Raw genomic sequence first — 66,258 nt, forward strand, 5'->3', positions numbered from 1 at the left:
CCATATACATACTTTCCTGTACTGGCGGCAGCCTCTATAAAGATCAGCGGCCCTTTTTTTCTTTCGTCATCATTGTTGTTATGATTTTTTTCTTCCTTCGTTTCTTCAAGTGGTATGTTTGTGGTTTTCGATAATTGCCCACAGATTATTGTGAGTTATGTTTTTCTTTCTTTTTCTTTTCCATTGTTGATAAATGTTTTATTTTCCGCCTATTTGTTCTTCCTCACACTGGAGCAAAAATTTCAGCTTCTTTCACTGACCAAGTCGTGCTCGGGAAATTACACGAGTTGTAACGTGAAGGGTAGTTTTCTTGTCAATACGTTCTGTGTATTTATTCCACTTAACATATCTAATAAACGTACCATTTCAGGCTTTTTCAAAACCCCTTAGAAAGAGGCCCAATATTCACGAAGAAATTTTACAGTTCTTTGTTGGGGATAGCGCGGCAGAAGGGATTGTAACGAAGATTAAGTTGCTGTGCACTTCGCGTTTTGTCCTGAAATGGCAGACGGAATGTACTATGTATTTGGTACCTTCATTGGTTACATTGAAAAGGTTCAAAAATTGTGTTTTTAAAGACAAGGATAATTTAATTTTTTATTTCACTACATAGTTCAAAAATACTGCAATGTGTATCTGAATGTTTACACTGTACGACCACTTTCTTGGAGTATAATACTTAATACATATCATCATGGACGTTCAGAGGGAGAGCAAGGAAAATGAATGTCACTCTAAAGTTATTACATTTCATACATACAATTTCCTTTCAGTCAGTAATTTTTCTTAATCAGTGGCGGCGATTAGGGTGCAGTTACCCCCGCTTTTTGCTATTTTAGCCCCCGCACTATGCTAAACTGTCCTTGCCCCCCCTTTGTTTTGGTACCTTGCTCCCCAGTTTTGAAAGGTTGCATGCGTGTTTCATGGTTTTCCTAATTTTCAGCATCTCACCCCCTAAATTTCTTTCTGCATCCCCTCAGCACCCCCTTGATGATTAATCGTCGCGCGCCGCTGCTCATAACTACCACACTTTTTGTTATTTTTACAGGTGTGACTGCTTAAAATAATGGCTGAAGTCAGACTAAACTTTGAGGAAAGGATATTTGTTCTATAGTGTTACTGGAAGAATGGGAACATAAGTGAAGTGCAAAGACAGTTTAGAAGGGAGTTTCAACGAGATGCACTAACACGACTATCAATAGCTTGTTTGCGAGATAAGCTTGAGGTGGAAGGAACTCTTCACAATGTCCATAAGAAGCATTTGGTAAGACCACGCACATCCACCAGCTCCACAAGAGAAAGAGAAGTCATCGAAAGGTTTGTGCAATCTCCTAGAAATCTGATCGGCAAGCGGCTTGTGCGACAGGACTTCCAAAATCGAGCGTCCATCGCATTTGCATTTGCAGCGTTCCCAATGGAAATATTTTAATCCTATATTAATCCACGCTATCAACGAAGATAGCGAAGATCATGACCGGAGAATTGAATTTTGTGAATGGTACAGAGTAAAATGTGCAGAGGACAATCAATTCCAATACAAGATTGTTTGGAGTTGAGAGGCCAAATTTAAATTAAATGGCCCAATTGATCATCACAATTGCAGCTACTGGGCAACTGACAATCCTCATGTGACAATAGAACGCCATGTGAACTTACCAGGAGTTACAGAGTGGTGTAGTTTGCCAGCATTTGGTTTAATTGGACCTTTCTTTTTTGACCATACCGTGACTGATGTAAATTACCTCAACTTGCTACAGGAATCCATCATGCCACGCATTCAAGCACGAAGAATGGTACTTCCAGCATGATGGAGCACCTCCCCACTACCATCGTGACGTGAGGGCTTATCTTGACGAAAATCTGGTGAACAGATGGATAGGACGAAGAGGTACCACGAGTACCACGCACGCTCACCGTGCTCACGCAATTGAAAGAGAATGTGCCCAAATCCCAGTTGAAATGATTAGGAACGTTCTTGATTCCATTAATGAGCGTTATCAGCTGTGCCTGGACCATAACGCCGAACAATTTAAACACTTCCGATAAATGGCTGACTTATACATTTGTCTACTTTATTTTGAATTATCAAACTTTTCTGTATCATAATAATTGTTAGTGTTATAATCATTCAAGAAGAGAGTGGAAAGGACAAGAGAGAAAGAGGAGAGAAGAAGGAAGAAGAATGAAGGAGAAAGAGGGTGAGATAAAGTGTCCAACCACATTCTAGATGGAAGAAAATATGTTTAGCCTTTTAGGTGAAAGTACAGTTGACAAGGGAAAGCCACCTGCTAGAATGTTCCAGAACAGCTTTCTAATAATCTGGAGGGGAGTAATGTTTGTTTATATAAAGGGCAGTCCCTGACATTCGCTACGAGACTCGGCGGCAAGCGGCCCGGCATCAGCGCTTGTCTTTCCCGGTGAACGGGGTCCGGGACAGTCATTAGAGTCGGCTATTAAAATTAGTTTTCATATTGTGTACTAACCTTGACTACAGAAGGTGTTGAAAATGATGTCCCTCTGCTGCAACACATTCCTGGCATCTCTAAAGGAAATTGGCATTTACACGTACAAGTTCGTCTACTGTAATTCTTCCGATTTCTCGTACAATACTCTCTCTTAACTCACGGATGGTGTGCGGATTGTCTTTGTATACTTTATATTTTTAGATTTCCCCATTTTCTTTCCACTTTTATTTATAACTGACCCTGTTACTCTAAACCTTTTTACGGGGGTTAATATAGTTGTCCTATGTGGAACGGGAACACCAGTAAATTTCGTTGCAAAACGTCGTCGCACTTCTCCACAATTCCTCTTTCAGATATAACACTCGACAACATACATCCTTTGTTGTAATGTAAAGTTTTGTGGTGCCATATTAAGCCACAATCTTCAACACACGGACACGACACAACATAATTTCCGAGGGAGGATTATACTGGCGTCTGACTTTTATAATTTGTCAAAAAAACATTCTGATCAATTTAGTGAAACATCTTTTTCTTAGTATTAGATAGTCCTACAAATAATATATTGGCCAATTTTTTAAGCTCTTTGCATCTGTTTCTAAAATCCATTATCATTGTCAATTCGCATTGAGAAAATTAATTTACACAGATTACTATTCAGCGTAGTAAAGCCTGTGGTAAAGCTGTACGCGGAACTTCACAACACAGCACACAGCGGTGTCCGTTGAACCGTCGAAATTGCGGGCTATGTGGCACTGCGAGTCCATGCGTAAGGTGTTGCTACTCACTTAGATGAAGAGACTGGGTTCGGATTCTGTGAGGATACCGGAGGGGAGATGGAGTTTTTCCAGTATTGCCAATGTCTCCAGAATTAACACAAATTGGAGACGTGAGGGACAAGAAGAGACCTCAGTGTCCACAGCGGAATCCAAATGCAAGACTTGCTCATCAGTAACCTTGATGGCCTCCGGACAAAAACCAAGTATTCCGTGCAAGACACTATCAGACCATTGGCTATTAGAATGGTTATTGAAAGATAAAGAGGAGGGATAGAAGGAGGAGAAGAGCCTAGACAAATTGAAGAGGAAAAAAGACAAAATGAAAGAGTAGAGGAAGAGAAACAGAGAAAGATAGATATGGCTCAATTAGAGAGAGCTAGAAAGATAGAGATAATGGAGCTAAGACAAGCAGTAGAGTTCGTGGAGGATAGAAGGTTCCTGGAAGAGGAAGAAGTAGCAGCACGTATTAAACAAGAGAAAGCTCACATAGAGAAAGAAAAAGCATAGGAAGAAGAGAAAAAGACACTTGAAATGGCAGAAGAAGAAAGATAAGGGGGACAGGGAACATCCAATTTATTCCTCGCGGTGAGGTGCCAGGGAGAGTATGGGGATCTAAATTTATTTAGGGCTTTGGTCACTCATGACGTCACGGGTTCCCCTGTCAAAGAAAGTAGGAAGCACGCGGTACCTCCAAGCCTTAGCAAATAAGTAGCAGTAGCCAATCGGCACCCCCGACGAGCAGGACCTAGGAGAAGCGGCACCCCCGGTTACTAACTGGTTTGATGCTCCCGACAAGCGGGCTATAAACTCATAATCAGATAGATCATATTCTCATTGATAAAAGAAAGCATACTAGTATAATTGACGTTCGTACACATACAGGTGCTGACTGTGCCAGTGGCTATTATTTAATAATTGCTAAATTAAGAGAAAAACTATCACTGATAAATTATAAACAACAATGTCTAAAAGTTCTAAAATGTATTACAGGGAAATTTTCTGATCAAAGAATTAAGAAATATTACCAAATTAAACTGTTAAATAGATTCGATGTATTGCAGGATTTAAATGATTATGAAAATATAAATGAAGCAGACGTAAATCAGAATTGGGAGCAATTCGTAATGCAATAGATTCAGCAGCTAAAGAAAGTATAGGATATCATAAACCAAGAAAAAGTAAGCCATGGTTTGATAATGGATGTCATAATCTAATAGAAATAAGAAATCAAGCTAGACTTAGGTCGTTAAATGACTCTGATGATACAAAATTAAGCAATTATAATAGTATAAAGTGAGAGGTTAACCGCACGTTTAGAAGTAAAAAAAAGAGAAGACTTCGCAAAATTAACGAAATTGAAACGTACAGCAAAAATAAAAATATCAGAGATTCATATAAAGGAGTAAATGAATTTAGAAAGGGATGGCAAAATAAAGTAAACTTGATAAAAGATTAAAACAGTTGCCTTTTAAATGTTCATGTAGGAGATAAATGAAATACACACAACAGCACCTGTAGTTCCAGAATCTAACTTGGCTGAAATTAAAGATGTTATTAAAGGGCTAAAGAATAACAAAGCACCTGGCGTTGATTTAATACCAGATGAGTTAATTAAATATGGTGGGAATATCAATATCGATTGATTACGATGTCAAATTCATAAATTAGGTTGTTTAATATGAAATAAAGAAGAAATCCCTCAACAGTGGAAAGAATCAATCAATGTTCCGGTGTTTAAAAAATGTCATCACAATGTCATCAAAATGTCCATCAGCTATTCATTGATTTCAAAAAAGCATATGATTCAGTCAAAATAAATAAATTATATAATATATTAGTCGAGTATGGAATACCTAAGGGGCTTGTTAATATAATAAAAGGATGCACCAATGAAACAGAAAGTAAGATATGTGTGGATATTAAATAAGTATCTGACAAATTTACAATTCATGATGGGTTAAAACAAGGAGATGCATTATCTCCATTGCTCTTTAATTTTGCTTTAGAATATACTGTTAGGAAGGTAAAAGAAACTAACGAAGGACTAAAATTAAACGGTGTAACTCAGTTGTTAGCATATGCAGATGATGTAGACTTATTAGGGGATGATATAAATACAATTAAGACTAATGTTAAAGCATTTTTAAAAGCAGCTAAAGAGATAGGGTTGGAAGTTAGTAAGGAGAAAACTAAATATATGCTTACAGGCCGAAACCAAGTGTTAGGTAACAATCAAAATCTAATTATTGATAACAACTCGCTTGAATCAGTTTTCAAATAACTTAGGAGTAATACTAACAAATGCAAATTATATTAAAAAATGAAATAAAAAGCAGGCTTAATTCAGGAAATGCGTGTTACTTTTCTCTTCATAAACTTTTATCTTCTCGTATAATATCTAAGAAACTAGAAGTTATATTATGCAAGACAGTAATTTTGCCAGTAGTATTATATGGATGCGAAACGTGGTCCCTTACATTGAAAGAGGAACATAAATGAAGAGTGTTTGAAAATAATATCCTTAGAAAAATATTTGGACCTGAAAGGGATGAGGAGACAGGTAAGTGGAGAAGGTTACATAATTTTTAATAATGTCCAGATATTATTGGAATGATTAAATCAAGAAGACTTAGGCGGGCAGGCCATGTGGCACGAATGGGAGAGGAAAGAAGAGTTTACAGGATTCTTGTTGGGAAGCCTAATGATAAGAGATCAGTAGGAAGGCCAAGACAAAGACGGAGAGATAACGTTCAGATGGACCTAAAGGAAATCGGTAGGGATGGAAAAGAGTATATAGATCTTGCTCACAATAGGGACAGATGGAAGACCTGTGTTGGTGCAGCCAATAAACCTTCGGGTTTAAGAAGGCTAGAGAGTTAAATAGTTAGTTATATATTTTATGAAATGGTCAGGAATGGTCGTGGAGCTTGCAATGTAATTTTGTATAGTACATTGAGACCGCACATGATTTCTAAGTACTACTGTAAATCTTCGTAGCATTTAGACACTTTTTAGCACTCAGAAAACATCTGTCGGCATTGGTTGACGCTCATTTAAACGGGAACGCATACCCACACCATCCTGGGTTAGCGGAGTTGGGAATAAACGTGTGTTTTATCGTTTTCTTCAAGTTGTAATTTCCAGCAGTCATGAAGGATGTGAATCACTTACCTAACCTCAAGGCATGCACTACCAGAAATGAGACCATTCAGTTGAATGCAAGTGTCGAAACCGTTTATGGAAAGGCGAATAACTTCTTACATTTCTTCCAGAAAACTCACTACTCATTCGCATGTTTGAAGAATCACTTGAACAAAATTGTAGAAAGAGTAGAAATTGAATTTCTGAAAATTGATTTTCCACATTGAGATATGTTTGATTTGTTAGAACCAGGGTGGATAAAAAAATCATGATTTTAATTCCCAAAAATTATTTTGTTGATTTTTTAAATTTAAATCATTTTTTTTTATTTAAATCGATTTTTTAGATTTTTTTTAAACAAGATGCTTAAAATTGCTTGTGTGCTTTTTGGTTCCATAGAAAGGCTTTCTCTAGTAAACAGCTTTGTAAAATATTTGAACAGTTTGAATAAAGCAAATAAAACATTATATGTAAATATACATTTTTTTGATTCTGATACTGTACCTACTATGGAAATGTTAGTTGAGTGTGTTAATGAAACTATAACAATTTCAGTAAGTTTTCTTGTAGTGAAACATTGTGGATGGACTCTAAAATTGTAACTTAACATATTAACTTAAATATTTGTATAGTTTTTGAAGCTAAATGTTGGAGATTTTTTAATGGTAGTTTGAAAAATATCAACTGCTATCTTTTTTTACAATTTAATGATAATGACACTATTCACGGTTAAACATGATTAGTATTTTGTATATTTTTCTACACAAAATGTTTGCTATTTATACCTACAAAAATTATTGAATTATAAAACAAGAAAAATGTGTGTTTACATTTTCTTTCGTATAAGCTTCACACCATCAGTACATGTATATTATTTCCTTTCTTTTCCTTTCTTAGAGCCTAATAAACACCATTAACTGATTAAGAGTTGATTGTATTTTCACACAAAGTGATTCTGATATAAAAAAATCAATATGTGCATTATTCTAGAAATTAGGGATTTAAATATAATGCAAATTTGTATTATTTACATTTACAATATTTAGATTTCTACAAGAATTAGCATCTTTGAGGAGTACAATTATAACTTTACCATCTTAACAATGAACATTTTTTCATAATAAATTGTAATAACTACGTTAATACATATTTTTCCAGATACGGTTCAGAAATGATTTGGAAATGTTTTACACATGAGAAAGAAAATGAAAAGAGTGAATAATTTCCTATTTCCTCACCTCAATTCGAGCACTGGTCTTGGAGTGTCTCTCTTGCAACATGTATTTCTATCGCTGATCCACATTCACTGCAGAACATGTCTTTTTCGACCCAAGTTTTGCAGTAAACTATGAATTATAACCGAAACTAAGTGACATTCTTATAATTTTTGAAAATTGTATATGATGAATGCCAGATTTCATATATATATTACATACCCCACCCACCTACACATAGTAAAATCCTTTTTGCTGACACCAGTAAAAAAACAAAACGTCTCGAAATGAATAATACGTTACACAAAATAATATCACATGAAGAACACGTAAGTAATGATTGAATGTATTTTTAGAGCTGCCCAATTCACATCACGGACTTACATTTGACGGCTCTCCATACGCAAGTGAATGGGTCCGTATCTAACGAGAATTCCTCCTCCGGTTTCATACTTGATTTTGGTTTCGGGTGCGATGCTGAACTGGAAGGTCGAAAGTAGATGACACATGGCAACCTTCATCTGTAACCAAGCATACCTCATTCCTATGCAGTTCCTCGGTCCAGCCCCGAAAGGAATTAATGCGTACTGATGGATCCTTCCTTTGTTCTCTGCAAGATGGCGATCAGGGTCGAATACCTCTGGATCCGGGAAGTACTCGGGATTCCTGTGAAGGGCCCAGAGGGGGATCATCACCAGAGTCCCTTTCTTCACCTTCATCCCTTTGTAGACGAAATCCTTGTGGCACAGTCGTTCCAGTCTGACGATGGTCGAGTGCATCCTCATGGCTTCCGTGAGGCAGGCGGTTACGTAAGGGAGGCCCTGAAGCATTTCGTAAGTGATTTTTCCTCCAGCCTCTTCCAGCGCCTGTGACACTTCCTCGAACGCTTTTTGCTGGAGCTCCTGGTTCTGAGCCAAATGGTAGAGCGTGAAGGATAAGGAAGTGGAGGTTGTGTCGAAGCCTGCCAGGAGGAAATTGATTGCCTGGGCGATCAGGGTGTACTCGGTGATGTTCAGTTTATTGTCGGTGCCTTTCACCTGAAAGAGAAGAAAACTAATTCAGTTTGGATGTATAGGAATCCACGGATTGTAATTGCCATTATTTTGAAATTCGAATAAAAAAAGTGATATTTGGATAGTTGTATTTTTTGATCACAGTGATTTTTTTTAATATCTAGTTCTGTCAGACGGGAGAACTGATCACTTTTTGAAGGCTTGTCCGCAGCACAATTCAAAGAAAACCAAGCATATCTCGAGTACCCTATTATGCTTGCAAGGTGAAGCACCCGAGAATATAAATTTGTGTCTGATGTTTTAAAATTTATTTAAAACAATTGCCATGATGATAACAAAAGCACGTTGGTTATTTGCAGTAGCAATATTAAAGATGATAGAAATATCTTAAACCTGCTCTTCCTAGGCCTATTTGAGATTGATTTCTAGATATTAGCACAGATAAGGGTATTAGGTTATTTTATGTTGCTTTTCTGCCACTTTTGGCTAATCGCGACAATGAGGATGAGTGATGATATGAAATTGATGAAGTGACACTCACAAAGAACAATCTTCCCCAGACCGGATTTCGAACCTGGGACCTCTGCGTCGTGGCAAGCTGTGCTAACCACTCCACCGCGAAGTTCAGAGTCTGAAGAAGATGTTGTTGCTATACGGTTGAAACACTACGTTTATGGTGTGTTTATTTGGCAATAAATTCTATCTTGGTCAGCATTTTGAGTGTTTTATTAAGCATGGAAACAAGGCTCAATAGTGTTAACATGTCTTTTTGTTCTAATTTCAAAGTAAATACATAACACTGCAACTTCTATCCAAAGTAATGCATTATCATGTAGCACACAAATGTTTACAGGTATACGATAAAAAATTACCAATCCTGATTAAATAAAACAGTGGCCAATTTCAAAACAGAATATTTTGAACTTGTTCTCGATTTTTTCGAAGGTGGTTCTTCTAGCAACGTTCAATGAAATCTTTCATGATCTCTTTAGAGTCAATACTATCCTAGAGTTAAAATATAAGATTTAGATGAGTTCAACTTGAGTGGATTACATTTAGACCATTTACGTGGGTGAATCAAATATAAACGGGAATTTATTTCTTACCTGCAGGGAAAGTTTGGTGGAGTCCTGTGGCCTTGAGGTGATGATAGTGGGTGTATCTGGAGTCTGTTCCTTTCCTGGAGTCCTTGTCAACCTTTAACATCAGTCAGTAGGACGATGAGTGAGCAGGAGGTACACCCGTCCATTGCACAATGCATTATTATAAAATTTCTTACAAACGAAGGGGTAAAACAAAGTGAAATTTTGACCAGACTTCGAGCACAGTTTGGTGAGTCCACCCTTTCAAAGACCCGTGTGTATGAATGGCACAACATGTTTTTGGGAGGACGGGAAACTGTGGAAAATGAAAGACATCAACGGCGGCCAAGGACTTGATTGAAGGTGACCTTCGCTTGGCAGTCAGTGAAATTTCATCTGCAGCGGGCATAAGTTATGGTAGTGCTCACACGATCATTCACGAGAACTTGGGCTACAGAAAAATCTCTTCGAGGTGGGTCCCACGTCTCCGCACTGAGGAGCAGAAAAAGGTTCGACTGGAAATCTCTCAAAGGCACCTGGTTCGTTAAGAGAGAGAAGGGGATGAATTTTTGCACCGTCTTGTCACCTGTGATGAAACTTGGGTCCACCACTACACACCAGAGTCAAAACTGGCCAGCAAGGAGTGGCGGAAAAAAGAAGAGGCTGGGCCAGTCAAGGCCAAAAGCCACGCATCAGCTGGGAAGATTCTTGCCACAGTTTTTTTGGGATTTCAGAGGTGTCATTTTTATTGATTATCTTCATGAAGGAAGAACAGTAAATGCTGCTTACTATTGTCAACTCCTGGAAAGTGTTAAGGCTGCTTATCGGACCAAACGACGTGGTACACCCATCAGAAGTGTTCTGCTGTTTCATGACAACACCAGACCTCACACAGCTGGTGCAACACGTGACAAACTGGACGAAATTTTTTGGACACCACTTGACCATCCTCCATACAGTCCAGACTTATCCCCTTGTGATTATCACTTGTTTGGACCTTTGAAAGAAGCACTCGGAGGTAAGCGTTTTCAGGATGACGGAGAAGTGGAAGAGTTCGTGTGCAACTGGCTGCACACACTACCGAGAACTTTTTGGGACAAAGGGATTGCCAAACTCGCTATCCGCTGGCAAAAGTGCATTTCAGTTCAAGGGAGTTATGTAGAAAAGTAATTACTTTGTTTTGTATTTGTATTTTGTTTCAATAAATTATGAAAAATAAATTGATTCACCCTAGTAGATATTGCTTTGAGGTCCTGTTGCAGTGTTTCTACAGCCATTGCACTATTTCCTAATGGTGTTTGTATATACTGTATATTTGAGTGTCATCCGCATACTGATGCTATTTGCAGTATTTCAGTGCTTCATTAAAATCGTTGATGCATAGGGAAAAAGAGGATAGGACCTAGAATACTTCCTTGTGGTACTCCTTGTTTGAAACCAAGCCATTAGATATGCACGACTTATTCTCATGTACTAATTTTACACGTTAAATAAGACTGAAACTATAACAATTCTTTATCTTTTATACTGATTCATGAATCCTGAACGTTGAAGACCAAAAATGATGGAGGATCCTGCCCAGTACACAACACGTAATTACACTTTCCTGCACTCCTGCTAGGGAAACTGTTTACATGAGGTTGCAGCTGTTGTTACAATAACACGCCACTAGTTCTTGAATGAATGATATCGAGCACTGTAATGTTCTTGTGATAATCAATTACTTATCATTGCACTTCACAGAATTGCCACGAATGAAACGTAGCCATGTTAGGCCTACGTTATCCATAATTGTCCGCGACACGACGGCTTTTGGCTGTTGCCCGAGTGGCTTCTACACGAACACTGAAAACTGCAGAGTGTAAAAGATATGGCGGTAACAAGACACCGCGCTCAGAATGAATTAACCAATGGGAGTGCAGATTTCTTAAAGCATTATAACTGGGTAATATACCTGTTGCATTCAATTTCTGAAATAAATAAAGATTAAAAGGAATGGACAACAAAATTATTGAAGTTATAGGTGAATTCGTTCCCACAATGTCGGATATTAATAGGAATCTGATTCATAAATGGCAGGAAGAATGGAATCAAGCTACAGTAGGGAGAAGACTTTACAACTTCTTCCCAAACATAGAAGAAAGATTAGCGATGACACACGTACAACCATCTAGCGGCCTTCTTCACTTTCTAACTGGCCACGGGCCTTACGGCCAACATCTGGCTAGATTTAACCAAAGGCAAGGAGAATACTGTCCTACATGTCGCGAAGTGGTGGACTCAGCGGAACATACGCTCTACCACTGTCCCACACCTGACACGAAGAAAACGCGCCTATGGCATGAGCTCCCAAACTATGAGACATACCACTACAACACCTTAAACTACCTGGCAGACGCTGTAATAGCAGCTGAGTTGCGAAAATACCAATCATCACGAAACCAACTCCCAATACCTCAACTCCTTACTCCACAGAAACTTGTAATTGAGCAAAGAAGATCACCAAGGCTGCAGAACCAGAGACTTCTCCGATCACCAGAGCAACCGGCACCGGAGCTTAACGAAATGCCTAACGGAACTGACACAAACCCTTCGCTACACAATCTAAATCCCCTTTCCTCACAAGCCATCCTGATGCATCCCAGGCACCCCCCCCCCTGTTCCCTGAAGTTTCCAGGATTACTGTACTTAAGCTATACCAGTACTACCTATTCCATCTCCACTGAAACTTTACTCTCTACCTTTACTAAATCGAGGATCTGTCTCGTAATCCCATTCCGGAACAATCGCCTACAAAAAAAAAAAGTAATCTCACATTACTTGATTTACACAAATAATTTTCACGTCTCATGTAAACCAAGCCTGCACTGGTTACCACAACAGACTAGGTAATTAAACAAAAAATGAGTATTGTATCAAACATAATATTGTAACCATATTAATAGTTAATAAATAAACAGTTCATAAAAAATATACGGGGGAACCGTACAACTTTCGCGGAAAGACGTCCTGGTCTAAACGTAAAACACCAGGACAATAAGTGCACACCCCCGAATGTGTGGACTATGGGTACAACTAGGTGTTTCTCCCATTTATTTCATTTCGTTTCTCTACTATTCTAATCATAGTTGGCTTACCTAAGGACAATAAGAATGCAAACACTGTAAAACACGCTAGGAAACTGGGAATAAGCTAAAAATAGTTTGACTATGGATAAAGATAGAGAAAGTTATACCCTTCCTTTGATAATGGAATTTTATTGGAGCTCCAGTAATAATAAGCTAAATTGTATGTGGAGTGAGACATTCAAACCAATATGAACGAAAATTTTAAATATTACACATACAGAAGGATTATTCTGACTTCGGGTAAAAAATGGCTTATGCTATTTGCTAATATTTCATTCGTTAGACTTTGCATGTGAAATAGTGGACAAATTTCTTAATCTTACTACTTCTCATCCAGAAGCATCAATTTTCTTTCAAGGGGTAGTGAAATATTAAATCTTGAGTATAAAGATTAATAATTTCAGAGGAGTGTCACGGTCGTCCCGTCGATATTATTTAAAAATTATTTGTCCCGTTATATAAAATCTAGGAGTTAACTTAAAAATCAAGTCTAAATTTGAGAGACATTTCATGCTGAAAACTGTTGATGGAATTTGGACTGCGTTTCAAGCATTTCATAAAAATCAAAATGTTCCATTGTCGTCGAACGTTCGAGCAGACACCAGTTTACTTTTTACGTTAGCTCGCATTGCATTGTTGTATTGTTTCATGTGTATACGGTTATTTGTAGAGCAGTGAATACACATGGTCAAGAAGAGTACCGTACATGTTATTTCAATACGGAACTGCAACAAGAATTAAAATTCCTGCGTCTTGGCACAAACTCAAAAGTCAAATCTCGTGTTGTGTCAGATATGTGGCGTGAGTTTCTCGAGTATCAAGGTGAAAAATAACGCTGTTCTGATAAATAATTTTGGCATTCCTCAACTTCAGCATACGTAGGACTAACATCAAAGGTTGATCAGAAGGGACCAAAAACACTACGTAATAAGCAGGGTCCGGATTTTGATGACGTAAAAATATCTGAAAAATGATCTATAAAATGACCTAAAAATATAAATAAAACGACCTAAAAATCACATAAATTATGTCTTTATTTCAGGGTATGACAGTACGGCACAATTCTTACTTCTGTAACCTTCGAATTGAAATTACAAAGTGTATGTGAATTTTAGGTATAAAAATCTTACCTTACTCAGAATTATTGCGGTAAGTAATGCCGAGCGGCATGTAGCTTTATCCCTTCAATCATGTGGCGATAAAATTCTAGTTTTCATTGTTACCAACATCAAGGTGATAAATGTCAGTTCTAGGCTAAAAATGACTGAGTGAAAGGTAATACAATTACATTACGCCTTTTTGAACTTACGCAGAAAACAAAAACAACCAGAAAAAGACGTGAAACGCGAAAAAAGGATCAAAAAATGACGTTAAACTTAAAAAGATTACCTGTAACTTAAAAAATAGAAAATATGATGAAAAAAATGCACAATAAAATTCACATTTTTAAAACCAGAGGTTCGTATTCAGGATTTGACATCTTATCAAAATCCGGACCCTGGAACTCATATCGAGATTATAAGAATTACGAAATACAATTTGAAAACGGGGAGATCATATTTAATATACTGCTTATGATATATAATTTATGGGATCCACACTTTAATAAGTAATAATACGTTAATAATAACAATTATTTATAATTAAGCCTAACCGAGTTTTTAGAACAAGGTTCGGGGGGGGGGGGGTGTAAACTGACCTCCTTGGGAATCCATTTTTGGGTCAAAATATTATGTTCACTGTAATGACTGGGGACCCAGCAGAAGCGAACTTCAGCACTGGCAGATAACGACACAAGCCTGCAAAGGATGCGCTGTACTACAGGATGCCTGGAAGTCAGCAATTCCAGACTCTGGAGTACACTGGTGGAATCTGTGCATGGAAGCACTGGTTGATAAGCGTGAACCTCAGCAAAGTCCAGGGCTTTTAGAACTGCGTAAGTTCAATCGTGTTGTTCGGACACGCAGGATGTAAAATATTGCTGCAACTTTCAGAATCCACAAGAAAGACACATCCGACCGATTCGAGAGATTTGGACCCATCCGCATGATACATGTTAAAAGTGGACTACCGTGATCAAAGTTCTAAAAACCGCTGCTGGTATACGACCATTGACCATTGACCATTGGTGTCTCTACCTTTGGGAGGGCAGTGAGAGACATGTCATTGACAGGGGCAGGAAATTTCCAAGTTGGGAATGGCGAAATGAGTGGAGAAACGCCAGGCAGATCACTGTCAAAGCCTAGTGCTGACAGGATCTCGTCTGCACGGACACCGAATGGTCTAGTGGCGCGAGGATGTAGTCGGTACAGAGCCAGCCTTTTTCGTCTGAGACGGTATGATATGAAGGATGCGAAGGCACAATCTGGCGACGGGACTTGTACGGAAAGCACCGGAACACACACATGATGCACTGTGTCTAGGATGCGAAGCCGAGAAGGCAGGGCGGACGAATACACAATACATCCATAATCGAGCTTCGACCTGATAAGTGAACGGTGCAAGGAATGGAACAAAATGCATACACTATTGCTTCACATACTTTGACCACAAATTTTAAGAAGTTGTTGCTAGCCCAACAAATGTAATTATTAATCATCACTGTTATTTAACCATTATTTATACATTTAACTGTGTTCTAATTCCATTATAAGTTTCACTAAGCGTGCCATATTTCATTTTTATAATTATATTATTTGTCTTTTTAATGTTATAATTCCGACAAGAGTTTGTTCTCCCCCTCCGTGTGGGACTGCCTTGACGAGGCAAGGGGCTTAGTAGGGAGGCCATTTTCATCTCATCATTTCATTCATTCTTCATATCCGTATCTCACGTTTTCACCATTCCATCACGTCATTCGTCTCCATCCCGTTGACCTCCCTATAACTAAGGGTCCTACTAGAGGAGACAAGCTCGATAGAAAAAAACCCTATCCCAAGGTGTTTGTTTCACGTGCCGATGGGACAGTGTTGGCTGCAGGGGTAGTTGCAGTCGCGAACGTGGCCGCAGGGATTTAGGCTTCGTCCTTGCGTAACCTTCATTTTGGGGGGTAGGCCTTCTTCGGCATAGAGGGCGTGTCGAGGTGACCTTTTATGAACCCTTCTTAGAAAATCTTACTGTTTAAGGGAAAAAGATCAGCTTCAAACAGAGGGAAACCTCCAAAACGTGCGAGGCACCAGAACCCGCCTAGTATGTTGGAACAGACAAGTGACGTCACGTCAGTGCCACGACACCTTGTAGTTAGCATTGTCGAAAAGACAGATAGTAACGATGAATCTGCCAACAACAAGAAAAATGGAGCGGCAACATTAAAGGACCTGTCACCGTTCCTTATCAAATAGTAAGTGGACTATGCCGCTGGAAGTGATGTACCTGACATCAAAAAAATGCGCAACGGAAGCCTCCTCATCCAGACAAGTAGACATCGCCAGACTAACAACCTCCTTAAGCTTAGAACATTGGGTGACTTTCCTGTTCAGGTCGAACCTCGCCGTCAACTGAACGGTTGTAAAGGTGTAATTCTCCACTGGGATCTGTTGAACGCCACTGAGAAGGAAATCCTTCAAGAGCTATCAAATCAACATATCACAGCAGTGCAGCGAATAAAGACGCGAAAGTCTGGAGAACTTGTACCAACTGCTTCACTTATACCCACTTTTCAAACGACCACTCTCCAGGGTAAGGTACGGGCTGGATATTACACCCTGAATGTCCGGCCGTACATCAACAACCCGATGCGGTGCTTCAAATGTCAGCATTTTGGGCACACTCAGCCTTCCTGCAAGGCCACGACTGCCTTATGTGGCAAATGCAGTGAGCCCGATCAAGGGGCAGAGCCATCAGGTATATTTTAATGTATTTATCATGTATACTTTATGTATGTATCATGTATATTCTAATATACTTTTTAATGTATTTAGTATTTCTCTTTTACATTTATATTTGTATCATCAAATCTTGTATCATAAATTTGTAACTTACATATCTTTACATTTATACGTACTGCTGTACTAAGGGTCGTCAGCTGCTTTTTCAGCAGAATAATATCAACATGAATATATACATAAGTCAATATATATATACACATTGAAGAACTTCAACTTTTAATCCCTGAATTTGACCCTGACCTCATTTGTCTCCAAGAGACACATTTTCGCCCCAACGAGTCAGTGATTCTAAATGGTTACACGCTTTACCGCATCGACAAGCTTCCTGAGAGTCGTCGTGCACACGGTGGTGTAGCAATTGGTGTTCGAGACTCCATCCACTCAACACCACTCCCCTTCAAGCTGTCGCCGTGCGAGTATATTTATCGGAACCGATTACCATCTGCTGCGTGTACATAACAAGGAAGGAGCGTTTCTCTCTTGAGGATCTTCGGTATTTGTAGGATCAACTACCTACACCTCTGATTCTTTTGGGCGATTTTAATTCGTACCACGTCTATGGGGATCAGTTCGTACAGAGCCCCGGGGTCAGATTCTAGCAGAATTCCGTGAGAATTCCGTGAAGTGTCCGAGTTAGCACTCCTGAACGATGGTACTCCCACATACTTCAGCCCATCTTGTGGGAGGCATTCCGCACAGGATCTGTCGTTTTGCAGTCCCAGTCTGGCTCCAACTCTTTCTTGGAGCGTCCATAGCGATCTCTCTGGGCGTGATAATTTTCCTTTACATCTCGTTTTTAACCATCTTGAGGGATCAACGGGACACCTTCCTCACTGGCATCTCAGTCGAGCTGACTGGGGTGTTTACGAACGAACACTGCAAGTTGATATCGATCTTGCGCCGACTTTGCCTCCTATCGACGCCTTTGAACACTTCAATTTCCGTGTCCTTGATACCGCACATGCTTCGATTCCACATCCCAGTGGACCTGCGAAGCATTACCCAGTCCGCTGGTGGTCTGCGGATTTCAGTGCAGCCATCAAGCACCGGAATCGGGCTCTCGATCGTTTCAACAGAAGCCACACTGCCGCGAACCTTCAGCAGCTCCGCATTAAGCGTGCCCGTGTTCATCAGCTCATTCGCGCAAGTAAGAAGGCGTGCTGGATTCAATATGTGTCTTTTCCGACGAAGCAGGCTTCGTTGAAAGCCGTTTCGAACAAAGTACGTCGCATCGAGAGAGATACATCGACTCTTCCACTGAGTGCACTACAACATGACGGCACGTTAGTTACCAACGCTGGAGACATTGCAAATATCTTGGCCACGGACTTGTGGAATGCATCCAGCTCGGAGAATTACCAGCCACGTTCTCGCCGTGAAAAGGACAAGAACGATCTAAACTTGTTTTCCGAAGCAATAACACCGAGCGCTACAACTCTCCATTCAAGGAGTGGGAGTTCGATAATGCTTTTCGGGATTCGAAAAACACAGCTCCTGGAGTGGACAGGATCCACTACAAGAAGCTTCGTCATCTACCTCCAGCTGTTAGACATTTCCTTCTCACAGTATTCAACAGGCTTCGGTTGGAGGATTATTTTCGCTCGTCCTGGAAAGAGGCTATTATTGTTCCCATCCTGAAGCCAGGTAAAGATCGCACCGCAGCCTTGAGTTACAGGCACATTGCCTTAACTAGCTGTGTTAGTCAACAAATGGCTCACCTGGTTCTTGGAGGGGAACTCTTTGATAAGTAACTATCAATGTGGATCTCCCTCCAATCGTTCCACACTGGATCATCTGGTTCAGCTGGAAACGCACATTCAGGATGCTTTCCTCAACAAGGAACATTTAGTTGCCACTTTCTTGGAAATCCAAAAGGATTATGACACGACGTGGCGATTTGATATCCTCAAGCAGCTTCACTCTTGTGGTGTCCGTGGCCATATGGCGCACTTTGTTCAAAACTTCCTGTCAGGTCGAGATTTCCACGAACATGGTGGGAACTCCTTTGCGGACATTGATCTACAGGAGAATGGTGTTCCGCAGAGCAGCGTACTTAGTGTGACTCTGTTTACCATACCAGTGAATTGTGTTATGGCAAACATTCTTGCCTCTGTACATGGTCCCCTCTACTTGGAAGACCTGACAATCTTTTGTCGCTCACGGAATCTCACGTCAGCTTCTCGTCAACTCCAACTGACTATAATCCATTTGGTTGAGTGGTCCTCCCAAACTGGTTTCACCGTCTCATCCGAGAAATCCGTGTGCGTCCATTTTTGTCGTCAACGTACCTATCATCTTAAACCTGACCTATACATGGAAGATCGCCCCTGCGTTTCGTGAATGAGATCCGAATTTTCTCCGCCTCATCTTCGATACGAAATTTACTTGGCTACCTCACCTCCGCCAGCTAAAATTCTCCTGTCTAACATTCTATGCGTTTTAAGTCATACATCTTGGGGGTACTGGCCGAACGGTACTACTCCGCCTGTACCGTTCACTTATCAGGGCGAAGCTCGATTACGGTTGTGTTGTCTATTCGTCAGCCCGACCATATCGGCTTCGAATTATGGAAACTGTTCATCACGCTAGTATTCGTACGTGTTCCGGTGCATTTCGTACGAGTCCAGTCGCAAGTCTGTATGTTGAGTCATCTGAGCCGTCGCTGTCTCTTCGTAGACAGCGACTTACTTTGAACTACTACTTCCATCTTCGTTCAATGTCCTCTCATCCTTTGTATCATACCATCTCCGACGAGAGAAAGCTGACCATGTACCGACTACATCCTCGTGCCACAAGATCATTCGGTGTTCTTGCAGACGAGATCCTATCAGCACTTGATGTTAATTGTGATCTGCCTGGCGTCTCTCCACTCTTTCCGCCTCTCCCAACTTGGGAGTTTCCTGCTCCAGCGTTTAACTTGTCGCTTACTGCTCTTCAAAATGCAGAAACACTAATGGTCGAGTACCAGCAGCGGTTTTTAGAGCTTCGCTCTCAGTACCCGAATTTTAATGTGTTTTACACGGATGGGTCCAAATCTGCGGAATCGGTAGGATGCGCCTTTGTTGTGGACTCTGAAAGTCACAGTTTCGTCCTACACCCTGCCCGTTCCATCTACACAGCAGAGCTGTATGCTGTCCTAAAGGCATTGGATTTCGCAGATATTCACCTTATGAAGAAAGTTCTTGTATGCACAGATTCCACCAGTATGCTCCAGAGTCTGGAATTATCGAATTCCAGACATCCTGTGGTGCAGCGTATCTTTCGATGGCTAGTGTCCTTGTGTGCCAATGCCGATGTCCGCTTCTGTTGGGTCCCTAGCCACGTGTGCATATACCGGACCTGCTGCCAGCTAGCAACCTGCAGAATGTGTTCCGTTCTTGCCTTTTTTGACACTTGGCAGGCCGAGTGGGATGCGCAAACGGGGAACAAGCTTCACGCTATTAAGCCCACCACACGTGCAGGGCGTTCCTCGTCCCCTCCCTCTCGTCAAGATGAAGTTATTCTTACCAGACTACGTATTGGACACAGCGGTCTAACCCATGGTCACTTGCTGCAAGGGCTGGACACTCCTGTGTGTCATGTTTGTAACGTTGTTTTAAGTGCTCGGCATATTCTTATTGAATGTGCCGACTTCGTTATCCTCAGACAGACTTTTAATCTACCCAGCTAGTTGTCATCCCTGTTGGGTGATGACAACAGTATTTTATCCAAAGTTTTTAGATTTTGCGAAGAGCTGGTTTCTTCCCCGTCTGTGAGGAAGCTTTTAATACATTCTGATTTTTTAATGTGTTGTGCTTATTTTGTGCCGATCCTTTTACAGCCTTGCACTTTTAATTTTTTTCAAGGGGCTCTTCTTTTTTTTTTTTTAACTTTCAGTCAGAATTTTATGTATGGGGATATTTCTTCGTATACATAGAAGGGTGCAAAATGGCCTTAAGTGCCGATGCACCTAAAACTTTTTCAATCAATCAATCAAGAGCGGAACACTTGTATTCAATAAAGATCTTTCTAATGTAATCTAATTTGTAAATGAAACAAATAAAAAATAAAAATGTAAGCCTAAATTGTAACATATAGAATAAACATTGTGGGATACAAGCATTGCTAAGCACATGGTTTTAGCAATTATAAATTCCTCACGCAGTTGAACGCATGTTTTCTTGGGGATGTAAAGGTAAATATGCAAGCATTTCACAGAGAGACTTCTCCCGCATATGTTCCCTATTACGTTGATTAACTTATGTGTGTTTAAAGTACAATGGTACTAATATTGACAAATCTTACCTGTTGTTCCATTTCCAACATAGAATCAATGAAATCTCCGAATTTCTGGTTCGATTTACGTCTCTGATTGATAAGGTCTCTTGTCATTGCAGTAAAGTAATCCAGTGCCTTGCCATCAAATACATCGAAGAAGCGCTGGAGAAAAGGCAGATGAGCTGGAAAATAGAAATATTTCAAAACAGTTTTCTACGAAATCAGAATTCAATTACAACATATTTATCCTCAGCAATAAGCATTAGTTTTAAGGATTTTCAAAATCTGCAAAAGGATAACTTATATTTTACCTTTTATTATTATTATTATTATTATTATTATTATTATTATTATTGTTGTTGTTTGGGTGTACTGCGTGGACAGGGTGGTTACTCGCCGGGAATTCCTTGAATTCCGGGATTTATGCATGAATTTTTGGCGCTGGGAATTATGCGTGAATTCTGGTTGAATTTTTCTCCGTAGACGTGAAAAATTGGAATTCTTATTAATATAAATCCCATTGAATGAATACATATTTATTAATGTCCTGAGGCAAGTTTTTCACACTTTAGCCTTTATTTTTATCGAGGAAGGAAAATAAAAGAGAAAGCTGCGTGGAAAATAAACCAGAATTCTCTCGTTCCTTTTTGTTTTTTTAGTGTCCTTTGCAGAACAATCTAATCTGACACACAGGAAGATTATTGCAAAATATATTGAATTTGATTAGGTAAATTGGAAATTCTTATGAAATTAACAATTTCTCGTATATTACTATATCCCGTAACATTTGTGATTTGTATTTATAGATGTATTCCTAGTCTGAGTGTGCGAATTTGCAAATGTACATTGGGTTTTGATTGATTGAGTTAGAGTTTTAAGTCCACTTTATGCACAGTAAGGCTAATAGGGACTGGACCTACAGTTTAAAGTTCGATCCGAACCACTATGTGCCTCCACTTGGTGGATACATTGGGGTAGCACAGACCCATTATATTGTTAATATATTTGTGTGTGTATGTGTGTGTGGGTGGTGACAGGCGGTAATACGTAAGGTTGAAATGAAGAAAACATCTGCTTGTACACCCTTGAATTTTTTTAAAGTTCGCGGGAGTTATGCTTGAATTTTATCATGGTGCTAGTGTGGTCCTGGTGGAATTGAGGTTGACATTTCAGTGGGATTCATGAATATTAGCGTGCAAATTGTGCATGATTATTGTCATTAATTTTTCTCTTACATTCTATGTGTTTTTAAGCGATGTATTTTTATATATGCTGGTGCAGAAGTTGTCAGCATCTTGCTTTGAATTTTCTTTTAATTCTTGAAGCTCTTATTGGGTCAAATAAAGTGCACGAACATGGTAATACTCATGGATCCCACTGTACTACCCCTTACGTCCCTATAACAGCGCATTGATTTATTATCAAGTTTAATAATTGGTTTATTAAATGTACATTCAAGAGCTTGGAATGTTTCCCCTAAGTTAAAAGTATAATGAACAAGTGCCCTTACTGCTTATGTAGACAGGTATCAAACTGTCGACGGGGCCGAGCAGAGCTATTCTTTCAAGCATCTCCCTGAATTCACTGTTTGGTTCTCGCAGGGATTGGATCTTAGTTCCAAACACCGTAAGTCCAATGACGTCAGTTCCCAAGGCAGAGAGGATCCTAAAAAAAATACAATAATATCTTTACGTACAATTCATACACACACGCACACACACACGCACGCACACACACACACACACACACACACACACACACACACACACACACACACAAAACCCAGGCCGTAACAAGGGGGCATGCACCCATCGAGCTATGAAATATTTTAAAATCCTACAAAAATAACGTTGATGATTTCAAATTTTGCAAGAATTTCGATTTTGTCCGTGCATAGATGAAAGGATTCCTGGGCTGGGTTACCTTCCCAGATTCAGAGCTGCATTCCACCAGGCGCAACCCCAGATTGCGGATAGTGGATCGGCCAGCAGATATGTTGGTTAGCTGGAAACAGTCGCGGACAAGCAGCAGCAGGATTGGACGAGGCAGTGAGATGCGGTGTCTGCATCTCAGTAAATATTGCAAGGCTCCGAAGAAAATCTTGCGATGTGGCGAGGAGAGCCACCACTAAATAAGCTCAGCTACTGCAGCCTTGCAGTAAGGCTAAGGGAAGGAAACTCCTAAAATAAAACCAAAGGGTAGGAGGAGCTCAGTAGGCGTAGGGAAGCCAATCTTCCTAAGGGAAATAACCCTAAAAATAAATTCCTGTTCCTCCAAGATATGCGTGTTGAGCGCGAGGCCAGCACCCTAGCACCATAAAAATACCATCCGCTAAAAATTCTCAACAAGAAAAAGCCGGACAGATTCATGGATGTCGAAAAAAGCATATGAAAAGGACTCAGAATATGTTACACATAGGAACTTGGAATGTAATGACACTCCTGAAGCCAGAAAAGATGCAAGAATTGTCTGAGCAAATAAAGAAAACACAAATTGACATAATTTACTTGCAAGAAACTAGATTGAGTGGAAATGGTATAATAAATAAAAGGGACTACACAGTATTCTATAGTGGTACAAACAATAAAAGAGGACAGGCTGGTACAGGTTTCATTGTACAAAAAACAATCCAAAACCACATAATTAGATTTATACCTAACAACGAAAGATTATGTAAACTGACAATTAAGGGCAAGTATAAAAATATAAACCTAATCTACACATAACCACCAACTGAAGATAAAGAAGAGGAAATAAAATAAATCTTCTATGAAAATATTCAAAATCTGGTAGACAATGTTCCAAAAAGTGATGTAATAATTATATTAGGTGACTTTAATGCAAAGCCTGGAAAAGAACAAATATATAGTAAAATATCAGGTAAGCACACATTACATAATGTAACAAGTAAGAATGGAGAAATATTGTGTGAATTTGCCGCTGCAAATAACCTGATAGTTATAAGCACCCAGTTCTAGCTTAAACGAATACATAAAGGAACGTGGATATCAACTGACCAGAGAACTATTAATCAGATAGAACATGTGTTGATTAACAGCAACAAAAACATCTGATAAATGACGTAAGATCTTTAAGAAGTCCAAATATTAACTCTGACCAGATATTGGTGCGAGTAATCCTAAAACAGACTATCCCTGCCATGTATAAGATAAAATCTTCGCAAAATAGTAAATGGGATAAATTAAACCTGCAAAACCCCCTAAAAAAATTGAAGCAATATCAAGCAGTATTACATGAAAAATTGAAAAATATCCAGGAAAGTAAATATGTTAATGAAGAATGGGGTAACATACAAACTGCGATAAACGAAGCAGCTACAAAAGTTATACAAAAGGAAAGAAAAATCAAAAAAATGAATGGTGGGATGGAGATTGCAGAAGGATTATTCAAGAAAAGAACAAAGCAAGAAAGAGAGCAATGCAAGTAAAGACCCAAGCCAGCCAAGAAATATATAATATAAAAAGGAAAGAAGCTAATAAAATGTGTAGAGATAAGAAAAAGAGATGGTTGAATGATAAAATACAAAAGTGAGTGAATTATAAGTAGAATGAAACAAGAAATTTTTTCAAAGAGGTGCAATCCTTTAAACAACAGCAAACAGTATCGCGAATGATGTGTAAAGATATAGAAGGTAACATCATCTCTGAAAAAACACTAGTCCTAAATAGATGAAAAGAATACTTTAGAAAGATTCTTAATAATAATGTAACAACAAGTATGCAGACACCAATAGAACAGAACGACATTAATCAACAAGAACTACATCCCCCGTCGTGGAATGAAATAAGCCACATAATACAAAATCTAAAAACAAATAAAGCTGCAGGGTCAGACAACATCCCTCCAGAATTAATTAAAAATGGAGGGAGAACATTGAAACAGAAGTTGCACAAGTTGATATTAAGTGTATGGAATGACGAAAAGTTACCAACTCTATCGAATAAAGGTATAGTGTGTCGAATTTTCAAAAAGGGAGATTATGATAATTACAAGCCAATTACACTCTTAAACATTGCATATAAAATACTGGCTATAATACTAAATAGAAGGCTAATGGAAAGCACTGAATACAATTTCACGAATATCAAATGGGATTCCGAGCCAACCGATCAACTATAGAAAATATAGTCATAGTAAGACAGATTTTTTAAAAATGGTATGAATATAATATTGGACTCTACAACTTGTTTATAGATTTTGCTCATGCATTTGACTCAGTGCACAGGAACAAAGTAATAGATGATTTAAAATTATATGAAGTTCCATCTAAGCTAATTAGACTAATTATGTTAACCTTAACCAACAATAAAGCAAGAGTCAAGTGATAACACCATTAAGCCATGTGTCCATGATAACAAATATCCAATATGCTGACCAAGGCAGAGTTTATTTTATTTTAAAACATAAACTAGACGTTACGTTTAAACCTTCTAGCAATGTCTTCTTCAGACTCTGCACCAAATACAAATGAAATAAGGTACAAAACAGGAAGATATATATACACAAAAATCACTTCCCTCCAGACACAAGAATATTAGAAAGTTGTTTATCTGGAACATTCCTTTCCAGGTGTTCCACCAGGTGGAAAAAAATATAAAAGGAAGACAAGATAAGCTACCTAGATATATTGATAAGAAGGAAGAGAGGACAAGAAATTGGCATCAGATGAACTGTGCAGCAGTGGTATTCTGTCACAAGAGAAGTGATGTAAGTGAGGTGACCAAAATAAATTTTATAAAGAATATGGAGGACAGAATCAAGAAAATATGCACGACAGAATGTGAAAAGAAAAAATAAATAGCCTATGGAAACAGCTGGAAAAGAATGGTTACGAGAATGAAGATAGACTGAACATAAACAGAAGAAGAAGGAAGATAAGTGGCAGGTGAGAAGAGCACGAGAAAGAAAAAGATGAAGAGAAAGGAAAAGAGATGTGGTTTGGCATAAGGAGTATGGGGAAGACCACAGAAAACATATGCAAAGTGCTTAGGAAAGCGAGCATTAAAACTTACAGGAAGGGAGGACAAAGCATCTTAAGAATAGCGAAGAATGCGAACAAGAAAAAGGAAAACAGAGAAGAGGAAGAGGAAGGGATTATCTACGAAGTGAAGTGTAAATGATTTCAGAGTGTGTACGTAGGAGAAAAAAATGAGGCTTAAAGACAGGTTGAAAGAACTGTAAGCAGTAACTTAATATTTGAAAGAAAAATCTTAAGAAGAATTATGGACCTCTGAAAGAACCCGATGGAAATTGGAGAATACGAACTAACGAAGAACTCAATAAATTAATAAGGAATGAAAACATAGTAAATTTAATTAAATCACAAAGATTAAGGTGGTTTGGGCATATAAATAGAATGTCTGATGAAAGATTAGTGAAATAAATCTGCGAATGGAAACCAATCGGAACACGAGCTTTAGGCAGGCCAAAGAAACGATGGGAAGATGAAATAATTCAAGATTTCAAAGACATTGAAGTAAACAACCGGACGAAGAGCATCCAGGATAGGAAAAAGTGGAGAGATGTTGTTGAGAAGGCCAAAAATTCAATGCATGAAGTTGTAGTTCCTCAAGAAGAAGAAGAAGATGATGAATGGATTGTTTCTGGAGAGAGGCAGGATCCAAAGATCTGCAATATTTGGTAATTTTAGTTCTATATAGGGAAAGGAATTTAAGGTGCAAAATTATTGTCGGGAAAAGGAAAAAAAAGTTCTGAAAATGTTTCCAAAAAGGTGTAAAAAAATGTGCTGATAAAATGCCTTTATTCAATGCTCTCCTTTTCTACGCCTTCTATATGTAATGTGCGCGGACCGCATAGAGAACTGTGGTTCTGCCGGATAGGTTTCGTTGAAGTTCGCGTTTTCTCTCGCGGGTTCTCCTACATTATCCTGGGAACTATTGGGACTGCAATGATTATATTACACCATTTTATACCTCTCGTTCTGCTCTACAAAATGAGACTATAGGATTTTATGTAGATGCTCAAGAAGAGTGAAAATCATTTATTTTTCTGTCCAATTTTTTAAAGAAACATGAAAGAAAAAGAAGGAAAAAGTATAGAAGCATCAAGGAGGTTATAAAAAGGGGATAAATGTGCTAATCTCATGAAAAGGTGCAAAAAGGTGCAACAAAGTGTGTTCATACTTGATTTCATGTCCTAAAATACATATCTCAAACTATCGGTATGAAAACAGCTAAATTTTTGGAAAGGTGCTCCACCTAAAATTCTGTTCCCTTTATAACCATTGATGATGCAAGGCTACCAGACGTCCCGATTTAGTCGGGGAAAGTCCATTTCTTTTAATCCATTTTAGGACTTTCATCGTCTCAGCTCGAACTTGCTATAAAAGAAGACTCTTGCACTACTGTATACATTGTACTGGTTATGTAAGACATTCTGTAGAAAACTGTGTACATTGTTAAAATTGTTTTGAATTTTTACGATTCAAAAACAGTTGTTTGACGCTCAACAAACAAATTGGAATCCCTTGGTTATTCAATGGTTTCTTCGATAACAATGTTATTAATTTATTACATTAATTTTCATAGAGGAGAATTTTGTATACTCTTTACATTATAGAACAAAGATTCCTCAACGACTGCAATACAAAAACAACCATATTAGAGCACTGGCGTACGCAGGATTTTTTTCCCGGGAGGTGCTGAAATTGTAAATGCGGATAGTATGTAGCTGCTTTGTAATTTGTAGGAGGCTGCATACACAATAAGATATTTTAGAACTTTCCACCTCCAAAAATGACAGTCGTATACCAGACTGATTTTGCCCGAGTTCTAAACTTCTGAAAATAATGATTTTCACAAGATTTCGGAGGGCGTTGTAGCCCCATCAGCTCCCCCTCTGCATACGCCAATGTATAATGGAAACATTAACTCTTTCTCCAACAGGTTTTTTCTGCAACTGATGACGATCCTGTCAGTAATGGATTTTCCAAGACACACAACAAATTAAGTACGAGATTCCGTTAAGCGGAATTAATTTTAGTGCAACTTTTTTCATTGTAAGATGCAATGAAATATCATGATGAAGGCGTTCATGAGGCTAGAACTTAAGCACATAAATTAATATAAAATTTTTTACACTGATGTGTGGCTTTCCGAAAGTTTAACATTAAGTATCTCAAGTTATTCTGTTTGGTTTCAAAGCCTGTGTCCGAAAGGTACAAAGAGCAGACTTGAAGTGTAGTCTTGACGGAAGTGACGCCACCTAGTGCAGTTTTAAAGCGCCAAGTACACGAGCAATCCATACCGAATCTAGGACAATTGCGAGAAAGCAAAAATCACGGACAATTTTAATGATTTTGACGGTGAAAGTAATTTTAAAATTAATGGTAGGACAATTGCGACGATCAGGATGACTAAACCACAGGTGCACCATAATTGACAGCCCTTCATTCCTATCCCCCAAGTCTGAAATCACAGGAAGTTGAATCTAGGCGTCTGCTTATCTGTCCTGCGGTATACAGGTTTTGTGTGCAGGTGTCATAAATATCTGGAATACCCCACCCACCCTTCGTCTAGCAGCGGAAGATTGCTAAGGGGTGAAGCTTTAAAAATCTGCCATTGCTGATCCACACTTGCTCTGGTGCATTTCACTTGGTAGTAATTCGGATAGCATACTTAATTATGGAAGTTATTCAAACGGAGAAAGGAAAACCTGCCGCACTGTACGATGGTCACTCTTATCGTCAAGTTGCTGTAAATAAGACAATGTTACGTGGATGTGTCTGCAGGAGAAAGCTAAAGATTGTATGGGAAGGTTAGTGAGTAACAACAACCTAACCTTGTCAGTCTCAAGCCTGGACAAAGTGTGAGAGGAATCAGTGTTCTATTCGAAAATATCATCAATATTTCACATAATTCTCTTGTAAGAGGTATTTTACGGGTTATTAAGTCACCCTTGAATTTGATAGAAGACTTAAAAATGTCATCACAATTGTCACTTTCACTTGTAACTGTGTTCATCGCAATTGTCCGGCTACCATCGAGACCACAGCTCGGAGCACGGATCGTTGCAGGTTTGATCACGTAGCTTCTGGCACGTTGTTCATTTGTTTAAAATCACGGAGCTAGAAAGTCAGCAATACAGGTTATATACGTTATAAGCCAGCAAACTTGTTGGTTGAAGTTATTGTAATGTGTGGAAATGTATGTATAATAACATTTGAAAATGCTATGTGATTTCTATGGTGGAAAACAAGTGTTTAAAATACGGGCCAAACAACGTGTCCTCAGTTTTATCTTATCTACTGATTGTATTTGACGCTGCAGTCGAAGTGCAATTACAAAGACCTTCACTTTCAGTCCACGGCTTCAAGACCGCACTGCAAGACCATACTCGGAGGATGCTCGCTTCAAATACAGTCTTGCATCTTTCGGGCACGGCCAAAGTATGCCCATTTTAAGTAACTAGTTTCCAGGAGTCCTATAGTTTTAACTCACCCTCTTATGTTCTGAACAGGCTTGTCTTTTACTTCCTGCAGGAGATCTCTGGCGAGGTTCTCTGTACATTTGTCCATCATGGTCGCCATCTGCTTCAGCTTTCCAGAGGTGAAGGAGGGCGTTTGAGCAGCACGGAGAACCTTCCACTTTTCTCCAATGACTAGGTCCAGCATTTCCGCAGAGGGATGCTTCGTACTGAATATCCTGCGACTGTGGAAACTGTCGAAGTGCTTCACCGTAACATCTTTAATAAAGTCAGCGTCCACGGTGAAGAGCATTGGTTGGCGACCTTCGTACAATCCCCACATTTTACCATACCTGAAATATAATTATAATTCATATCAGGCTTGATAACGCTCCAGAAACTTCAAATAAATTCAATTCCGAGCAAGGAGAGAAAATGTGCAAGCGTAAATGGGTTCTGGACCTTAAAGAACCTTTTTTCCGGATGAATTTAAATATTTATTTATTTATTTATTTACTCAGAGTTTCAGATACAGTCTTATTTGGCTATTTTACACTGAAACAACATAAAGTAGAAACAAAAAATAACAAAAGATAAAAACAATAACAAGATGGGATAGATTTATATGTTCTTGGTCAGTAATATACAAAAATTACGTTCTGGAAGGAAAATATCTACATTCAGGGGAAGTTTGTTGTAGATTTCTGGGAGCCTGTAAAACAAGGAGAAGGGATAGCCTAGTGGTTGGGTTGTGGAAAAGTTGCAGATAGCGCGTTTGCTTTTGGGGTAAACTAAGTGTGAATTCACTGATTAGGAGATCTGTTCTGATTTTGTCATTTTTTATCTTGTATAAAAATTTCACGTCAGCTAGATCACGACGAAAGGATGGAGTGTGAATATTCAGAGCAGCCATGGTGTCCGATTTGGATAAATGTAGAAAGGAAGGTATTCTATGGCGAACAATTGCAAGAAAGAAACTGAGAACAGAATCTATTCTGGTGAGATTGGTTTTTGAGGCCATTGCCCAAATTGGGGAACAGTATTCAAGGATGGGCGAGATGAAAGATTTATAGAATAAAGCAAGAGATGATGGGTTTTGAATTTCGCTAAATCTGTATAGAAGACCGAGAAGGCGCATGGCTTTTTTAGTGGTAGCTATAATATGATAATTAAAAGTGAGTTTTTCATCCATGATAATACCTAGGTCCTTTTGGGTGGAGACGTTTTGGATTGGATTGTTTTCAATAGAATAAGTAGACAGCACTTTGTTCTTTTTAGGGAATAAGTAAGGAAAGAGCATTTCTGAGGGTTTAGTTCTAAATTCCACTGACGACACCACTTAACAAGTTCTGTGAGAGCATTTTGAAGAATCATCATGTCATGATGCGATGAGATCTCCTTAAAGAGTCCAGAACCTTTTTTCCGGATGAATTTAAATTCGGTCCAGTACCTTTTCTCAGGATCAATTTAAATTCGGTCCAGGAACTTTTTTCGGGATCAATTTAAATATGGTCCAGGAACCTTTCTTCCGGATCAGTTTAAATAAAGTCCAAGTTCCGTATTGAAATGAAACAATACGCAACTTGGACCGAATTCAAATTGTGCGAGAAAAGAGGTTCCGGTCCTGTTACGGAACCCAATATAACCCATTATAATGTATGGGTTCCTGGGTATTTAAAAATCCCATGGTCTAGGAATTTAAAATAAATTCAATTCCCGTCCGGAAGGGAAAATCAGCAAATATAAATGCGCTCTAGACCGTAATGAACCTTTTTATGGTTAAAGTATTTCAAATTCGGCCGAGGAACCTTTTCTCCAGCTGAATTTAAATTCGGTCCAGGAACCATTTTTCAATCAAACAATACGCAACTTGTACCAAACCCAACGGAACCTTTTAGAAATTATGGATTCCTGGACCTTAAACAACCCTGATTGATATTGCTGTATTGTATTGTTTCACATCGCGCTACGACGCCAGGAGTCCTGGGTTCAAATCCCGGCTTTGGCATGGATGTTTGTGAATGTCCATTCATCAATTTCATCACGTCCTCGCCCATCCCCATCTTCGCAAATTAGCCAAAATTGGCACAAAAAGAGTAGTAAAAGAAAGCAAATCAAATTAAAAAAAAAAGTATTGTATTGTTTGAGCAAAAATAACTATTTTGATTAGCAGTGAAAGCACATGAACTGCTTCGATTAGCAGTAGGTTTTTTCTCGGTGGGTTTAGCAGTGCTAAAAATGGGGCAACGTTGGGTGATGCCTTCCCCCAGTTAAGAGAATTCTCACAAATCATCCTCAGCACAAGGATAATTTTCATGGGTACTTTATCTACTGTCTTTCGCGACATGTCCATGTTTTTACGCTACACTTTCACCATTTAAATTGTATGAAGTCTTTCCAGATATATCGTTTGGGGAGGAGTATGAACCAGTGGCGGCTCATGCTACTTATTGTAGCGTTAAACAGCTAAAACGAACAGACTTTAAATACTGTACTGAATTATTCATTTTTGCTTGTACGATTTACCATTCAGAACACCAGATTATATAACTTACTGCCAGAAAACAAATAACTCTTTGACTCGATTCGAAAACTTAAACTATCACGCACTTACTGACAAGCGAAAAGGACGCGTTGCATGGCAGGCCACTGTTTCTCTAGGTAATCGCATGTTTATGCGTGGTGTCGCCGTATCATAGTGTGAGAGCTTTCGATTTCTACCACTTGGCAGCGCCACCGTACATTAGACTGCAGGGAGGGAAGTGGAAGCAGTGCTTACGTTAGAGTTAACATGGAGAAATACTGGCATTCCCCGAGGGGGAAGCGGTTTCATATACCAGTTTGCCTCTTGTCGTGCGCCAAGTGAATTTGAAAGCTCCACACAGCGCAACGGGACGCAGTAAGATAGCGGAAGTATAAATATTTAATTTTTGCACTAATGGCAATAAAATATAATTTGTTTGGGGGAGGCTGCAGCACCGGCCGCCACTGGTATGGGCCATAGTGCGCGCGAAGCCATTTTGTTTATCTCGCTTTCATTTGTGGCAGTTTGATGGAATCATGTTTATTATTGCCACCAGAGGTAAATAAAATCAGTTACGCATTGACGTCATAACGAAGCCTCTGTACACCCTCGCAGCCCTTCACGCAGCACATTTTTTGATTCAGACACAGGGAAAGGAAGTGGTATTTCTTCCAGGTAGACACGTTGTTAAGGTGTCCGAGCAACCGTGATATGGAGATGAAGGCTAAGTACATTCCATACTGTTTTTAAATTCCAAGCTTGCACTCACTCACCATGAACGTTCTCTTCCATACTGCGTGCAGAAGTGATTTAACAGTGAATCATTGTTCTTTAAGTTAAATTTTAAAAAGGCAAGAGGGAAATTTAGTTCATTATTACTTCGGTTGATTGTATATCCATCGAACTGGCTAAATGATAATATACAATGTTTTTATTTCAGCGAGTTCATCTAACAAATTATATTTATCTAGTCTAATGGTGCTTGCACATTATGTAACTAAACTCGCATCAACTTGAACAGTGTTGTATCTATACATTCGAAAAGCATACTGCCTCATATCAATTTAAGCAGACTTTAAGCCGTGAATCTTCCACTGTTCGTACTTCAGGGCTCGTATGCATTAAACAACAAGCTTTATGTGCATAGGGACCACTTGAGCAGTAGAGTAAAGTATCCGGGTATCAATAGAGTGAATATGGTTGACGAGTTTAAAAATTACATGTATCCGACCACAAGTCACTCCGAAACTGGTCGGATGATCTGCCCCCTCGGCAGGTGGGAGTGAAACCGACAGGCTAAGCCCTGGCCCTCAAGGGCTGTTGCTGTTATCTTCCGTAAGAACTGGATGAAGCACAAGAAAATTTCTTTTTCTCTTGTTGTGGTTAATCGACGAACTGATTTAAGGAAGGTTTCGAGAAGGGCAAATCGATGAAGTTTACGCTACCAACGTATTAAGGGGAAGAGTGACAATTTCTCACCAGTTGTGCATTTATTTCAATATCATCGGAATGGGCACTGTTACTAAAAAAAAAAAAAACTTGACTATACAACAGAGTATGAATTTCTCCCATGTTGCAAGTGGAAACGGTTTTTTAAGGTGATTATTAAGTTAGGCACGATGATTGAAAAATATGACCGATAAGTATTTACAGAACCCCATGTATTCCTTATGGGAAATCAACTTCAAGTTACGGCTAATGAAATGGGAGTTTAGATTTTCCTACTTCTATGCCATAGTTCAACGTGTCCTTTTCCGTCCATGTACTTTTCTACGTCATTGGATGTTTAATATTTCCGAGAGAACGAATAAAATAATGCTCCCATAAGCATAATGCTTTTCTCCTTGCCTCATACAGCCATCCTGGTAGTGTTACCAAACCTGATGCGCATAAAAGAGCTCACTTCAGTTGTCTTGTACACTTCGCAACATGTTATTTGACCGCCCTGAAAAATTTCAAAGTCCGGAATTCGTAAATTTGGCAGCATAGCGCTTCAGAGCCAACTAAGAGTAGCCAACTTTGCAACATTTCTTCTTCCTGAATGAAAACGCTCGTGAATTTTTTTTTCATTCTTTCACATTCCATAAAGTAAAGATACCCTAAAGCACTAATAAAATACATGAGTAGACAAAAAAATGTTAAGTAGAAATACGAATGTTGAAAATATTTCAAGATTCCTCGCTCTGAATTTGAAAAGAGGTAAATTTATGTGCATTTTGAAACACTGAACAAGTTCTCATCCACTTGGAAAGAATTGCCGTCACATTTGAATGCAAGGAGGCAAATTCATGATGATTTTATACGAAATTTTTATGAAAGATACCTTGCACAACACCAAACGATTCTCCAAAGTGTGTCTTTTCCTTGGTTATTGGCAAAAAATGGTTCGAAACTCCGGCACAAGGTTTCTTCAACTGAGATCAACGTGCTTTACTGAGGTTTTCGTTAGAAATCTCCTGGAGTAGTTGGTTAGATGACAACACTTTTCATTTTTTACTGTTTTCGTCAAGATCGAAACATCGTAGGTTCAAATCCCACCCCTACCTGATTATGTTTTCTTTTTTATTTACCGAATACGAAGTGTTGTAATAACGTAATATAAGATTATATGATATTACTGTAAATATTTATGCGATGCATACTCAGTGGCGGCGATTGAGTTCCAAAACTGATGGGGCAAGGTGTCAAAACTGGGGGTTTCCCTTGGGAGATAAGGTTTAGCATAGTGGGAGGGCAACTGTTCCTCTACCCCCCCCCCCGTCTAATCGTTGCCACTGTGCATGCCTCAAGTAACATTTCTACTAATGTTCTTAAACTTTCAGTGATTGGCAGGATGTAGGAAAAACTTATCCTTTCATTCAGCTGTCATAAGTTATGTTAACACATACGCGTATTTAAGAACTTATATGTCATTAATATCTGTTCTTAAACAGGATGTTGTAATCAAGGGGTCCCGGGCTCAACACCCGGTGGAGGCACGTTGCTTCGGATTCTAGTTTAAAATATAGATCCAGTACCGAATAGTCTGTCTGTGCAGCAAGTAGACTTAAAACAACAATAGAGAAACATATACAAATCAGCGGCGTATACTCTGGGTCATCTAGGTAATAGCAGATGACCCGGCTGTATTTCTTTTTTTTTTTTTAAAAAAAAATGTATATATATACACATTTCTTCCCAATTTTCTTCCAAACCAATTTCGATGCATACATTTCCTTGCTTCCAGCGCGCGAATACTTCCAATCGTTTGCCGCCGAATGTCCGGGAACCTTTCTCCAGCCGGTGGAATGTCTACAGGGAATCTCACCCTGACGTCATTCCTCCCGCTTCCCTTGCAACCCTTGGCGAGGAGGGAGGAGAAAGGAAAGAGGGGGAGGAAACATTGCTTTTCAGGCGCGGTGATTCCCAAAGAGAATGGGGATGTAAAGAGAGAAGAAAGTTCCTATACCCACAATAGAAACTTTTCAGCAGCCGGCTTACAAGACAGCCAATCCGGAATGAGAAATTTAAACGAGACCGGCCAATCAGGAAAAAGCAAGAGATTATGCTGCCGCCACACGCAAGTCCCCCGAACTACCGCGGTTACCATAGCAACGCCGGAAGCAACGCGCTTTGCGTAGACGGTTTTCCATTTTTACGTCTCAACACACGTCTATATTTGGAAAAATTCCATGGCGAAATATGGACACACTAAATTAAGCTGCCTGACTGCTGAAAATTATTACCAACGTAGTAAACTTTCGAAGATAAAAACATTTACAATTTAAACAAATGTATTTAGGAATTCAGGTTTCCGCTAGTTTTTTTCTTTTTCTTTACAGAGTATTGTAATTTTCTAAGTGTAGAAATTTAAACGTAAATTAGGATTTTTCCTGAAAATTACACGTAAAAAAAGGGACGGGAACTTACTTATTTCAGCATACACCATCTAAAGGCGATTCTTACAATCATTCACGAACTTTCTGCATATGTATCTTCATGCGCGAGCAATATTTTACGAAAAACATATGCACATCATAGAGGTTTCAAAAAACAAACACCATATTACATCAGTAATAATGCAGCCACAGCTTTGATTTTTCCAGGAGCGAGGGGGCAGGCAAAAAAAAAAAAAACAGTAAATCCCATAAAACCAGTCGTTCATCTTGAAGGACTGTAATCTTATAAAAATTATCATATATTGCTGTTACTTAAATGAAAGAACATGTGTGAAATATAAATTTAAGTTGATAATCACAACGGGGGGGGGGGGGGGTCCCACCTTCCTGATGACCATGCACACATTTCACCTCAAGATGATTTGCTCATTCCTAAACACCTTGTACAGTTAAAGCAAGAATGTATTCAAAACTAAACATTAAGAAAATTGAAACCCTTACCTGACACATTACTTTCTGAAAATGTGTAAATAATTCCATAAATGAATAATTTCATCTCTCTCGAATAAAGTGTGGCAATTACAGGGTGCGAAATCCTGCGGGGAATTTCCCCCACCAACAATATTGGCCTCAAAAATCCCCCCCCCAAAAAATTTCCAGGCAGGGAAAGATTTTGTTCTAGCAAACAAAAGATAAGCAATTACTTTTAATTTCAAATATACTTTACTAAGAATAATATCGAAAACACACACAAATTAGTGTAGTCGTGAGTATTGAATGCATTCCCTCTCAAGAGATCATTAACAAATCTACTACTATTTTCACTTTTAATAACATTACAAATATGTATCACATAATTTACACATATGTTTGTGCGGAGGGGGTTTGTAGATGAAGAACTTTCTCCACCCACCAGTTTTCAATGATTTCGCACCCTGTGCAGTTACATTAGTGATCTGAAGGATAATCTCGGCTTCTCTGATGATGTTGACTTGTAATCAGGAGAAGTCGGGGGTGGAGGCTTAATGCAGTGGTTGATTCAATTTTAAATTCAAAATTAGCCTATCTGAGCATAAATTTGTCTTAAACCTCAAACTTTGGCACAGAATCATCTGGTCTTACTTAGGACCAGTACTTTTTTTCTGGGAAGATAAGTTCCAGTACTCTCCAAAAAATTTGTTCTTGTGTTCATCATAAGAACTACCCAGAATAGTAAGGTATATTCACATGTGATCCTGCATTCATATAGTTACACACAAACACAAACTTCTAACATTAAAATAAAATGATGTTATTTTTTATTTTCACATGTAAAAAGATACCGGTATGGCATACAGTTTGCATACCACCAGAAAAAAGCACTGCCTAGGATTTAGCTTTGCATTACATTACCACCTTGACCCACATAGGATCTAAATATTCCAATCACCAGGTAATTGTAACATGCTTTTTCCTGTGGCACATAGCTGGAGGCAAATCAAAACCAGTGGCGTATTCGTAATATTTTACGTGGTTTACCGGAACAATTCTTACTTATTGTATATGTTTATTATATATTAGATATAAAAGAAATAAAACACCAATGCAGGCATGCAAGTAAAACAAGTATTGAATTACAACAACTTCAAATTTTGAGGCAATTTCCACATGTATGCAAAAAGCTTGTTTAACAATGGTATACCAGATAATATGGATGAATACACCACTGTTCTAAACTCAATGATAGGGTAAAAAGCATCATTCATCATCATTATCCATGAAAAAAATGTAAACTGAATTCAATTAAAAATAAATCCCATTCATCACGACTCGCACGTTCACATCTTTACTGAACAAAGAAAAAGAAAAAAAAGGAATTTAATTGAGTCGTAATCCATATAATGTTGTCAAGGACAAATATATGTATCACAAAATTCCATCAGATCCTACTTACGATATTTTCCCAGTAGTAAGTAAATGTACTAATTACATTTTTATTATCTACATGTGGATGTATGATGAGTGTTCTGCATGTAGAAGAAAGTATTTTCATCAGTATTTAAATGAAACTGAACTCAGGTAAATATATATATTATATTATGATAAATTGAGCGCACAGCCATTTCTACATGAAACAGTAGCACTTTTCATTTGACACACTTCTGCAGTGCAGAACACTCAACCTCTAATAGCTGACGACTCTCGACTGTATGTCTTTTGTGGAGAAATGCAGTAATAATAGGCAAGTAAAGAAAGGATAATATAAACAAAGACAGATACTCAAAATTATTTCATTATTGTCTCCAAATCATTATAACAGTACAGACATGTAATGAAAAACTATGTAAATTATTATTTTTACATAGGTGAAACTGTTCCTCTTTGTAAACATAACAAAACTTACAGGAATAAAACTTCACTCAATTTTATAATGAAGACTGAGATGACATTTTAACCTCTAATATGGGATTGGTATGACAATTGAGCCTATATATTAAAGTTAAAAAAATAAAAGTGCTCCCATGAAGGCTTATAGGGGGTGTGGATTCCACACTTTCTTGATCACGGCCGAAGGTGGGGGTGGATGAAAAAAATTCTGATTCATTACTTATTCCTATATTAGCCGAAACCAGTAAACTATCAGTTAATCCGTCCCTTCTGTACTCAAAGCTTTCTAATTATGGGTCACTTCTCTGACATAAAGGGACTCGCACAAAGAAATAACCAAGCCCTGGCCCAGACTTGAACTGGACTTGGTTATGAGATTATCTCATGTGTTCAGACCCTGAGGTAGCACTAAAAATATTCTAAAAAAATAATGTTGAGGTTGCACAAAACACTTATATTTTAGGGTACTTTAGTATTATACGGACTATCTCATTTCAGACAGTGCATTTAGGGACATGTTTTAATGCTAAGACAACCAAACCTGGCCTGCCTAACCTAACCACATTTTGTTCAATCTTTGCTTTTGTGGTTAGGTTAGGCAGGCCAGGTTTGGTTCTCTTAGCATTAAAAAAAAGTCCCTAAATACACGGTCTGAAATGAGGCAGTCTGTATAATACTAAAGTACCTATTTTAGTGACTAACATGTGTTGTATCTACACTGTGTTGGAGCATTATTTTTACTAGCTGCCCAAATGCAATCAGTACTGGGTCCTGCACACAAGCAAATGTGCCACTGAGAACTGGAAATACTTTTAATAAATTTACTAGTGAACTACCACAAATGCAGAGCATTGTCACTATGTTTTTCTTCCTAAAATACACTGGTTTTAATTCACAATCTAGATTTCTAAAATGACTCGGTAACGGTTCCGATTGTTTTATGATTTATCCTAGCACAAAGACTAATTATCGTAGAATTTTGGAAATCATTGTCACACGAAATTTCAACCTTCCTTAAAGTAATGAGCACTGTTTGGACTCGAAAAAGTTACTTATGTTGAAAAAAGACAACTTTAAAATTACCTTACGCACTTCTCATGGACACGATATTCTGTCGACAAGCGACAGTAAATATCGTAGAAGCGTGGGAATGAATGTAGAAGTAAATCGGAAACTTAGTAGAATGCATTTAGGGACTTTATTTTAATGCTAAGAAAACCACACCTAACCTGCCTAACCTAACCACGAAAGCATATATTGAACAAAACCTTAAGTAATCGCTAAAACTCCGCAGTATGGTTAACAGACGTACACCGAAATTGAACCATGTAAAAATTGCATTCGTAGCATGTTGAAATCGCAACAAAACAAAAGGAACTTGGGCCAATGAGTCAATTGCAGTCAATATGTTTTGGTTAGTAAATTAGAAAGAAGCAAGAATTGCCTTAAAACTTGTGGAACCAGAAGAGTGATATAGCGGAGTTAAAATTTGAATGTGGTTTCTTACCATAAGGGAGGTAATCCATACCCCAAGCTGCATGAAAGTATGAGAATATGGTTGTCAAAACAAGCACTTCGTTTGAATCCATGCAATTTTCTTCATAACACTGACACTATTAATCACAAAATACATACTCCCTTGTTTTTCATGTACCGATCCGAATATAGTCTTCTCATGTTTCCTTTTTGAATAAATATGCATTACATCTCATAAAGAAAAAGAGCAAAAGGCACTACATTTGGAATTTCTCACAGTGTATCACAAGTTTCTCTCACTTATATACATCCGCACTCAAATGAAGAAATGGCAACAAGAACAATTAAACTTTTTAAGAATCAAAGCTCTCACCAATTACTTTTTTCTTGAGGTAAACTATGCACCAAGAAAATATTTCAATATCAGAAGATTTTGGAACGTTGAAACCTATACTAAAGACTTTATTGGTGAGCTGAGTCCACAGTGAGGCAGTAAAAATAAATTTTTATCACATTTCACACTTGTCACTAAATCGTAGCAGAAATCACTTTCATGTTATGTATGGACACTGCACAGTATTTCTCCACATTTTGGGCTTCCAGGACTGGTCAACCATGGGAACATCTGTAATATAAAACATAAGTTAAAATTGTATTGATTAGATTGATAATTTACAGTTCCATGTACAAATACAATCACATTGCATCACATGCACTCTAACAAGCAGATCTAAACACATTTTACGTGTGCAAATGGTATTTAAGATCCAAAGAACTTAGAATTTGTAAAATTTTAAGGTTTTCACACAATGTTTATTTTTATATTTTATTATATCATTTAATTCAAATACTGTGTGTTATACAGATATGTACTTGATTTCCTTCTTCCCTGGAAGTTTTATATATACACACACACACACAATATCTTTTTGTTTATATTTTTTCTTCAATTTTTCAGAAAATCTGCATTATAGAAGCATTTATTATTTGCAGAAAAACGTGCTTCACAGGCTGAGCTTCTTGCGTTTCGAACTGACAATTTTGCCTCCAAAGGGGCTTGGTATGTTAAAAGTATTCTTAAAAGTCTCCTTTAGATAGGGGGAAAAAAATCACAAATTCGATGGTAGACTCCGAATCACCGGATATCCGTTCCTTTTGGATCCCTTGAGCTCCAGCCAACACGTCTTGTAGGACAAAAGTGTGAAATTTCGTGAAAATAGAGGGTGGACCAAAGTATCATGCATCTGTGTTATCATTGTTTACAACCTATATATATATATATATATATATATATATATATATGTACATACCAATATGTTTACCTTTGGTGATCGCATTATTTATTAACAAACTAAGAATTTTCTAACTACATTTTCCTAATGTCTCGTAAGATTTATTGTACATACCTGTCTGGATCCTTCGGAATTCTGAAACGCGAATTTATCCAAGCTTCAGATCTCGTAGATTTTTCCCGTAAATCAGTCGAACTCGTAACTTACATCTACGAGGCATGGTGGGCTTTGAATTGCACTTCAGTTGTTGCTAATCGCCTAAAAAAAATACAGCCAAAAAAAACATCCAAACACCACGCCAAACACGGAGAACGAACGAATTTTGGCGTTCTACCGACGCGAGCAACATCGACGGTTACTTCAAATTCAAACTTACGTGCAACGCTTCCTTCACTTGTTAACAGTAGAGCGCTGCGTTAGTTCGTGAGTTTCGGGGGACCAGGACGAGATGCCGCTAGTGTAGCTCAAGTCCCCTACCTCCCCTCATTTCCCCTCCTAGCAGACGACGCACGATTTCCACATTAGGGGCTGAGTGCCAGCTCTCATCCTATTATTCTCTTTGGTGATTCCGTGCCCAGGGTAAGCTCCTTCTTGTGAGAGTCCACCGGTCGCACTCTCAACCTTCAGAGCCTCTCCATTCCCTCCGCTGAATAGGGAAAACATACCCGGTAGAGTGCGAAGAACAGGAAAACTGAATAACATGGGCAAACCAATTCTACGCTAATTTTCACTTTACATTTGCTTCTGTCTTGCTGATTTCTGTTACTTGAACATAAATTTATCAAAAGGGAAAAACTTAAATATTGAAGATGAAGCAAACTGAATTAAAATTCAAAGCTTAAGAAATTAAAGCACCTATTTGCTGACTCCCCCCAATCCTTGTATTTACAAAAATAGTGATTGTTTCTCCTCTCTAATCTTCAAAAGCAGCGAGAATACTTCTTTCACGGAACTGAATATTTTTTAAAGGGAAAGATATGAAAAATAAATTATATATATTAGTTAATTTAAGTTGCTATATTACGCCTGTTTAGATTAATAGTGATGAAGATGAACGAATTAAACATAAACGAAAAAAACACATCAGGCACGTAACCAGGTGGAGGACTGAAACCCCCCCTCCCCGAAATCCTACAAATATCTAATTTAAAAAGTGTATAGTGATAATTAATTTGACTTCATTAGCAGGATTAAACACTTTGCATAATACGTTGTAATAATCTGAGATTCATCTTCAGGACTTCTAACCCCACTGTTTCAACTTTATGTGGCGGCTGCTAATAAGGGATGATCCCCATCCCGAAATAAAATTCTGGCTCTGACCTGCAATGATTCGAACTTTTAAAAACCTGTCATTTCGAGCTCGGAAAGGGATTTTTTTTTTTATCATTCATAGGGAATTTCATTCTGAGCAAGGAACACAACAACAGAAGTTTGGCGCGTGAAACTGAATGCGTGTAGTCGTTGGCTTCGTGTTTATTATTTATTAAGGTGTTAGTGTTTGTCGTGATAGTGCTGTGTTAAAGGGTAATGGATGTGATACAAGATTTGCTGGTGAAACCTTTTGGAACAAGATCTTTTCAGGAGAAGTTGCAAATTGTTAATACAGGTAGGCCAGTGTCATCGCTTGAACTTATTTCTACACACAAAGACAAAAATCGGGAATATGTGAGGCATATTCGCAAGCAAATTATGACAAAACACCATGGTTGACAGGAAGTATAAGTGTTAATAAGCTTTGCATTTTTGTTGGCCGTGCTTACTTTTCGGGGCTGAAAAGAATGTATGGACGCGTGGCTGATACTGTAATCTTTGCAACACTTGTGTCAAACATGAAAAATCCAAAAGTCACATAACTTCCTTTGTTAAGCTGCAATCTTTCGCAAAGACACGTATTGACGTGAACTGGACAAACAGCGTGCTTTGGATGTGGTACGGCACAAGTGATCGGGTCCTGGAGTAAGTTGAATTTTGCACTTAAATTAATATTGCGGGTTTTTATTTCACTAGTGCACGTCTTTCATTTTATATTTCACAGGCTGTTTTTTATAGCTTTATAATACTGTCTTGTTTTATTATTTGAAATTCTACACGTATAGTAAACTGCAATAACGAGAATTAATTGATTGTGATCGTAGCAATAAGACAAATATTCCGACACAATATTCCTAAATCCAATATGGAGCTTGACATAAATTGCACGGAAACTTTTGGAGTTTGAGGATGAAAAGGTCGGAGATTACCCACTCGTTAGAACCAGCATACACCACTGATACAAATAGAATGTTCTTTGCTTGGAAGTTACGAGTGAGTAGCGTAACCCGGTCATAAAAATCTTCTATAACGGCCTCATACCAGTTGAAGAACTCACACCTCTAGGTAGAATTGTGGGAAGGAGACTGGCAGTCGGGAGATAGGCCAAGGCCCTATATGCTCGTCAATACTCGTCAGAAATTCAATCAAATTCATTCAGCTGTGCGTCATAAGTTGTGTTAACACACATTATGAGTCAATAATAATAAGTTAAGAAATTGACAAGACGTTTCTGTACTGAAGGTAACTAGAGGTTGTTTTCTTGTAACGTCGTTACTGTGTCCAGCTCGGCATTGTGATTAAAATTACTCTATCTGCATGTTCACTTTCCTCTTACATAAGTTTTCCTTTCGCGAAAACATCGTTCCATAGTTTCCAGTTTCTCAATATATTTTTCTATGAAGTGTTGAATATAATTCTAGCCTGCTTTCCACAAGCTACACAACTTCTTCCTCTCTCTCTCTCTCTCTCTCTCTCTCTCTCTCACTCAGAGGTGCAATGTAACATAATTTAAGAAGGCCATTGTTGCACAAACGATAAACGAACATGTGTTAAATTCGGTAAGATCAGCAGGTAAGGGAAGCTCGATTTTAGCTGCAAATCAGTGCCTTCGTTACAGGAAAATCCCCAACAAAGCAAGGAAATAACTAATGAATGGTTATGCTTTACGATCTTTAGGGTTAAAAATAGGTGATCTAAATCTTTAAAAGAAAACCGTTTTCCAGATAGAATAGGTGTATGCATGAATAGAAAACAAAAATTAAGATATTGTATTAGCTGTGGAGTTCATTCTGTTGTAGCTTTGTGGCACAGCCGGTAAAGGCACCCATTTCCAGTTCCACTTGTGTCTTTGATTAGGGTTCGAGCCTCACTTCATCTGGATATTTTTATTTATATTGAGGCCTGTAAGACAATAATATATGAAAGGTTCCAAATTATTTCTTACACGAGTGTATTTTTTTTTAATTTGTTAGTCCTGAAAAGGACTGTTTGGGAAAATTGAACATTTATTTAATATCTTGTCCAGTAGCCACCTGCATCTATGACATGTCTCAGGCGTCGAGGAACGGATTGCACAAGATGTCGAATATACCTGTGCGAAGTGCACACTTCATTCCAGGCATTGTTGACGTGGTCAAATAGTTCATCACTTCTGCGAGGTGGTGGATCGGGCCAGCTTTCTTTCAAACATCGAACGACCTCGGCCCACATATTTTCAATTGGGTTGATGTCGCATCCCATGGGTGGCCAGTCAATTAGATGTATGTCGTTTCGTTCAGAAAACCAACGCTGAACGATGGCTGAATCATGGATGGAGGAGTGGTCTTGCTGGAAGTCAATATTTCCCTCGGGATACAAAGCTCGCACGCCAGGAACCATAACATGCTCCAAAATGTGCACATACTGTATCCCGTTGAGACGTCCTTCTATGCGGTGTAGGTCACCTCCGCCACCGAGAGATATCCAACCCCAGACAGGCACGCTCACGCGTCCACGCCGACGTGAGTTAGCAAAAAAATGGGGATCAAATCGTTGTCCTTGACGCCGGTAGACCAGAACCGGACCATCATTTGCAGTAGAAAATACTTTCTCGTCTGAGAAGATTACTCTATCCCAAATCCTATCAATATTTTCTTCAGCAAATGCTAGCCTATCAGTTCTGTGTGCATCCGTCAAGACCTCCTTCTTTGCTGCCCTTCGTGCCCGTAAACCAGAAGCAGCCAGCCTCCGCCGAACTGTCTGTGGGCAACCAGGAAAATCGGCCCTTGCCTTGAGTTGAGTGGCTGACTGGAATGGATTGGCTTCATACTCCGCTATCAGCCGATCGTCTTGCACTGGTGTCGAAACACGGCCCCAGCTCTCGCGTCTTTTCCGTGATGCCTCACCAGTTTCTTCGTATCGAGCCCACCACCTCCTTGCTGTCCGTGCTGGAACGCCATACTGCTCGCCAGCTAAACCAGGTGACAATCCAGCTCCCTCGATCAAACCGATCACTCTTTCTCTTGTGGATTTGTTGTAGTGCTCCATTCTTCGCGAGGTTGAAGAAAGAAATGTTGCATGCCTCTGTTTAGAGCGTAGTTCAAAGGAAATAAGGTCTTCTATTGGTATAGTTAATCACGTGATGCTGCAGTTGGTTCAAAGACGACTTCCAATTACATTCAGCCATGAAAAGTTTCGTACGAATTCATACCAGAAAAGGATGTCAAGAATAATAAAATAAATTTAACCATTATTTACAATTACATTACTTTCATTTAACAAATAAATAAAGAATAATTATGACAAATGTGCTACAACGAGTGCTCTTTACATCCATGTGTAAAAGTATTTGGTATTACTAAACACGCACACACGTTCGGATCATCTGTAGCGTAGTTGTAACGTTTCAGACAAGCATACATCTTCTTGCGTTCATCTTTTCTCTTTGAGGTATTGGTTCAAACCCGGCTCAGCTTTCACGTTTTTTTTATGTAATACTTAGTAAAGTTTTTGTCACAATTTTTTCGTCCACAAAAAAACAATAAAAACAATAATTAAACGATCTTCTCCCCAAAACAATAATTGCAACATCATATTTATTCACATAATAAATCTATTAAATAATAATAATAATAATAATCCTTTGCGCAACAGCCCATGAAGGGCCTGGGCATACCTACCGACTGCCGGTCTCCCTCCCACACTTTCCTTCGTCACCTCTAAGCGTGGAGATCTGCAACCAGTGTTGGAATAGTCGGGGGGTCAGCCCGACGTATCCCCAGCCGTTATAGTAGGTCGTCTCGACCGGATTACGCTCACTCACTCGGAGCTCCCCAATTTCCTCACGATGGTGGGTTGCCACCGGCCCTATACGTAGGCCGTATAAATTCCGACCAGAGCCGGATTCGAACCTACGCCGTCCCGCAGCGAACGATCTCAAGACGATTGAACGCCTTAACCCGCTCGACTACGGAGGAGGACTAATAAATCTATTCCACTCATAAAATTGATTCCTTCGGGTCTTAATGCAACATCACCGAAACATTCAAGTTTCAATGTTCATGTTGGAAATTGAACAATAAACAGTTTTGGGGACACATTGCTTTATATAAAACCTCATGTTATTATAGAAATATACACAAGAAGTCGAATGAAAGTATGCGTAAGGAATACTCTTGAAACTCTAGAGTTGTAATCATGCGATTTGTTTTTCATAGAGTAATCTGTTATATTCAAGGTTAATTATTTCAAATTTTTTGTATTCAGTAAATATCGTACTTCTGTGTTCACTTCAACAGAAAATAAATTGAGCGGCTAGGATTTGAACCTGTGATCTTTCATTTTAGATAAAAGAAAATACACGTCTTACCAACTGTTCTACAAGGAAATAGACAAAAAGTTTCCTAACATGGTTGCGGCAACAACCACCTGCCAGTGCTCCAAACATTTCTTTGCCACAGATTGTGGATAAGTTCCTCTCTACACAAATGCCCGGTATTTTGCAGTGTATTTTAGCTCAAATTTTGCCTAAACTCATGCGAACTTTGATGAAGAGGATTTACCGGGATATCAACGAGGTTATTTCTGGATAGGCTTCCGAGGTTTCGAGAGCTCTTTTATCTTCAGGGATTGAAGGGATGACGGATAACGTGCTTGTTACTGGCAAGCGTGGTCGTAACTGCGATTCCTCATGCTGCCGAATTTTATTTTCGGAAGGAGTATGGCATCGGACGTAAAATATATATATACTGTTCTTGGATGATCTCTCTGTGTATATCAGGAGGTGGCAGTAATGATGAAGCGTTTAGAATTTTCGGAAACCATTTCAATTATATTACTGAATCACGTGCCACGTGGAATGGCAGAATCAAGTAACGTATAAGCAAGTCTGAGGGTGGCTGTTTTGAATATTGCGAATTTGGTGGAAAGTTCGTTAGATATACTTTCTGTTGAAATAACAGTATTATTTTGTTGAAATTAGACAAGTATTTTGGATATAAAGCAGTGCCGAATTAATGATCATTCTCAAGTTTTGCATTTATTAGATGTCACGTAATATATAAATAGTTATTAGTAGATTTTTATCGCATCGGCCTCGGTCGCAAAAGGTATTTACTTACGTTTATTGGGGATTTATTATTAGATTTAGATGCATTGGAAGATCGAAGTGAGGGGAACAAGAACAGTCATTACTAAATAAACGACATCACATAACCAATCTTAGCGAATTGAATACATTAAACTCTCCCGTTCGTTACAAAAATTCAATACATCAATGTAGTGGATTATTTCCTATTATAATTGTGTGTGTTTGTGTGTTAGTATTTTGAAATAATTAATATTTTAGTTGTGGAGTGAAGAGCGTACACAATACTTATCTTAAATTCCATTACTTGATTGATGATTTGGTTTAATTTACTTCGCCTTTGTGACGTTTTTGGTTCATCGCGAAGATGAGAATGGGTGATGGGATGATGAAATTGATGAAGGAACACTTACAAAGAACACCCATGCCTGACCAGGATTCGAACCCAGGATTAAATACCATTACCTACAGCATCCTGAATGCATATATATTATATGTAAATTAGTCATAATGTGTGTTAACTCAGCTTATGACGAATAGCTAAAATACAAAAAGTTTTAACCTTAAATCCTGGCAAGCAACTGAATAAGCATTAACCTTCTTAGGGAGAAAATGTGCAGAAGAGATATCCCTTGAAGTGTGCATCGGATATTTTACAGTGTTGAAATATCAATTGTCTCTGTTTAGCACACACACACACACACACACACACACACACACACACACACACACACACAAAAAAAAAAAAATAGAGGGTGGGATTTGAACCCGCGACCTTTCAAGTATGTTGAAAAATATGGATACCAGCGTCTAACCAACTGCTCTACGTTAACTTAATGACAACATTCCCTTACAAACACGTAGATGTTTATGATAAAATCGATCTTCCTGTGTTCCAGCATGTTTTCTCCACAAGTCGTGAAATAAATGATTTCTTTTAGATCTGTTCGATATTGTGCAGGGCATTGTAAATAAAATGTTGCATAAACTCCTCAGAAATTTGCCTCTTTCTACTCAAACTTGATGGCGATTTACTCCAGGTGGAGAAAACCCCTGTTCAGTGTTTCAAACCTATGTGATATCAAGTCGAGCACGCAGAATTGTTACAATTTCGCACGATTCTCATTCTTATTCTTATTTCAATTTACTATTTCAGTTTCAGTGTGTATTATATTAGCGATTGATAGTTTATAAGTTCATGGAATGTGCGAAATTGGAATCCTTTCACCGCAGCGTTTTTCGTCTAGTTGAATGACGAACTCCAAGTTGGCTACTCTCAGCTGGCGCTGAAGTGCAATGTTGCTAAGTTTACGATTTTCGGACTTAGAATTCTTTCGGGGCGGTCAAATAAGAAGTTGAGAAGGTACGACGAGGACTTAACAATATATCCTATCCGAAGTTCGAGTATTAATATATCTCAATGATGGAATTCAATTAACTTTACGATCTTTGTTAGGAAACATTTTAAAAATGCCTCCTTTTAGATTGTTCGCAGCGTCAAATGCCATATTTATCGCAAGCAGTTTTGGAGGTTCAGTTTATGTTGTGGTTGAATTATTATTTGGCCGTTGTTGGCCGTAACAAAATAGTTAAGTGCATTCGTTTATTTAACCCTCCATTAGTATACGTGTGAGCGCGAAGCTCGCCGTAGGATATGAGAGTTAAGTTTTTGAGGACCAGATTATGTTATCACTTTCTGGTCTTGTGTAGATGTAATTAGGAATGTCTATGGTCAGATTATCCCAGTTAAAGGTTGTGGCATTGTTCTCTGTCTGCGCAGACACGTCATAATGATAGCAGTCCGTGTTTTGTGAGCGCCATGCTCACACGTAGAACCAACCGTAATCATTTTCTGCACATATATTATATTTCTGTTACATTGAATTCGTGTTGTGTCACTGTTTTCTGTTTTGATTCTTCGGTAATTAATTTAGGTAACAGTATGGTATAGGGAAAACACATTTCTTCAAATTTACAGAAGAAACTACTTACGGAACTGAGTTTCTGTAGACTTTTGGAAGTGTTTTCTACCTTCGTTCAACTTATTCGGCAGGTAAATCATGTATTTTTCGACATTAATGTCTCTCCGATGCACAAAAGCTCTTGCCTCCATTACGTTCGACTACGTGAACCAAATATTCCGTGCGTTCAATGACGTATCCTCCGGTCAGTGTTTCCAAACTCGCCATTGTTTTGCCAGAACATGACAATTTTAACTATGTTTGCCTAACCTCACCAGAACCTAACCTAACCTTGCGTGCATGGTTCGTGGGGCTATTTATGAATGGTTTGTGTATTTATGATTGGTTTGTGGGGCTATCCATGCATGGTTCGTGGGGCTATCCGTGCATGGTTCGTGGAGTTTTCGAACCCGGAAAAAAATACAAAATGAGTAACACGAATGTAGGTATTTTTCGGTGAAGAAGGTTGTAACACTGCAAACCCACTGATCATCGACAACGCTAGTCAAGATATCTCCGCCATATTGTGTGTGAAAGGAACGAACAATAATTACTATTTTCGTGAAAAAAGCGAAATCCCACCTTAAACAATGTTTCGCAATGCATAATAGGTAAGTACGAATGTACAAAATGACGAAATGAACGAGTGAAATGTGTTTTTTTCTATATCATACTGTTACCTTAATTTATTTGACTCTATTAATTTATTGCGGCTACTATTTCTCGCTAAGTGAACATTGAAATCTGAAATTCGTCACAAATGAAGAACAGCAGATCTGAGCATGGCTTGATGAATCAAGTGATGAGATGTGTTTGATTCTAAGGACAAAGATAATGTTGCTGATGAGCTATTGAAAAATTATAATGATTGCAACATGGATCAATCTCCTTTTGAATATGAACTTATATTTACGTATGTTCTTTTTCCTCAATTCATTGAGCAGGATGAAACTACGAAGTTAAATGTAAGTACATAACTCTTGTCATCACGCAATAAATTCGCGAATTTACTACTAATGTTTTTAAAATTAGTTAACATCAAAAGTTAAATAAAATTCCAAATAAAATTATAAAAATTGTTATGTTTCTCGATAATGTCTCTTACGTATAATAGGTAATCAGTAATATTGCAGTAAAAAATATGTCATTTTGTTATAACAAATAAGATACACTTTAATGATATATATTAGCCAATAAATATTTTAAAATTATTTTTAATATGATGAATGTAAAAGTTATTCGAAAAGTAAAAAAAAAAAAAATCATATCACCGTATATTATCCGCGTTACTCTGGAACACGTATATCAACGAATGGTTAACTCTATAATGCCAAATTCACATAAAACTTGTAGTACTTTTTACATAGCCTATCCATTTAGATCATCGTTCCTGGTAAAAGTCTCGGCAGGCGATGAATACAGTTATGTAACAACTCATCGTATGAGAACCAGAGGAACGTAACTCAAAAATGCAGTTTCCAGTTTCATTTCAATAAATACGTCTGGAGCAAGGCCCACCGCAGGGTTTTTTCTCAAGCGGGCAGAGTAAGATTTCATTTATTATTTCATATCTTGCCCTTCAGCCATAGAAACAATAATAATAATAATTACATTACAAATAAAAGAATCAAATTGAATTGAAAACACTTTGGCGTTGTATACAAGTTCAGACTTGAGTCTACAGTTAAAAATAGAAACTGGAATCGCGTTGTTTCCTTTCCAAAAACATCTATCACTTTGTTGATGCCTGCCCCCCTGGCGAAGTAGTTATTACATCGTGCTACGACGTCAGGGATCCCGAATTCGAATCCCGACGTGCACATGGATGTTTGAATGCCCATTCATCAATTTCATCATGTCATCACTCATCCCCATCCTCGCAAATTCGCCAAAATCTGCACAAAAAGCGAAGTAAAATAAAGGAAATGAATCAATCAAACTTTGTTGTTAATGTACTTTTTTCACCATGCACAGATATCGAACAGAGACCACTTTCATTCATGATATCTCTGGTCTATGTTTTTACATGCCAAAGGGTACTGAAAGAAAGTAATAATTCAAAATGACGGGGTGTGAATTATCAACGTCAGATCCCGACATTTGTTAATTCCGAAAAGCCTAGAAATTTCAAAGGATCTTATTTAAAGGAGATTAAATCTTGATATTTTCTGCACTATAAGTGGCTGAAATTTCTTGAAATTAACAGATTTTATTCTAGAAGTGTAAAAAACAATCACATGAAGGTAGAGTATTGTGTACAATTCAAGATTTTCACCATATTTGCCTACCTGGTCTAGAAATAGATTTTCTTCAGTAACGAACGTCCGAATTATTAATAGGCCTACTTCCTTCCAATTCCGTCTAGACCAAAATATTTCCGTCCCTCACACCCCTAGTAACGGCGGTCAACATGATTCAAATATCTGTTGTGAAAACGTTCTCTCGTTATTTTGTTCGACATGGCAGTTATTTGCTAGATACAATCTCTAAATCACAGCAGACAATATTCATTGTACAATATACTGCTACAATTTCACCATTCGAATTTTTCCCAGATATCCCTGGGAGAGAGAGGGTGGGGGGCAAATGGTTCTGAAACTGAAGCCATTTTCTGAAGCCACTTAAAAGCAAGTCTCAAATTTGAAAATTTAAGTTTCATGTTTGAATAAAATGCGAATAATATTTTAGTTTTTTTTAATGTTTCAGTGAACAATTCGAGGAGTAAAATTCAATCTCATGCTGTTCTAAATCAGGTTTACGTCATGTATTCTAAACGCTAACTTGTTTAGAAATGTCAAGTACAAAGTGGCAATAACTTGTGGCCAAATTCCTTTTTCATCTTCTTGTAATCATTTTCAACTACTTTAAACCTTCTTTCAAAAGGATTAGCCTCGTTTACAGATCCAACAAGCTAACGCGAAGCACAATGAAGTGTGTTTACGGTATGAACTATTTATGGTAGAGAAAATGAACCCTTTGTGTTTACTACAGTAAGATACTTTCAACTGCAAATACTTGTGTTTGTCAATATCTGTGGGCGTAGAACGTACGGGTTTATTTTGAATTTTCAATGTAGCGTTGTAAGCCCGTGTTTAAGGGAGTGTAAGTGTAAATTTAGAGCCAGTATGACCTTAAATTGGGCCCTTGTAAAACATTTTAAGGGGCGTTGATGAAATTATGTGACGATGTTAGGGGTGTGGATAACTCCCCCTAATGATGAAATTGATGAATGGACACACACAAAAAACACCAATCCCCAGGCCGGAATTTCAACCCAGGACACCTGTCCTCGTAGCGCGCTGTGATAACGACTCCTCCAAGGAGGTCTATAATTGTAATAATTAGTAATATGGCCGCCCCCCGTGGCGGAGTGGTTAGCACATCGCGCTACAACACCCGGGGTCCCGTGTTCGAATCCCCGCCTGGGCATAGATGTTTGTCCTTTCATCAATTTCTTCATATCATCACTCATCCCCATCCTCGCAAATTAGCCAAAAGTGGCACAAAAAGCGAAGTAAAATGAAGCAAATAAATAAATTAATCAAATAATAATATAATAATAAGCAATCGATATCAATAAGGAACTTTAATTTTCGGCAACTAGATTTAACATCCTTTTTGATATTCATTAAATAAATTCTTTTTATTTATATTAAAGTCCCCTGTCAGGACAGTTGTTTTTGTAAAAATGTTAGCGATCTAAACTACACGTAAGATATACAATGAATACCTGATGCTATTGGTGGTGTCATATCTCTATTCTTATACCGTCTTGTTACATATTTTATTAACAACAATATAATATTAATTTAGAAATAAATAGGCCTGTAAATTATAATATATTATATTATTTTTTTATTTTTGTTATTATTATTTCTGAGACACTTGGATAGGACTCCCCTCCCCCTCGAAACGAAATGGATTTAAGGACACGTGACTGAAAGCAAAGAATTAAAATAGATAAAAACCTGTGAAAAAACTCGATGTCGATCTGTTGGAAAACTTGACGGTGTAAATCTGGAACGCTGCCAAAACAGAAGATCGGTGGCACCACAGGAATTCCCAAAGTTTCCAGGGAGCCGTAATGCCACGTTATGTATTTGTACAAAGCAACAAGAAGAATCACTACAAGAGCCAGGAGAACAAGCAGTGCGTTGGGAACCTCCATCTTGCACCAAGCTAAAGGACAAACTAATTCCAGCCTGGTCTTTCAAATTGACGTAATGACAGTTGATGGGGAACAAAGAGCGAAGCCACGATTACGCAACTGATTGACCCTTGTCATGCAACGTCTGTTCCTCTGAATCTTCTCTTGAGATAGGGGCGCGTCGAGTATCCGAGCGATGCTCACTGAGCAAGATTTTCGCTCGTTGAGCAGACAGATCATTTACTTGACGCTGTCTGCCAGTTCAGTGTACAGTTAATGAGATAGTTAAGTATAAATTAGATGTAGTAGCTGTCCAGGAAGTTAGATGGCCAGGAGAAGGGAATTGTAAAACTAAAAATTATACTTTTTTCTATGGTGGTACTGAAAATCATAATTTTGGAACAGACTTCTTCATAAATAATAGAATTATCTCTGCCCTTAAAACAGTAGAATTTATTAACGATAGGATATAATATGCAGTTTTACAGGGTAGGTGGTGTAAAATTATTTTAATAAACATACATGCACCAACGGAAGATAGAGATGATAATACTAAAGATGATTTTTAAGCATTAGAACAGGTCTTTGATAAATTTTCCCAGTATGATATGAAAATTCTGTTAGGAGACTGTAATGCACAGATTGGCAAAGAAGAGACATTTAAACCCACGATTGGTAAAGAAAGTCTTCCTGAATTAAGTAATGATAATGGTATAAGATTGATTACTTTTGCAACCTCAAAGAATTTAACTGTGAAAAGTACCACTTTTAAACATAAAGCAGGTAATCACAAATACCAGAGAGTATTAGAGCTAGTATAGTTCTCTGTGCAAATACTTCTTCACTAGCCGCCATCTTTACATATTTCTCCTTCTGTTACTCTTTGCCTCACGAGATCGAAACACAAGAACGATGTATTCTGTGGCTTATACGTGTACAGACTACAGGGTCATCGAAATTAGTAAAAATGTGTGTTTTGTACAGCGTATATTGCTACACCTGTTGATTGAATTATATCTTCTGCAAATATGGTGTATAAAGAAACAAACTGCCGGAGTACTAATTGAGGTGAGTGTACCTGTGGCGAGCAAAGCTCAAGCGATCAAGTGAGCAGCGCTCGCCAAGCAACGCTTATTTGGCCGTCAAGTTGCTGAGCGATCACGTTGCTCGCTGAGCAACTTGACGCACCCCAGACGGACATGGAGGATTTTGTTGAACATTCAAAGGTAAACTCGGTACCAGCTAACTGTAGACCAGGCGAACGAGAACAAGTCTCTGCGCAAGTAGTGACGCGAGACGGCTCCACCAATGAACAGTGAGAAAAACGAGATTGTGTAATGGGCGACGGGAGTTACCCGATTTCCTCCTGCTCTCTGTAAGTGTTGCAAACTTTTGAAAAGGATAATACCGAACGCACATGGCAAACGGACCGTATTTTTGTCTTCATGTCCGTACGATTGGTTTAAGAATTTCTTAGGGAAATATAGTAGTATATTTAATGCTATAATAAACCCAGGAAAGGAAGAGCCCCCCTCAAGCAGATTTGCTTACACTTAAAACAAGCTCAACATGAGCATATGAGCTTTTTGCTCAAGTGTGGAACCCTGTCTAATCCAAGATTTTTGTAAAAATGCCCTCGGGAATTTTTTGTGAAAGGAAGAGCCCCCTCAGATTGATTTCCCCACACTTACAAAAGTTGCATCAGCCAGATTTTTGTCCATAAACTTGTCAAAAATTGATATTTTTTTGGCTACACCTGAAATTAAGCAAAAACCCATACCCACACTTATACATATTTACTTCTGGTTTAAGTTTAATTGGATACCAGGTTCAATCTAATATTAAAACAATGCAATATGCAGAGACCCTCTAGAATTGCTCCGTGATTCTCTCATTTCTTATATTATATGTTTGCATGTTTCCCCTCTGTGTTAGTGTGTACAATTCCCGAGACAGTAGTATTGATTTTTGTTTTGCATGTTTCTCCTCAGCGCCAGTACTTACAGAAATTCCCGAGTATTGCATCAGCCAGTATTGTGAGAGTGGTTGAGGAGAATAGATGTGTTGATACAGTGCTTCTCATACTTACAGGCCTGTTTGGTTTAATGAACAATATAAAATCTGATATTTGTTGTAATCCACTCATATTTAGAGTCAAGCTTATATTTGTCCCAGCCTGTTATACAAAAATCAATACATAACAAGGTTATTACCATTCTAGACATGCATGTTTGTGCAGGTATTTGCGGAAGGTCAGTGTGAATGAATATTTATCCTCTTTTTCCACTTGTGGGCTATTGGCTTTACAACCTGTCATAAGATAAGCATAGAGATTTGATTTGAACCCCAGGAAATTTTATATAAATACCAAAGCCAAAAATATTAACACACATACACACATATATATACACACAAATCACACAGCTGAACCCAACTGATATTTTTTATTCAGTATAAAGTTTTGAATTGAAACCCAGGAAATTGTATATAATAAACAACAGCAAAAATGCCAAATCAAAAATATTGCAATCAGTGCAATAAAAATATATCCAGCCCCAATTGGGCCAGACACCAAAAGATTTGTAACCCAGACAAATACAGAACTCCCACAAAAATTTGCCCCAAATGCAATAGAAAATACAGCATGCAATACTTCACATATACACATAAAGATACTTGTTCTGCACAGTCATCAATATTGCCCCCACAACCATCCACATCTGGTCTGAAAAGAAAGCATGAAGCACCTCTTAATACCAGAGCAGCAAAACAGCCACGCTATGAACCCATCCATAGCAGTTTTAATGCCCAACTTAGGGATTATCGGTTTGTATCAGAGCCAAGATGCAGTATTAACAATTTTTTGAACAGTGTAAATCCTGATCTGCAGGCAATTCTAAATGCACAAAATGGCTCTTATAAGCTGTCCCTCAAATTGTATACTCAATATAAGAAACCAAATGGCACAAAATTTACACAGCCCCACATAACAGAAACTGTACCGGTATATTCAAATGCAAATTCAGACACAATAATAAGCAGTTTGATGGATCAATTGAATATTAAACACTCTGAATTTGCAGCAAAAGAGTCTGGATGGAGCCTATGCGGCTCTCCACACAAGCTCTATGTTAATATTTCTGAATTCAGCCCATTGCAAGGATCTACATATCTGCCATTACCTGATAATATTAAAAACAAAAGAGCCGTGGTTAATATTGAAAATACCGACCAGAAATGTTTTTTGTGGTGTATATTAGCTGCTTTGATTCTAGTTTCAAGGTATCCTGAGAGAATAAGTTGTTATAAACAACATGAACACTTTTTTGACGATGCAATGGAGGATTTAGAATATCCAATGTCTGTTCAGAATATTGATAAATTTGAAAAAAAGGCCAGGGATATTAATGGCAAACAATTATCTATTAATGTATTTATTTGTTCCACTGGCAATTGCTCGATAGAACCTCTCAGAATCAGTACAATTGATGATGAATCTGCTATTCCGATTGATTTGCTCTTAATTGAAGGGGATGGCAAATATCATTACACTCTGATACATAATCTTGAAGCTTTAGTGAGAACACAACTAGACAAATCTAATAGAATATTTAAGTTGTGCAGAAGATGTTTAACTGTATTTGATGGTCAAAAAATGGTGAATGGGGTTCAGGAAAAAAATGCAGAAATTGCCAAAAACAAGTTAATTGAGCATCTGAAATATTGTGGCAACCATAAACCTGTTCATATGGTGATGCCCAATCCAAGTGAGAATTGCAAATTCAAAAAATTTGAAGCCTTGTTGGAACACCCAGTATATATTGTCTGTGATTTTGAATCAAATCTCAAACCTCTTGCATTCTGCAATCCAGATCCTGAAGAATCTTCAATTACACCATACCAGCTACATGAACCTTCCAGCTTTTGTTATGTGGTTGTACAGGATGGTGTTGTTAGTAAAGAATATTCATACATGGGACCAGATGCCATCAAAATATTTGCACATAAAATAGAAAATGAGTGCCGTGACATAGCATCTAATATCTTATTAAAATCAAAACCCATGTTGCCTTTAACAGAGAAACAGATTGAGGATTTCAACAATGCAGAAAAATGCCCGGTATGTGATTCTGAATTTTCAGATACAAATATCAAGGTACATCACCATTCTCATACAGATGTTAAATTTTTAATGGCCCTGTGTAATAGCTGTAATATTAAGATCAAGAGACCAAGATTTGTCCCCATATTTTGCCATGGAGCATCCAATTATGATTTTCATCATTTGATCAGGTACGAGGGGTTTGAGAAGCAGAATTTAAATATTTTAGCAGAAAATGATGAGAAATATATTGCTATTAGCAAAATAATTAAAGTTAATGGTGTTCCTATTCACTTAAGATTTCTTGATTCATACAGAATTTTATCGGCTAGCCTGGCTCAATTCAAAATCACATGTGCTTTGTTTCCAAATCAGGACCTGAAATTAATTAGGCGGAAGGGTGTATATCCTTATGATTATGTTACAGATTTTTCTAAATTTGATGAGTGTTCTCTGCCACCACAACATGAGTTTTACAGCAAAATCAGAGGATCTGGAATCACTGATGATGATTATCAACATGCCCAATTGATGTGGAACAATTTAAAATGCCAGACATTTGGTGATTATCACATGGCATATTTAAAACTTGATGTGACCCTCTTAGCTGATATATTGCAGGCATTCAGAAAATCTTCTATGCAAAATTATAGACTGGATCCAGTGTATTTTTTCAGTGCCCCGGGCCTAGCATGGGATGCAATGTTTTTAAACACCAAAAAGCAATTGGATCTGATCCAAGATCAAAATAAGTATCTGTTTATGGAGGAAGATATAAGAGGGGGGATGGTGCAATGTTCCCAGAGATATGCCAGAGCAAATAACAAATATATTCCTGATTATGATCCAGCACTGCCATCAAATTATATAGTGTATGTAGATGCAAATAGCCTGTATGGTCATGCCATGATGCAAAAACTGCCATATGCAGGGCTTGAATGGATTGAAGATTTTAATATTGAAGATCTTCAGGATTTTGATGACAGTGACTATGGCCTCTTCTTAGAGGTTGATCTGACAATTCCTGATGATTTGCACAATAAATTTTCTGATCTGCCCCCAATTCCTGAGGTTAAGTGCTCACCTGGCTCTAAACAGAAGAAGCTCATGATGACACTGGAGCCAAAACAAGGCTATGTCATATATTATAAAAACCTCCAGTTCCTGATGAAACATGGTGTTCAAGTGACCAAACTTGGCAAAGTCTTAAGGTTCAGGCACTCAGAATGGTTGAAGCCATATATTAATACAAATACAAAGCTTCGAACATCTGCAAAGAGCCAATTTGATAAGACCTTGTTTAAATTGATGGTCAATTCTGTATATGGCAAAACAATTGAAAATGTCAGAAAACATACCGATGTTAAAATAATTACTGACCCCAGCCTGAGCAAAAAATTGGTTGCAAAGCCTAATTTCAATTATAGAAGAATTTATGATGAAAATATGGCACTTTTCAACATGAAAAAAACAAAGATTAAATTTGATAAACCTATTTATGTAGGGGCTGCAATATTGGAATTGGCCAAATCACATATGTTAACATTGTATTATGATGTGTTGAAACCTTTTTATGGTGATAATATAAAATTGATGTACATGGACACGGATAGTTTTATTCTTGATATTAAAACAGAAGATGTTTATCAAGATATGTCCCAGCCTGAATTGTTTCAATACTTTGATACCAGTGAACATACAAGGATTCAACCCCACAACAAAAAGGTGCCCGGCAAGTTAAAAGATGAGACACTTGGTGATGTTATTGTGGAATTTGCTGGGTTAAGTGCCAAGATGTACAGTTTTAAAACATGTAGTGGTGCTGTTGCCAAAAAAGCCAAGGGCATTGGCAGAGTGACTGTTGACAAAGAGCTCCAATTTGAAGATTATAAAAATTGCCTCAAATCCCAGAATTTAATCAAAACATCAGAATCCAGAATTCAGAGTGTGGATCACTTATTGACTAGCAATATTGTAAGAAAAGTGGCTCTGGACCCACATGATGATAAGAGATGCATTTTATCATGTGGCATACATACTTTACCATGGGGTCATTGTGATTTGAAAAATGGGAATCAATGCCCAAGCACAGAGCATGATTTGAAATAAATAAACATGCCTATGAACTTATTTGGGTTCAAAAAACAGGCTGTTATGGAGCTGCCAACACCACAACCCTCTTGTGATATGCAGTCTAAACTGAGTGGCTTGTTAATTATTCATCTGAACAGCATATTTACAGATGTTGATGATGAAACAGGCAAAACATTGTACATATTTAACAATAATTTAAATCATTACCAATTACCTGTAGGTGGGCAATTGCAATTTATTACAACCCCTGAGGGTAATGTCAAGATTTCAATAGGGAGAAATATTTATAGAATTAAGCACTCAAACATGGTTTCTGGCACTGTATATACTGTTTCTGCTGGTGACTGCTTATATATTGAGGTCCCTGGATCTTATGACAAGCTTATACCCTTTTTTATAGAATTAAGAATCAGATACTCTATAATAAATAACCAATAAACAAAATGCCTAATGATATTTTTGGCCATACAAGGCATGAAGATCACAGTGATGAGATTTTGATGCTTGATGTCAGAGTCAAGAAATTAAGAAGTGATTTACAAGCTTTACAAACCACACTCAATGCCAGTCTTCAATTAGAAATTACAAATTTGCAATCACAATGCATGGACCCTCTTCTTAAAATTGATTCTGAACTCAAATTGCTGCTTCAGAAATATACTGACCTGGCCACATTGGATAATTTTCAAAGTTTAGAAGAAGCTGTTGCAGCTCTTCAAGCCAAATTTAAGACCCAGGCTAACAACTCTGAGCAATTGAAACAGCAATTAGAAGAACAGATTAATAATGTCCAGGCACAGCTCCAAACAATTGTCAAAAGCATAAAATCACAAGAAGATTTTGATCTAGTGATTTCCACTCTAAAAGAACAGATTCAGTCACTGGAGATACCAAATCTGGACCCCTTGAACAATGCCATAGCCGAGGTTAAAGAAAAAATTGAGACACTTGAAAATTTTATGAACAATTTGCCATCTTCTGATGCTTTGAATGCAATAACTCGGAGTGTAGCAAATATTAAGCTGCAACTTGAAACATATGAAGATTTTGGAAAAATTCAAAGTTCCATAACCCATCTTGAAGGTACAATAGCAGCAGTGCAAAGTGATTTGGCAAATGTACTAGAATCCAGATTGCCCGGTATTGTAGATACCCTTGTCAGTGTCCAGCAACAAATCACAAAGCTTGAAAACCTCAACACTGAATCTGAACTATCTCATTTTCATCACTTGATTGATGATATCCAAACAAAACTTGAAATTTTACAACAATCCACACCCTCTCAGGCAGATATAGCCCTGCTCCAAAATGCTATGCAAAATGTGGCTGATGCTTCTGAATTAAACAATGTAAAATTGGCACTTGAATCTTTGCACAATACAGTATCAAATTTGCCTACATCACAGGAACTTAAAAATATTAAGAGAGCAGTGAATAGGATATTGAAATCAGAAGATATCAAGAATATCCAGACAGAGATCAAACAACTTACTCAGACAGTGGCCACTCTACCAACTAATCAACATATTAATGAACTGCATGCCCTGTTTGAGGATATCAGAAGACAGGTCCATGATCTTACTGCTCAAAATTCAAAATTGGCAGTTGTTGAAAATTTGCAACAAATTGTAGCCAATATCAAGCAACAGCTAGGGACCATGGAATCCAATCAAGCAAATGCTCTGTCTGTTTTTGCCACCCAGCTACAAGAAATTGTGCAACAATACAAGAAACTTGCTGTGGACATAAGAATCAAGCCGGGGCACGATGAGATTGTTAGAACTATCAATGAGCACCTTGAATCTGTAACAAGTAGATTGCTCACAGCAGAAAAAGAAATAACAGGCATAATCGAGAATCCAAAACATACAGTAATTCTTGAATTGTACAGTATCCCCAACAAAGAATATGATTCACCGTTTACACCAGGCGGCAAAATATATATGCTGTCCCCTGCACAATTTTATTACCAGTTTTTTGTTGGGGGCACATTGAGACCAATCAAGATCAAATATTGGCTTCAACCACAGGCACACCACTACCCTACCTTATCAATAACAAATGCTGATGACAAAGTGAAAATCACCAGTGTAGAATTGGAGGATTTTACAGATCCCAATACATTGGAAACATCTTATGCTGAAGATGATGGCTCTCTGGAATTAAAATACAAATAGGGGACAAATTATATTTAGAAAATCCTGTAGTATCAGCTGCTGAACACCCCATAGTTGCAATATTCTTGTTTTCATATTATGTCTAGATAAATTATTGTTGATGAATTACACAGACAAGCCCGACATAATTATAAGAGACTCCCAGTAGTCACAAAGGGCATAGATGATTTATGGCAGAGCGACTTGATTGAAATGGCAAGTGGACAGTTGAAAAACTTAGACAAAATCAACAAGGGCTACAAGTATCTACTCACTGTAATAGACACATTTTCAAAATTTGCCTGGGCTGTGCCACTCAAATCCAAGACTGGAAAATGTGTTACAGAAGCCATCAGGACAATCATCAATCAGAGTGGAAGATCCCCGCGCTATTTGCAAACAGATAATGGCAAAGAATTTTATAATTCAGTGTTTCAACAATTTATTAAAAGCCAGGCAATAAAACATTATTCGAGTTACAGTGATCTCAAAGCCTCAATTGTAGAGAGATTCAACAGAACCTTAAAAAATCTTATGTATAAACAATTTACCCTCCAAGGTAATTATAAATGGATTAATATTCTTCCAGAACTTCTACATAAATATAACAACTCGGTCCATTCCACAATCAACATGAAACCCTCTGAAGTAACTTCATCTGATGAGCAAAAATTGATCAGCACTGTTTATTATCCTAAATATCAGCCAACAACAAGAAAGGCCAAATACAGGGTGGGTGATCAAGTAAGAATCAGCAAATATAAGCACTTATTCAAGAGAGGCTTTACAAGAAACTGGAGCACTGAATTATTTACAGTGGTTCAAGTTAAACCCGGGACCCTTAACACATATATAATAAAAGACCACCGAGGAGAAATTCTCAAAGGCAGGTTCTATGAACAAGAGCTCAGCAAAACTAAACAGCCTGACACATATCTCATAGAAAAAATCATCCGCAGAAAAGGCAAAAAGTTATTTGTCAAATGGCTAGGACTTCCAGAACACAGCTGGATCGATGCAAACAAAATAATAATATGAACACCTGGGATGTTATAAAAAGGCTGCCAGAACCTGAACAGCAGAATAAGAGAAATGGAAAATTGCTGCCTGATAATATTAGGTGTCTTATTGTTGGGCCATCTGCTTGTGGTAAAACTACACTAATGGTTGATAATTTTTTATTGGCACCCAACTGGTTAGACTGGAAAAACAGGCACTTGTATGTCTTCTCTAAGAGCTTGGAACAATTAAAATATCAGCAGCTGATGAAGCTATATGATGGATTGGATATTGCCACTTTTGAACCAGATGTTAAGCAACTCCATGACTGTCTCGATAATTCTGTTGTTGTGTTTGATGACATTATACTGGATAATCAAAACAAGGTTAGGAATTTCTTTACACAGGGCCGACACAAAAACATTGATTGCTTCTACCTGGCACAGACTTTTTCAAAAATACCCAAGCAGCTGATCCGAGACAACAGCAATTTTATATGTGTGTTTCATCAGGATCATACCAACCTCAAACACATACATGATGAATATGTAGGTGGGGACTTGAGCTACAATGATTTTTCCAAGTTTTGCAGTAGGTGCTGGAACCAGGACAGTTATGGGTTTGTCACAATTGATATGACAAGAACACCTAATACTGGTAAATACAGAAATAAAATCAACAATTTTCTAGACATTGAAACATATAATAAACATGAAAAGGCCAATAATTGATGATCTTAAGTTAAGAGATTATCTTGTAAAAAGATTTAAGGGATGGAAATCAGAGAACCGTGGAATTTATGAAAAACACAAACAAACAGAACAGCCTGTAATTGATGCTATTAATAATTTAGGTAAGAATATCAAAACTGTTACAGAGCAAAATCAAAACTTGATCACAGAGCTTGTACCTGTAGCTGCAAGGAACATATTAGATTATCCATTCACCCCACTTTCCAGTATTCATACACCTAGTCCTATTGCTCCTAGAAGAATTGAAGCTACTCAGGATCCTATTGAATTGGGTCTTCTTGCTCAAAAATATTTAACCACACCTAAAGACAACAAAGATGAAGTCTTTGGCTTATATGCTGACACAGAGCTTGAAGGCAGCATCATACATAGAATTGGCAATTTCAGAGTAACATTTATGGGAGATGATATAATTGTATATTCAGAATCTCGTCTCGGAGAAAAAGGTGCTTTTGTTAAATATGCCGGCACACCTGGATTGTGGGAACTGATGACTAGGAAAAGGCCTGGCAGCTATACAGATCAAGATTATGAGGATTACAAAGAAATATTAATAAAATCAGATGCTCTATACCAGAACAATGATCCCACACAAAAAAGAGTCAAGTCGAGCAGTGGGGCAAAATACAACAATGTAATCAAGCCCATATGGTCACAGATCAAGACTGGCAGTGGAATCAAACAATACAACACCCTGCCTAAAGAATTTGTGTGGGTTGATGATGTCAGGAAACTTGTAGATAGGCTATTGGTAATAGCTGGGGAGGAAAATGCTGGGAACCACAATTTTTACAATGAAAAGGTTGGAATTATGGACATGATAAGCACAAAATTGTCTAATTTTATAGTGAATGACACTAAGGGGATTGGATATCTTATAAAAATTATTAATACTCTACCACCTAAATTTTGGAATATTTCTGAGGGTCGGGGCCTTGTTAATGACATTATAAACAAGCTGCCATTTGAACTGCACATTCCAGGCTATCAATATTGTGGTCCAGGCACAAAACTGGATCATAGATTAAACAGAGGGGATCCCGGTGTTAATCCCCTAGATGCTGCTTGTAGAGACCATGACATAGCATACAACACACATTCTGATCTTGACAAGAGACATGTTGCAGACAAGAAATTAGAAGAGGCTGCATTTGGCAGATTTGTAAGCGAAGATGCTTCTTTAAGTGAAAAAATAGCAGCATTGGGGACCACCATAGCTATGATCACCAAACAAAAACTGGGGTGGGGGTTGTGAATATTATATAATAAACCTACAATGAAGGCCAAGGGTGTTATGTATCAAGTACCTTATGCAGGTCTCAAATCTCTTAAAACTATTGACAGTCTTTTGACCAAAAAACAGCGCAAGAAAAAAAATTCTTGTATTGCAAAAGGGCATGGTATGAAATTGTTACTTAGTACCCCCCAATTAAAAAAATTACAACAATCCAGGAAAAAATCACATGTGGGGGGGATTCATATTTACCATCCCTGCCATCTTAGCTGCTCTCGGGGCTGTGGGGAGCTTGGCTGGGGGATCAGCCGCCATAGCAAAAACAGTAATAGATGCCAAGAAAAATAGGGCAGAATTAGATGAGCAGAGGCGCCATAACCTGGCCATTGAGAAACAAGGCAAAGGTGTTAAAAAAGCCATGAATAAGTTTAAAAAAACAAGAGCCGCTTACAAACCAAGATATTGAAGCTTTAATCAAGCCACTGGGCATCAAACATTTTAGAGGTGTGTACATGTCTGATTCTTTGCCGGAACAACCACTCAACAAAGAGTGTGGCATTGTTAATTTGGATAAGTACAAAAATCAGGGCACTCACTGGATTTGTTATCTTAAATATTTAAAAGATGAGGCTTTGTGTTTGATTCATTTGGAGGTGCTCCACCTGAAAATTTAGTAAAATATCTAAATTCAGCCAATCTTTATTACAATAATGCCCGTGTTCAAAACTTCAAAGATGTTAATTGCGGACATTTGTGTTTATCTGTTCTTAGATATATGTCTCAAATAAATAAACCATCAATTGAAAATTTTCAAAAAGCCCTGTGGTATCTGAAACATCATGGGGGTATTCCATCTCACCAGCCAAAATTCAATATTGAAACTTAAATTGCATGATGACATAGTATATCCCAAAACAATAGCTCTCAGGGCATTTTATGGCATGTACCTAATCCCCAATATTACACACCACAACAACAAAATTGCAGTAGGGGATGAAAAAATTGTCAAAACTCCAGGGCAATATAATCTATCTACTCTAAATGCTCAGTTACCCAGAGGTATAGTATTAACTCAAAATTCTGTCACTCACAGAGTAGAGATTGTATCTGCTACAGAAACAGTGGATCTGGGTACCATAGGAGAGCTGTTAGGCTTTGAGAACAACACAAAACTTGAAGCAGGCATCAAACACACTGCTATGAATATACCCAAATTCTTAGCCATAGAGACTCTGAATATTCACTGTAATGTGGCTGAGGGTATGATCACCAAATCAAATGGCATAGGCACTCACAAACAAACTGGCATCATTGCAACATTCAAACCTAACTCTGAATTCATGGAGCCAATCATCTACAATCCATCCCCAACATTATATTTTCCTGTGTGTCATAATAGAATAGATAATATTGAACTGATGGTCACTAATGAAAAAGAAGAATTAGTTGATTTTGCTGGAGCCACAACAACTGCAATCATAGAGAT

General features: G+C 38.0%; 1 protein-coding gene across 2 annotated transcripts; it reads right to left on the reverse strand.

Moving 5' to 3' along the window:
* Positions 1-7,073: 7,073 nt before the first annotated feature.
* On the reverse strand, positions 7,074-53,501 carry LOC146001734 (cytochrome P450 3A24-like). Of its 2 annotated transcripts, none has more exons than XM_083139430.1 (5): positions 53,257-53,501; positions 29,447-29,764; positions 22,477-22,631; positions 20,994-21,148; positions 7,074-8,636 (listed from the first exon to the last, which is right to left on the reverse strand). In XM_083139430.1, exons 1-5 carry the CDS (start codon positions 53,454-53,456, stop codon positions 7,980-7,982), a joined length of 1,485 nt encoding a protein of 494 aa, XP_082995556.1. In that variant the 5' UTR covers positions 53,457-53,501; the 3' UTR covers positions 7,074-7,979. The 2 variants fall into 2 exon arrangements, with proteins under 2 accessions (XP_082995556.1, XP_082995557.1); XM_083139431.1 differs by lacking the exon at positions 53,257-53,501 and adding an exon at positions 32,026-32,108.
* Between the last annotated feature and the right edge of the window lie 12,757 nt (positions 53,502-66,258).

This window comes from Lepisma saccharinum, chromosome 17, assembly GCF_977018435.1.
Source record: "Lepisma saccharinum chromosome 17, izLepSacc3.1, whole genome shotgun sequence".
In the NCBI taxonomy this organism is placed as follows: domain Eukaryota; kingdom Metazoa; phylum Arthropoda; class Insecta; order Zygentoma; family Lepismatidae; genus Lepisma; species Lepisma saccharinum.

What these genes read in the sequence shown, in the direction of transcription:
- LOC146001734 (XM_083139430.1), bottom strand. Translation starts at nt 53,456, where the DNA reads ATGGAGGTTCCCAACGCACTGCTTGTTCTCCTGGCTCTTGTAGTGATT. An exon ending in GACATCGAGTTTTTTCACAG is followed by an intron (nt 29,765 to 53,256) that starts GTTTTTATCTAT and finishes ATTATATTTCAG; the next exon opens with GTATGGTAAAATGTGGGGAT. An exon ending in CCTGTTCAGAACATAAGAGG is followed by an intron (nt 22,632 to 29,446) that starts GTGAGTTAAAAC and finishes TATTTTTTTTAG; the next exon opens with GATCCTCTCTGCCTTGGGAA.